At 47.3% G+C, this 62,854-nt stretch overlaps 1 protein-coding gene across 1 annotated transcript; it reads right to left on the bottom strand.

The window, feature by feature from the left end:
• Window positions 1-8,200: 8,200 nt before the first annotated feature.
• Window positions 8,201-58,549, bottom strand: DPYS (dihydropyrimidinase). The gene is made up of 9 exons (XM_087825158.1): window positions 58,286-58,549; window positions 50,629-50,787; window positions 48,006-48,185; window positions 46,443-46,632; window positions 38,621-38,777; window positions 37,150-37,291; window positions 35,000-35,142; window positions 12,561-12,768; window positions 8,201-8,298 (listed from the first exon to the last, which is right to left on the bottom strand). The coding sequence occupies exons 1-9, from the start codon at window positions 58,547-58,549 to the stop codon at window positions 8,236-8,238; spliced, it is 1,506 nt and encodes a 501-aa protein (XP_087681284.1). The 3' UTR covers window positions 8,201-8,235.
• Window positions 58,550-62,854: the final 4,305 nt, after the last annotated feature.

The following is a 62,854-nucleotide window of genomic DNA, read 5'->3' on the forward strand; positions in this document are numbered from 1 at the left end:
AATGAGAACATTTCCATTCACCTTGGAGGCTTGACCATCGGAGGCAGGACAAAAGTGTAGAGATTCAACCCCCTCACTGTTATCTAGTTTTCCACTCGGGGAATGTATTGGTTTCCTGTGACTGCAATAACAAATGACCATACCTGGGTGCCTCAAAACAACAGAAACCGTCACAGCTGTGGAGGTTAGGGCTGAATTCAAGGTGCCGGAAGGGCTGTGCTCCTTCCAGTCTCTAGGGAAGAATCCTTCCTTGTCTCCTCTACCGTGGCTCATGGCGGCATAGCTCCAATTTCTGCCTTCGTCCTCACACGCCAGTCTTCGTTCCTTCTGTGTCAATAGTCTCTCTTCTTGTAAGAATAGCAGTGGCTGCATTAGGCCCACCCCGATCCAGCGTGACCTCATCTAAACTTAATTACATTTGCCAAGACCCTACTTCCAAATAAGGTCACATTCACCGGTGCTGAGGATTAGGACTTGAACATATTTTTGTGGGGAACATAATTCAACCCAGTGTAGTGAAGGATCAGCAATGACTTCCCGCCACCCCTGAATTCCCCCATGTACAGTATGCAGGCCAACTCTTTAGAAAATACCTTTTATAAGTTGGTCATAGTATAGTTGCACGGATGGGATGAACTTTACGTATCCTCTGGTGCACGTTTGCTCTAACTGCAGGCATGAAAAGGGCAGGAGAAATCAAAATTGGATTTTTGAAGCGCAGAGGAAAGCTGTTCTAAGGAACTTGGAGTTATAGCGTAGCCACAGTAAATGGTCACTATGCAGAGGCTCCCTGAGCACTGAGGAAGGGATCCAGATGCAACACCTCAGCAGCACACTGAGTTGAGCCATGAGGGGCCTTATAAATGAGAGATGCCAAATGCCTGAATCAACGTGGTGCTTTACTGGAAGGCAAGGATGGTTGTGAAGGGCCCCGGGCGACGGACAGGTCAGGTTGCTGGTCTGAGGATGAGCCCATCCGCAGCTGGCCACAAGGGGCAATTGTGCGGCAGAGGGTTCTGTCAGCTGATGGGAATGTCCATCTTGAAAAGAAAAGATGAGATGATCCTCAACTGGCATTAGTTGGCCCCTTCTGAGTATTTTCCTAAAAGTCTCACAAGTTTATAGCTGAGGAAGAGACTATGGTCAAGACACTCTAGGAGGGGAGCAAGATGGATTCCGAGAATGGGTCAGATAGATCCTTCTTCAGTAAAGTAATGAAAACCATGTCGGGAGCCTTAAAAACACAAAGGGACCAGTCTAATAAAACTGACAGTAAAATAAAATTGAGTATGTATCATGACTCTTGTGCCTACATTTTTTCGAGATGGTTCAGATCTTCAGTACTTAAGGTGAGAGCGCTGAGACCGCTGACAGTCCGATCACGACAGTGGCCAGCAGGGGGTAGAGTCCACAGTAGCAGGTGCAAGTTTGAGAGGCAAATTAGTCAGGGAGCCAAATGCCTCTCCCGAAGGCTGGCTTACAAAGACTATGGAGAAAAAAGTTATGAAAAGAGTAGGTGAAAACAGCTGACAAGGAAACTTGTTTCTTGGCAAGGAAGTTGTGGAGAGATTTTTATATTTCCAGGTGAAAAAAACCCAACATGCCATCGTGTGTTCAATTGCATTTTTAAAGTCAGTTTCTGAGAAGATGATGTTCCCTTAATGGGAGATATTCTGCATCAGGATGGGATGTAACGATGCAGTAAAATAAACAGGGTGGGCATTACCACTTTCCTTTCACGGATCAAGAAATCCAGGTTACGCCACCTTCCCCAGGCGACACACTGAGAAGCGACGAGAGCCCTGCTTTTGCACCAGGCTTGGCTCCCCGCCGGCCGCGTGTCGCCTGCTGTGGTGCATGAGGAACTGCCTGTTGGCCTCTGAATCTCGCACCAGGCCTCGCTCTTCCTCGAAGGTGCTTCCTTTTTAGCGTAAAGCCAGCGCCCTTCAAAGAACTTCAACAAACAGAAACACCAACGCATGCTTACATGTCCCCCTTTCCCATCAGATCCGGGGGCATAGTGGCAGATTCTAGGATCCTACAATTGAGGTTCAGGAGGCTCCATGTTGCCTTCATTACCTACAAAAAATAAAAATAAAGGAAAAAGCCAAACAAAAAAATACAACCAGAAAATCTTTTATTCAGAACTCTTGAAATGTCAGCACTTCCCGCCTAGTAGCCATACGTACACTCCCCGGAAGAGCTTCTACACTCCTCTCCCTGGAAGGGCCGTGCCTACATCTTTTGGAGACTTTTTTAAAAACCCTCACCCGAGGATATTTTTTCCATTGCTTTTTAGAGAGATGAGAGAGAGAGCGAGAGAGAAACCTCATTGATGAGCTGCCTCCCCACCCGCCCTGCAGGCCCGGGGATGGAGCCTGCAACCCAGGTACTTGCTCTCGGCAGGAGCCGAACCCGGGGCCCTTCACTCCGAGGGCCGATGCTCTAACCGCTGCGCCCAGCTGGCTAGGCCCGTGCCTGCCGGGCAGTGCTGCGAACCTCTCTCCCTCCCGGCAGACCCGGGCAGCGCCAGAAAATGCTGACCGGCGGGTGCCGCGAGCTGCGGGAGGGAGAGGGCAAGCCGGCTTGTTACCAGCATTCCCAGGACTGGAGAGTTACTTACAGGGAGTCGGCCACAGGGGGTAAAGCAACTCAAGAGTCTTGTGAACCACTGAGGAAAGGAACACTGACCTTGGGGAGGGGAGGGTGGAGAACCGCAACCCTCCCGACGTCAGGCTGCGGGGCTGAGAGGCCGCCAGAAAGCTCCAGGCCTGGGCGGAGCCGAGCGGGCCAAGGTCGGGGTGCCCCGCCCACAGCCCCGCCCACCGCCAGCCGGGGATGCCCCGCCCACTGCTGGGTCAGGATGCCCCGCCCACAGCCCCGCCCACCGCTGCGGGAGGGATGCCCCGCCCACCGCTGGATCAGGATGCCCCGCCCACAGCCCCGCCCCACCGCTGGGTCAGGATGCCCCGCCCACCGCTGGGTCAGGATGCCCCGCCCACCGCTGGGTCAGGATGCCCCGCCCACCGCCGGGTCGGGATGCCCCGCCCACTGCTGGGTCAGGATGCCCCGCCCACGGCCCCGCCCACCGCTGCGGGAGGGATGCCCCGCCCACAACCCCGCCCACCGCCAGCCGGGGATGCCCCGCCCACCGCTGGGTCAGGATGCCCCGCCCACAGCCCCGCCCACCGCTGCGGGAGGGATGCCCCGCCCACCTCCCGGGCCCAGTCCGCAGCCCGCGCGTGCAGCTCTGCAGGGGCCGCAGGCACCGGCCGAGCCTGGGACGGGCGCAGCTGGAACCTTGCTCAACAGGACCGGGCCGGGACGGTCACGGGGTGTGTGGGAGGCTGCGCTGACTGGCGTCGCTTCCCGCAGCCCCTCTCCCGGCCCGCGGTGACTCAGGGAGGTGGCGCTGGTTGCAACACTTGTCACTCGCCTTCTGCGCGCCCCGGCCAGCGCTGCGCAGGCTGCTCCCTGCGCGCGGCCTCAGCAGGACCTCACGACGAACTGCTGGCGACGGGGCTGCTGTCCCCGCGTCCCGCGTACGAGGGGGAACCCGGGGCTGGGAGTGGTGAAGCCCCTGGGCACGGTCTGCTGGCTGGGGGCTAAGCCCTGCGCCTTTGGCCCGCTCTGAAAATGCGCCTGGCACGCGACAGGCTTCAAGCCAATGTCACCCACTTTACCTCCTGTGAGCCTCACAATAACCCTGTGACCAGACTGAGTGAATGTTAGCACTTCCAGTTGAGGAAACTGAAGCTAAGAGAGGTTGAGTGACTTGCCCAAGGTCACACAGCTAGAAAGGGACAGCGGACGGAAGAGAGGACAGGCCTTTGGACACGACCTCAGAAGCCTGTTCAACGCCCATCTGACTCTGTGGTCGTGTCCCATGACCGTGAGCAAAGTCACTTCCCCGGGGCCCCCAGCCCACAGGGTCTTAGTGTGAGGAGTGGGCCGAGGGTACAAGTAGGTGACTCCAGAGGCAGTCAGGATGGAGCACAGGGGGGGCTGCGGGTGCGGAAAATGCTGTTATAACCACTCAGAATAAGAAAACTGTTCCCATACCCAGCTGGCGTTTTTCAGAGTGGCTGGTGCTGAGTCATAATCTTTGGCCAGTTCACAGTCCGTCTCTGATCATCTGCAAGGCCTTGGTTTTTAAACTCTGAGAAGAGGGCTGAGGGGAGCTGCAGCTGGGCTTCTTAAAGTGTGTTCCTGTCTTTAGGAACACACTTTAACTCCCCTCTCTCCACCTTCCCTTCAAAATTTCCAACCGCCTAAACTCCCAAATCCCTCACTTACATTCACCAACTTATTTGAAATGGTTATGTGTGCCTATCCCCCTCCCCCCTTTTAAAAGTTTTTTATTGTGGTGAAATGCACATACAATATAAAATTTACCGGTTTAACCATTTTAAAGTGGCTTTTCATAAACTCACAATGTTGTGCAACTGTCACCACTTTCTAATTTCTGAACACTTTTATCACCCCCCCAAAGACACCCCATACCCATTGAGCAGTCACCCTCCATTCCTCCCTTGCCCTAGCTCCTGGCAACCACTAATCTGCTTTTTGTCTCTATGTATTTATTTATTCTGGATATTTCCTATAAATGGAATCATACAATACGTGAGTTTTGTGTCTGGCTTCCTTTACTTAACATTTGGTTTGCTTCCACATTTTTGCTATTTTGAATAATGCTATTATAAACATTTGTGTACAAGTTTTTGTTTGGACACCGATTGTCAATTATTTGGGATAGACACCTAGGAATAGAGCTGGTAGGTCATATGATAACTCTATTAATGCATTGAAGACCTGCCAAACTGTCTTCCACAGCTGTGCCTATTGTCATATTCCTGGCACCTAGCTCGATGCCTGGCACACATCACCAAAGACACCAAAGCTTCCTGCACTGAGAGGACTGAAGGCATTCTCTCCTGTTTCCCAGCTCAAGCTGCGGAGCAGAGTTTGGACCACACGCCGAGGCTGGTGTTCCGTCCGTCCGCCCTTCCTGTCGCTGTTGAGTGCGGCCTTGATGCCTTCCCCGTGCCTGTTCCGCATTTTCCCTCTTGAATGAAAGCGCCTTCCTACTGAGGTTTAACACAGAGACCCTCCCTCTCTCCTAACACAAGTTGGAGGCATGAAGCCCACAGTTTAAGTTTGTTTTTTGTGAAAATAAAATTTTAAAACACTTATGACTTTGGAAGAACTAGTTGCTCACATTTTAATTCCGCTTATTGTCGACATCTCACTCTCCAATAATTCACGCTTCTGCAAAATATTTGTGACAATAAGTAAAAGCAATAAAGGGACCCCTGTCATCATTTCGAATGACTTTGTTGACGCAGAATCCTACAGCTGCCCCATTCTCCCAGCTAGACCCATCAAAGTGGCAATGAATCTGCATTCTTCACGTAAACAAAATTCTTCCTTACACAAAACGCTGCACAAGATTTGTTTCTGCTGCTGCTGAGAACGCTCACTACCTTCATCTACACCAATTTCGGAACGTAGTAGGAACCCCTTCACCTCCGCCTTTATGTAAAAATGAAATGTCCCTTGAAAGCCAATCAACTGCCAGGCCCTCAGCTGCAGTGACCCAGACAGGCCCTGCCCGCGTGGGCTTTCAGCGCCCTGGAGGAGGCAGATGAGTTGGGCAGGGGATCCTCATGCAGTGAGATGACGGCGCTGTGCTGGGCCCTGCTCCCCAGGAACGGAAAAGTGGGACCTAACCCGCCCCCCATTGGATCTGGGAAAGCCTCCGAGAGGGGGTGATATTTCAACTGAACATACAGGCTGAGAGAGTTGGCTTCTAAAGAAGAAAGCAAGTTAGTTGTTCCCTCCCCACCCCGAGGATTCAGTCATCTTATTGTGGCGTTTCTATTGTCAACCAAAGCAGAGGAGAAAAGTAATAAAATATTTTAAGGTATCTCTGACCTGAGGAAAGAAGACCCGCGGCTCTTCCTCAGGGGAAGTTCACTGTCCTTCCTCCTGTGTGTTCAGTAATATCACAGCTGGGCGAATGGGTTCCTACTCCCCTATTCCTGCTTCCCTTGCTCAAATGTTCGACTGCACCCTGATCTAAGTGAGTGAGTCAGGGGCGGATGGCCTGCAGTGAGACGGCGATTGCCCTGAGTTTTACCTGGTCCACACTTTTAAAAATCCCTCTTGACCTGTTCACCTAGAGAAGAAACATGGGCCCAGCTTCTCTGTACTCACTGAAGGATCCCAGCACGAACCGGGCCGCACGGGGGACAGAGCCCATCTTCCAGCCCTTCTGATCCAGCTGAATTCTCTCAGATCCTGCATTTGTCAGTGTGACTGGATAACTTACCTTGGAGTCATCCTAAGGTTGAGCATCCAATTTGATTACATGGTGTTTGCTGAGGGACCTGATTTCCAGGAGTTGCTGAAGCAAATGTCACCCAGGAAATTATGTTTTTGAATCAAAACCACCCTTCCAGAGTCCCGATTCTACTAGTTAGGAAAGGACGCACATAACTCAGACAACAGGGTGTAACTGGAGATCTAAATGTTTATTCATCACAATGAAGATCTAAATGTGTATTAATTACAATAGAATCTAAAGTCACAGTTTGCTATTTTTAAACAAATGTTTCCCTTAAAAAAGGTGATTTTTAAAAATTCACAGTAAGAAATCTGGTATAAGCAAAGGTGAAATTTTGAAATAGCAATGAATTTTCACAGAGACTTTCCATCCCAATAATACTCATTTATATCTTCAACCTTACACAGCAGCAAAGCCACAGTGAGAATGCCAGGGACTGCTTCTGAAAGGAAACCAAAGAGGCCCAGAGCCATTATTCTTTCAATAGGATCTCGGGGGGTTGAAATGAGGCTGGCTTCTCCATGGCTGGCAACCGTTAACTGTGATGAGAACAGCAGCATCTTTTTCTCTGACTTTGCTTTTGAACCACATAAAAGGAACTCAGTGCAATATTCCCTCTCACAAACAGATGCACAGCTCCAGCCTAAGCCTCAAGAAATGCTATAATCAAAGTAAACACGAATCCTGCTCCTGCCCATGCTGTGAAAAGCATGTTCTAGCATCCAATAACATTTCCCCCTCTTGCTAATCTCCCTCTGAATTGTTAACACAGACTCCCTGGATTGCAAGAATAATTTCAATAGTTAGGAAATGACAAAGCTGAAATCTTTGGCTGCCTAGCGTTGATAAAGACTCACAGCCCTCAGTCACGAAAGGGAGCACAGCCCAGAGCCTTGCAGTTCAAGTCACAGGGTTTACAGAGGAAAACACAGGCTATCATCATGTGAAAATGGGCAGCCTAACCGGGCGTGCATAACACGACTCCTCTGACAGTGTCCCTCATTAACACCAACATCTATCCATCATGTCAACCTTTTATGTAAGAGTCTTGCAGACTGCACTGTTCTGAAACATCTGAAAATGTATCACAAGTTTAAAAAATTTTGAGTCTAGCAAAATTGCAAAACTGAGAAAACATGTAGAGTTCATGAAGTCAGTGGAGGTGACGTTAGAGAGATGCTTAAAAGCCACTGCCAAATAGATATCGATCTGGAAATAGCAGGACCAGAAAAACTACTAAAAAGATAAAGGAGAGAAAGAGAAAATTTGCAGGGAGCTCAAAGTACTAAGAGAAACATTGATAAGCACTAAAATCTTTTTTCAAAAATGACCATATCTATAACATTATTCCAAAAATCAAGTGTGAAATAAAGTCCGTAAAATACTATCAAATAATTTTCCTGAAAAATTATTACCCGCCCCCAAAGCCACACGATTCATTTTTCATTCACTTTGAGTTCTAGAATGTATTTGCCTTTACAATATGAAGATTCACTTTTCCAGATAAAGTCTTATAACAGTTTATAAACATTGACCATGAAATTGAACTCCCTGTGTTAAGCAGGGCCAACTTTCCCCAGTAACAGGTCTGCTCATATTGAATTCTCCATGGCTCTGTTGACGGTTTCCTAACATCTCAGAGAATAAATCTCTAGCCGGCCCAAGCCTCCTTCAATCTGGAGGCTCATCTAAGTCTTCCGCAACAAGAGCTCTTTGATCAGTCTTTCCTTGGCTCGACCATCCTTAAGTCACTTTGAAGCCTTTGACCTTGATCATGAACTCTTCAGATGGTTCTGAAGACAGAAATGCTAATTTCATAGTTTCTTGACCAGCAGCACCCAGGCCAGGGGTAGGTCCGTTTCCTGGCCCCGATGTAGAATCTTCTGTTTCTATTTCAGTAGAACAACTTCTCCCTTGTAGGGCTCACGCTCCACGGGGGTAGGTGTGCAAGTCTGAAAAAGGACATTTCATTTTTCTCTTGTGGTTTGTTTATTGACTTCTTGAATTCAAAGCTAAGTGCAGCTCCCTTAATAAATTCTTAGAGCAAAAAGGAATCTCATGAATTTATCACGTGCCTCCCAACCCCTGCCCTTTGACAGAAATTCCCGGCAACCTCGGGTTCCTGGGTTGCCCCACTCGTTGCTGGTGTCAACCTGCGTCAGACAAAGGCCCAGGGAACACTTTGTAATGACCTTTCTCCCCACTGCAACTTTCACGGGGCCTCTGCCACATCTTCACACCTTCTCAGTTCTGTTACCATCTTGTCCTGTCTGTCATTCTAGGCATCAGTATTTCGACGTGCTTTGTTTACCTCTCCTAAGACTCTCGTCATTTCAGTTCAGATTCTAGCAATTTTTGTGGGTTTTTTTCCTCACTTTCCCGATTGCCATTGTGTGTAACAGGCCTTCTACAGAACCTCACATCTCTGGTGACCGACCGGGCAGCAGACCCCTGGGCTGGACCAGCTAGAATTAAGAGAGCTGAAGAGAGCTGAAATCTGGACTTTGTAAGCAAAGGGATTCATGAGAAGCAGCTGAGCCGTACTGTTTGTAAACAGGCACTCAAAGTCACTGACAAGTCAAGAAGGTAGCGATCAAGGGTGTGGCCCCTGGAACCCGAGGGCTGGGCACATGACTCAGCAAGGCTTCAGTGCCCTTTGATGTAAACGGGATAGTAACAGCATCTACTTTATAGGGTGGTCGTGAGGATTAAATGTTGAAAGTACTGAATGTAAATCAAGCCGTTAGAATAATGCCTACCATATAACAGGCTCTTTACAACTAAATCCATGTGTGTATGTGTTACACACCCACAGACAAATCACAACAAATTAGTGTAGGTCTTATTTTGACCACCCAAACTAATATATTGTAGGGAATCAAAAATGTGAGCTTCGGACCAAGACAGACCTGCGTTTGAGTCCTGGCCTTTCCACTTGCTGGCTGTAGGAAACTGGCAGCTGAGACCCTCGGAGCCCACTCACTCATCTATGAGACGCAGGGGGTTTCTCAGCCCCGAAGCACTTCCTCCACTCATTCAGTAGATGTTTACTGAGCACACAGCCCTAGGCACAGAGGGTGAAGCAAAGCCAAGGACAGAGGCTGTGTCTAGAGCTGTGAAACTCGAAGCACAGTGCTGGGCGCACCCCGAGTACTCAGTCAGTGGGAGGACCCCTGCCCTCCGCTCACCACTCGGGGCCTCTGTCCACTTTCTGCGTCTGGTTAGGAACTTTGTGGGACTTCCATTTGGCTCACTACCCACAGTCCTTTCCTTCACCCTAGACCCTGTCATCGTCTTGAAGAATATTGACGAGGGGAAGTGAAGGCCAGCCTTCCATTTCTGCTCCCTGCCCCTGGACAGTGTGGTTACCCGGAGCCGATCTGCCCTGAAACTTGACACTCATTCAGTACCCCGCTCTCTGACCACGGATGCTCCCTTTCAGGTCTTTGGTCTCTGTGTTCTTTCCTCTCCTGGTTTACTTTTCAAGCCAGACTGCATGATGTATCTTTAAACCTAGCGGGACCCTATAATTCATCATCCAAACTGGGACACGTGTAAGAGTGTAAAGGGCCCTGAATGCAGTTGACAGGCGTAACCCAGGGCTGGCCAAGCCAACCAGGACTGATTTCCCCCTTCCTTCAACCCCTCTCTTGCCTGCAACCGAAGGGTCTTGCCTTTTTCTCTTTTCCTTTTGGCATCTGTGCTCAGCAAACCCAGCGGCATATTTCAGTTCAACCCACAGCATTTCCCACAGCCACTTTCTCACTGGAGAAAGTGACGTGACAGATCTCTGTGACACTAGCCTTCGTGCTGCGTGTCCCTCATCGGCTCCCACTTCATCTCCCTTTGGCCCCAAAAGTTCCCTTGAAACTTTGCAGCTCGTGATTTTCAGCTGTCATGTTTTTGTCTTGCCTTGGGTATCCTTGGGAACTGATGGCCAACACTGATGATTTAGGCAGGACCATCAGGCCGGGGTCCCACCCTCCTCATTCAGGAGGTGGGCTTGCTGGAGAAGCTGCGGGTCCCTCGGAAGATCCTTCCCGTGACCCAGCTGCAGGCTGCCCACAGAAGCTAAGATACTAAGATATCGGTAAAGACAGTAGACCTTTCAAACACCAAACAGCAGACCCTGGCGCAACACTAAACAAAGCAATTGAACAGTGACTCCCTGAGAATAAAATCCACACCTGCCTGGAGAACTGAAAGGCATCTAGTGCCCTTTAACTGACCTCTGCGGGGACAGTGAGTCACTGGAACATGAGTAGCCCTGGGTTTAATAGAGGTGATCTCTAACAGCGAAGATTTGCATTTTGCTAATGTTTTACAATCCATCAAATGTTGTCGTTTAAGCCTCGAAATACCCTGTGAGCTATTTCTAACAGACAGTGTGACAGAGCTGGGGCCCCTCATTTCAGGACTGGCTCCTTTGGTAAGTCTGCCAGTCTGAGGGTAACTGAACCCTAAGTGTGGGAGGGGAGCCGGGAGGGGTGATATCCTGAGGATGGGGGTGCGTGGCTGTCTGAGTAGGAATTTAACTTGGTGATTAGTATACTGCAGTGGTAGAGGTAGAAAGGATTGGCTTTGGAGGTACAAAAACCTGGATTTGATTTCTGATGCTGCCACTTAGGGACTAGGTGACCTCCCTAAGCCTCAATTTCTTAGTCCAGAAAATAGGGATACCACTACTTACTTCGGAGGGTCATTATAAAGATTAAACTCTGCCTGGCACATAATTGTTCATTAATAAATATTTACTGAAGGAATGTTAAATGGCTAGATAAAACACAAAAGGAGAGAATTTAGAAAGTCCCTGTCTGTGGTGGAGTGCCTGTAAATGTTGACAACCAGCTCTCCCTTTCCCTTTTTCACCACTCTATAAGCTCTGATTTAAAGCACCTGCCTATTTCTGTGGTGTAAATACTTCCACTGCATCTGGTTTCAATCTACCAAAGTGACGTCACTGAACGAGGAGTTGGGACGAGATACCCACAGGTGTCTCTCATGAGCCAAAATGAGCTGGCCCCAACGTGGGTATCGCCTTTAATAATTATTAGCAAGCAGTTTGAAGAAAAATGGGGTTATATGGCTATTAAAAACATTATTTTCTCTGAGCTACCAGATTGAGATAGACATTAACAAACTGTTATTTCAGAAATGGAGAATGCCCATTTTGAGGACCAGATCAGCCAACCACTCAATTTTATCTTATCTAAAAGGCAAAGATACAACTCAGTTTAAAAGCTCTGGCATCAGCATTCCGAAACCACGCATTGCTCTATGAAGTTATTCCTGTTTCTCTATAAAATGCAATGTGACCCTTATTTTCCAGAATGGGTTAGGTTGCTTATTAAGTGAAAACAGAGAAAAAGAGATGACTTAAAGAATGTACTTCCAAGTTTTTGTGTAAGCTACAAACGCTAAACACACAAAAATCCTATAAATAATAATCCATTGAGTTTAAAGAGCTATATTTTTGGTAAAGAATTAATGGCACGTAAGCTGGTTTTGTTCTTTTAAGATGCTCTTGACTATCCAAGTTATTTATTTTTTCTTCTTTTATTTTTCCTTCCTGCATCCCCTAAACTCTTCGTTAAGGGGCTCTTTACATAGAATTGAAATATGTGTTTCATTATGTTATATTTATCAAATAAAGTTTGATTTAGATTTTTTTCCTTAAGGGAGAAGCAAACTTGAGCGGGCGGGTGGGTGGTGGTAGACCCTGAGAATCAAGAATCCTGTTTGGGCAGGTTGGGAACGGAAGCCAGCAGGCAGCTGGGGGTGGGGTTCTGGAGTTAAGGACCCTCTGTCTTCCACTGGAGTCAGACCTGGACTGCAGTCTGAGGGCTCTCCCAGGCTTCCCTCCTTCCCTCCCTCCCATTTTCCCACACACGTGTTTTCCCTAATGGAAAAATGTCACCCCTTTACTCATGTGGGTGTCTGCTTCTGAGAGTACCCCGACTAACCTAATTGCCAAAAGTCCCCAGAGGTCCTGATCTAGCCTGGGAAAACCCGACTTGGTCCATCAGGAGACCCTGGATAGACATTATCTATAAGGGAAAACACAACCATCCAACACTGATATTCATTTGGAAGCTTTCACGTCAATTCTGACATCCAGGAATGTATTAAATTGAGTGTGTCTGACAATAGCACCCACAACATCCGGGAGGGTGACAGTCCCGCCCAGGGGAACAGTCACGTAGGCACAACTCACCTGGTCCCGCTGCTTGATCCTTTTATAAATATAGTCAGCAAACGGCTTGCGAGGAATATACCTGCCGTCGCCTGCCGCGACATTGAAAACTCCAGCTTCATATACCACCTTGCCCCTGGAAATGGTTGCGACGGGCACCCCGTGGCAGACCATGCCCTCGAAGATGTTGAAGTTGACAGCCTGATGGTGAGTTTTTGCAGAGATAGTCCTGTGTGCAAAAAAAACAAAGGAGCCCCAGGTCATCACCGGCTCATCTGACGAATATAAAATATTAAAAGAATGACCTGGAAGAAAATTTAGCAGCTCTGTTAGGACACAGCCTCATCGCCGGAACAAGTGACTTTAAGAATAGAGCAGAGCATTAACATTTCATTACAACGTAATTACATTTTCTGAGACAAAAACCCAATAACTCACTCTTTATGGTGATTAGTAAGGATGGAGTGGGTGGGGGGAAGGCACTGCCTCTCACATTTAAATTTTTAAGTTAGTATTTATCGGTTTAAAGAACAAAGTATTAATCATAAAACATTTCCAACACTGATGACTCTGATGGACACACTGACCCAATGCCCAGCTCCACAGAATTTTGCCTTTTCACAGATGCCTGTAACACTTGCTCGGTACCTCTCCCCAGATACCATCCCTGTTCCTCCCTTCACAGAGGCAATCGCTAATCGATAGTTACCAAATTGAATTTGATATTGATCAAGGAAGAACTATACCTTGAATTTCTTTCCCTTGTCTGAGGCAAAACTTGAAATTTGAGAATAAGAGTGACAAAGACGTTAGGACATAACCTCTTAGCATATTGCATGTCATGCATTTGTGTATTTATTGTCATTCTCGGTAGTTTATTAACACAGTAGTCCCCCCTCATCCATGGTTCCACTTTCCACGGTTTCAGTTACCCCCAATCAACTGCGGTATAGAAATATTAAATGAAAAATTCCAGAAATAAACAATTCATGAGTTTTAAATTCTGTGCGATTCTGAGTAGCGTGATGAAATCTTGTGCCATCCCACTTTGTCCTGCCAGGACCCGAATAATCCTCTGTCCGGTGTATCCACACTGTGTACACCACCTGCCGATTAGCCACATAGTAGCCGTCTCAGCGATCAGATCGACTGCCGTGGCATCACCGAGCGTGTGTTCAGCTAACCCTTACTTTACTTAACAATGGCCCCAAATTGCAATTGTAGGAACGTTGGCAATTTGGATATGCCAAAGAGAGTGGAAACGAAAAACACAGTGTATACAGGATTTGGTACTATCCGTAGTTTCAGGCATCCACTGGGGGTCTTGGAACATGTCCCCCGTGGAGAAGGGGGCCCTGTTGTATTTCCCATTGCACACAGAATGACTGATGGCTTCCAGGCTGGGTACTTGGAAATGTTGGATGTCTCCTTTCCCTAAATCTCATTCAATGATAAAGGGGTTGGGGGGGTGGGGGGTGGGATGTGGCAACAGTGAATATATGAGCATGATCTGACAGTGTCATCCCTCCCCCAGCTTTTTCCCCCAGCCAGAGGTGCCATTCTCCAGCTCTCTAGTTTCCACACTCCGGTTTCACCCGAGTGCACAGCTCGCTGTCGTCTGCATCTCCCTCTCCTGCGACTGCTCACGAATCCTGGTCTCAATCAAGCTGGAGAAAGAGCCCGGCTGGCGTGGCTCAGCGGGTGAGCTTCGACTTAGGATCCAGGAGATCCTGGTTCGATTCCCAGCCAGGGCACATGCCCGGGTTGCGGGCTCGATCGATCTCCAGCCGGGGGCCCGCAGGAGGCAGCTGATCAATGACTCTCCCATCATTGATGTTTCTCTCTCTCTCTCCCTTCCTCTCTCTGAAACCAATAAAGACATATTTCTTTTTAAAAAAAAGAAACTCCTCTCGCCCACGGGAGGTGATCTGACAAGCCTGTTGGGCATGTGTCCTGTTTTTCCCTAACCAAGAGACCGCGTTCTGTTTCCCAGGAATTTGAATCTTTGGCAGAGTGACAAAAAAATTAAAAGTGATCGGAGGGTGCATCCCTGACCACAGATAGCTCCTGCTGCAGGCCGCCCAGGACTACGCTGGCTGCTACCCTCAGCCGCCTGGGGCATCGACGGCTCCTTTGGTCTGTGAGATTCCCATGACCTCCAGAGTGTGCTTTTGCTTAAGTGACAGCAGGTTGGTTACTAGGACTTGTAGCCAAAGACCCTGACTGACAATGACCTTGTCCTTGGGAGAGTAGTAACTCCCACAGATGTCCCCGAGACAGAATTCAAAAGGTGTGACACAAACAAACAAACAAACAAACAAACAATTTTCAACCAAATCTGTCTGCGGAACAGATGCAGAGGTGGGGTGATGCTTTGATTCCACTTGTAAGCAAAACCCAAGGTCTGTGAGATTCATTATCAAGTAGTTTTCAATTTAACCCTATGCCAGTCAGTTCAGGAGAGTGGCGTTTAGGAGAAATACCTCCTCTCTGGTTCTGGGTTGGACAGCTAGGCCGTCCAGGTGGTGACAGGAGGGACAGGAGTGATGAAAGCCTTCCCTTCCGTGAGCGAGGCTGCCCAGAGCTCCACTCGCGGATTCACAGGGCGGGTGTTCCCGGGGCAGTCACTCTGCCCAAGGGAGAAGCGGCTCTTTGTCAAGCTCTTCCAGCCTGTATCAAACCCAAGTCCCCGCAGAGGGGCGTCAAGGTGGTCATACTGAGTCCCAATCACACACGTCTCAAGGCTCAGGCTGCCAGGGAAGCAGAAGCCCCGAAGACATCATTAAGCTATTTTCCAGCTCAGTCAATAACTTTGATGCCACACACATCACGGCTGCAGAAAAAACATCCTGTTCCTTTGCAAATAGCTTTCTATCAAAAAGCCGCATGCTCTTCTTACAGAAGAGAAATCTCAGCGAAGCGAAGGCCGGGGGCTGGGTGCCCGGGGAGAGCGCGCCGTGGACGGGGCGTGCGTGTCAGAGCCGTGCGGGCCGGCCTGACCCCGGGAAGCGACGTGTTTAAGCATTTCCCTATATTTTCTCCAGCTCAGCCAATCTGTCCCTGGCACAGATAGATTCTTATCAGGTTGCCATGAGAACCAAAAAATAGTTAATAGGATTATGTCAGGACTATGAGTGGCATCTTTAAAAATATAACTTGTAGGAGCATGGAACAGACTGACGACTGCCAGAGGGAAGGCGGGGGGGGGGGGGGGAGAGATTAACCTAAGAATTTATATGCGTTTATGCATAACCATGGACGCAGACAGTAGAGTGGTGAAGGCCCGGGGGGGCAGGGAGTATGGGGTAGAAGGGGGTCAATGGGGAAAAAGGGAGACACCTGTAATGCTTTCAACAATAAAGATAAATTATATATATATACACATATATATATAGTATATATATATATATATATATAAAAGTATATATATAACTTATCTCTCTGCATTGTGTTATAGGACACCTTGTATTCAGCATGAAAAAAAAAAATCATTAAATCTTCTCAACAACCCTGTGGGGTCGGCACTATTATTACTCCTGCGACAGATGAAGATGAGACACCGAAAAATTAATAACCGGCCCCATGTTTCAGAGCTGGTGAGTTCACGAAGCTCAGGCGAGTTAGGGGTTGGGCCCGTAACCACTAGACAATATTGCCGCTTGAAAGCTCTACAGGAAGCTACTGGGAAAGCTTTCAATCAATAAAAACATCATTTATCCACCAGAAAACACGGGGAAGACAGCTCGTTCCCTGCTTCCTGATGTTTCCTTGTCTGCTTTTCTGTTCAGCAGCAAGGGATTTAGGAAGCTATTCAAAATTCTTTAAACCGAAACTGGTCATTCTCAACGTGATCACGAGAGAAGATGTATTTTTTTGATGTGTGTTCCAACTGTCTACTTCACACTATCTCTCTTGTCCGTTCTTGGACGCGACAAGTTATATAAATGGGGAGCAAAGCAGCCACATCTCTGGAAATGCTAAATGGTGCTTCTTCTTCAAGTACACTGTCATTATTAAGCAGAGTTGCTACACACTGCACCCATCTATCTCCTGCCCTCTGATCGGATGTCTGCACCCACCTGCTCCCACAGAAGAGACAATGGGAATTGCTTCAGCCACGTTATCAAGTCTAAATTGGACAATAACTTGGGGACTCTATTGGAGGTCAGGGTAGGACAAGACATTTAATGCAGGTTCATAAAAATGCAGCCCAAACATGGTCTTAAAGAAACAAACTCATCAGGTAACCCAGCAGGGTTTTGTCCTTGGAGCTGTGTCATGTAGGTCGTGGGTGGCGGTGTAGCTCACGGTTAGATAAACACTAGAAAGTTCCCCTTGGGAGCAGGCACCACAGTCTTCCTCTCCTGTGCCTCCCACAGCACTGAGCAAACAGAAGGCATTTTGTATACGTATTTGTTTATCTGAAACTAAGTTAGTAGCGAATTTCTGAATGACTACTTGACATAAATATTGCATGTTCCATCTACTAGTTTTCAGAAAGTGGGGAACTAAAAATAATTGAGCGTCTTGAAGGAACAGGAACTGAGTATGAATCAGCAGAAGCTGGGATGATACCAGGAGGTATGTCCTACGGATATGAGACATGTAAGTGCTTGTAGGTGAGGTGGGGTTATTAGCTTTGAGAAGGCGAGCTGTTGGCCTGAACGTTGTCAGAATGCACTTCCTGGGGTGGAGTGTGGACTCGGTCTTGTAATTATACCGTTACCCTCCCTGGGAAGCTGCCTTGCCCTTGGCAAGATGACTTGGCTTGACAGACTCTCTGTGGGTGCAACTTGGGCAGAGAAACATGTCCGTTGTCTGCACAGGAGCACACTGGGTGAAGTTCACACAGCACCCTCCCTGAAAGTTCAGAGAGGCCAGGTACCTATTCTTATGTTCGGTTCTGATACCATATTTTAAGAAGAGAAAGGAACGACTGGAAGATGAAGGGCAGAAAGACTGTAGGGTTCTCAACTAAAGAGATGAAAAAAGAAAGGCAGGTGTCAGAAATGTCTGGGGGACTTCTGACTACTCTTTTTTGAAAGAAGATGACCTATTTTCCCTCCATCCCTACTAAGGGGAATAAAAACAGGCAGTAAGCAGAATTGCTGGCAGATGAAATGCAGTTTGACACAGGAAAAGAGCTCCTTGACGAGCAGGGGCTGAGGTGTGTGAGTGAAGGAGAGGCAGGGGCTGTGTGGCGTGAGGGGGCCGTGAGTGCGGGGGGGTTCAGAGCCGGGGGCCAGCCACCCACCCACAGGGCTGCAGAGCCGGGGCCACCCACCCACAGGGCTGCAGAGCCGGGGGCCAGCCACCCACCCACAGGGCTGCAGAGCCGGGGGCCAGCCACCCACCCACAGGGCTGCAGAGCCGGGGGCCAGCCACCCACAGGGCTGCAGAGCCGGGGCCACCCACCCACAGGGCTGCAGAGCCGGGGCCACCCACCCACAGGGCTGCAGAGCCGGGGGCCAGCCACCCACAGGGCTGCAGAGCCGGGGCCAGCCACCCACAGGGCTGCAGAGCCGGGGGCCAGCCACCCACAGGGCTGCAGAGCCGGGGGCCAGCCACCCACAGGGCTGCAGAGCCGGGGCCAGCCACCCACAGGGCTGCAGAGCCGGGGGCCAGCCACCCACAGGGCTGCAGAGCCGGGGGCCAGCCACCCACAGGGCTGCAGAGCCGGGGCCACCCACCCACAGGGCTGCAGAGCCGGGGCCAGCCACCCACAGGGCTGCAGAGCCGGGGACCACCCACCCACAGGGCTGCAGAGCCGGGGGCCAGCCACCCACCCACAGGGCTGCAGAGCCGGGGCCACCCACCCACAGGGCTGCAGAGCCGGGGCCAGCCACCCACAGGGCTGCAGAGCCGGGGGCCAGCCACCCACCCACAGGGCTGCAGCACCAGCCCCCAGCCAGAATTTCCAGCTCTGATGGCTAAGAACAGAGGCCAGCCGGCCTCCAGCATTCCCGAGGAGGCGACAGGTAGGCCTCATGTTGCAAGGTTCTGCTCCTGTCACCGTTGAAAGGGCTCGCAGAAACTCCAAGGTCGACAAAAGCATTTTCTTATAAAAACCATAACAAACACTCACAGGCTGCCTTGCTCTGCAGTAGCACTGAAAGCATCATCTCATTTAATCCTTAGAGTAAGCCCATGATATCGATATTCCTAATGTCCCTATTTTACGGATCAGGAAACTGAGGCTGAAAGAGATTCAAGTCGCCTAGGACACGTTTAAGAAGTGGCAAAGCTAGATCTTGAACTTAGGTCTGTGAAGTAAAAGAACTTGTTTTAACCGCAGTGCGGGGCAGGGCACACACTCTTTGGGAAGTGGGCTGGGACGATTGGTCAGTAACTATGCAAAGGGCCTGGCACCAGCCCAAGCTCATTACCGAATGCTGGCTGCTCACACCCCACCTGCTAGTTTTGAATGGATGGAGCCACTGATGATCCAAGGGTCTAAATAGAATTTCTTTAGGGTCTTCTACACGTGAGTGTTATTCCATTACGAGTAACAAAGCCGCCTCTTCCAGTCCTTCCTGATTCACCGTCTAAAGAGTGTGCTGCGGGGAAAAACGGAACAGGGGCCGCCGAGCACCCAAGGCCCCTCAGTGCCTGCTGCGAGCTGGAGGTCCAGCATGTGCACCGGAGGCCTGCGCTTTGGATGCTCAATGCGAAGAGTCTGTAATCCCCTAAACTGTAAACCATGGCTTGCAGGTCACATCTGGCCCACAGCCTGTTTTGGGGAATCAAGCTTTGTGGGAACCCAGCCGGGCCTACTCACTCTCGTCTTGTCTGTGGCAGCCCTTGTGCTACGGAGGCAGAGTGGAAAAGCAGCAACAGACCCTCTGGCCCATGGAGCCCCAAACCTGTACCTGCCCCTTAACACAGGCAGCTTGCTGGCCCCACTCTAAATGCCCTGTTGTGGAAAAAACAGGGCTCTTGGGGGGGGTGGGTTGGAAAACCTAAAACCTTCATAAGGGAGAGAGCCTCAGAAAGAAAACACAAACGACCTGGAGAGACAGAGACAGAAAAGGCGGAGGGGTAAAGAAAAACAAAGAAATAATAAAAAGAGTGCAGAGGAAGACAGGAAAGGTAACCCAAAAGTAATGAGGCAGACGGACACCCGTGGCCATCCCAGCAAATGCCAGGTATGGCCACTGTCCGTTAAGCATCCGCTGTATTCCGCTCACGTAGCTTCTCCACAATTCATATTATCATCTCCATTTAACCGATGAGGAAACGGAGGCCGAGGGAGGCCGAGTAACTCGCTGAGTTGCCCAGTAAGTAAATGGCAGGGTCAGAAATAAAACACACGCAGGAGGATGCCACTCCCTGCTCCTTCCCCCGGCCCAGCCATCAGTGACCTCCCCCCGCTCAGGGGCCGAGAGTGCTGCGTTCTTCAAGCATTAAAAAGGTTTCCGGACTTGGAATTTTAACAGTAATTATCTTCTTCCCATCTGGGCAAGAGCTCGGTGCCAGCTAATCATCTGTTTTGGCCGCCGCGCACTGTGGCGCTTCCTCGGCCTCCTGAAACAGCGATCTGGAGGCTCTGACAGAGACAGGAGCCCAGCCCGAGTCCCAGTTAGCAATCAGGTAGTGAAGCTCCAACTTGCCCAGACCCACAGGGCTCCTGCTTCTAGAAGGGCGGTTGGGTCGCAGAGGCAGGCGCCGGGGCCATGCAGTCGCTGCAGGGTCGCCTCCGTCCGCCCGCAGCAGGCCCGAGGCCCAGGATGCGAGGCTGGATGCTGGAAAGACGCGGAGACACGGCCGGGAACCTGACTCAGCCGCACCGCCAGGCTGCCTTAGGGCAGCTCATCCCTAACCGCGGCAGGGAAGGGGAGCGACACCCAGGGGGCCTGGCAGCTGACAAGCGATCCGCCACTGCAGACAGGCGGACGCGCAGAAACCTGCTGACTTGAGCAAGCTGGGGTGATGACTGCCAACGGGGCGCTTAGTGCCCTGGGCACTGTTACAAAGAATTCACATGTCTTAACACCCTGACCCTGACTCTACATGGCAACGTTTGATTATGGGTATTATAATAATCACGCCCATTTGACAGGTGAAGAAATTGAGGCAAACCAAGGAAAATTAACTCGTCTCAGGTAACACTGTCAGTAAGTGGAGAGGCCAGATTACAGACCCAGGCAGTCTGGCTCCAGAGACCAAGTCTTAACCCCTGTGCCACAGGTGCCCCTTCCCTCCTTTCCTGCCCTTTCCGGAGGCTGTAGCTTTGCAGGGTTTGAGAGATTAGACACTGGAGTCAACCGGGCCTGCTCTGAATCCCAGCTCTGCCTTATCCAGCTGTGGGATTTGGGGCAAATGACTAACCACTCTGAACCCCAGGCTTGTCATCCTTAAGACGGATCCCCACATGGTCATGGCATCTGTTCCTCAGAGGGTGGAAGTCAAGCAGCAACCACTCGGCAGCTCGAATTACCTGCAGGCTTATCTCCCGATGTCAGGGGCCCTGGCCACACCTGCTCTGCCTTCCCCTGAATGAACATTTATATATGTACACAAATGTATGTACATAAGTATCTATATCTGTGTATATCTATATCTATCTCCAAGTGGGTCCACTTATCTGTTTATATCCCAGATGGGTTACTTCTAGGATAGTTTCTTGCAGGGATCTCTCATCTTTTGCTATCAAAAATATTCACCTTTGACATTTTCCCTTGCTTTTCTTACATTTACTAAGAGCAGCTCAGTGGCTGAAAATCACGGCCGGGTCCCCTATGGTGAGCGTGATGACAGTGAATCATAATATTCAGGTGCAGCTTGCATTTCTTGCATGCTTTTATGTCAAGCTCTAGGCCAAAATCTTTTTGTATTATTTTTATTTGATTCTCCTTACTCCTCTATGGAAGCACGGTTTTATAAAATACCTATTTTATAGGTGTTTTAAATGAAGACGTTGAGGCTGAGAGAAGCTGAGTAACTCACCTAAGGTCATAATGAATAGCCTATGTGACTCAAATACTAAATGTTAACCATTCTAAGTTGCCTCCCACTATATGTGATCCATCCAGAACACAGGTCTGGGGTTAAATGCATGTTTAAATGAAATTTTATATCAACTTTTCCCAGAAATATGAAGGCACCATAATAGGAAAACATAATGCAAGTTAGGATAAGTAAGGATGAAAACAGAACAGAAAAACTAAAATAGAAGATGGTACCAAGTACCCGCTGGTAGTTGAATTTAGGTCTTTACAGGAAATTAAACTTATCAGTGTAAAGTTCTATGAAAAACCTTTCCCTACAAAATAGGCAACCAATGAATTAATTTTAGGACATATTGTCATGTTTTCTTTTGTACCTTGTGTACAATTTATTTTCATAGGTGCCAGAAAACAACAATGAGGCACAGAGGACTCGGAGGTTTGCCATATATTCTGGAGTTAAAATACTGGTACAGGAAAAACAAAACAGCAACTTGGGTCTTTAATCATATTGCTGAGAGTCATGCTTGCATCATTAAACTCTTCTTGTCTCCCGTTTATCACTTAAGTAAATGAGGTGTAATTACTAATTAGGTTTACAGTGCTTCCAATAAAGAAAGTTAGGTTCTAAGAAATGAGATTTCTAAGTTCAGGATACGAAGACCATTATTTCACAGCTCTGGCCTCCCAGCGACATACAACTCTATTCACTGCTGGCTTGAGGCAAACAAGAAAATTAACTGAAGAAGTCATCTAAAACCCCTATTCACCTATGGGTTTACCGCACACTCATTCATTCATATCCTGTGCTAAGTACTGAGAATGCTGCATTGAGTAAAACAGACAAACATCCCTGCCTGAATTAAGCTCACCTTCCAGTCACACCCATTTCTGAATTTGCAAGGACCTCTTTATTGTAACATGATTGGGACATATGAACAAAATTAGCGTTTCAATAGTAATAACATGCATATACATAAAATGCTTTACGGTTTATGTGAAGCAGTTTCATGTAACCATAGCATTAGTCCTCAAAATATCCTTGGGGAGCTTGCAAGAAATATGACAGGCCATTTAAATAAAGACACAAAGGATATCATGCTACCCAAAGAAAAATGAACAAAGGGCCTAATCAGATATTTCTGTATAAGAAAAAAAACCCAGTGACTGATAGGCCTGAAAAAGTACTCAACTTCCTTAGTGCTCAAACATACACAATTTGTAGCTGAAAGGTATCAATTTTTACCTAGGAAAGTAACAGAAGTCAAAGGGAAAGAAAAGATTGTGCCCAGAGCTGGTAAGGAGCCAGGAGGTGGTAACCACAAGGCAGAGAGCTTGGGCACAGTAATTCCTTTTAGTATCCACCCAATGGAAACAATCAGAAATTTGGATTTAAAATGGCAAAAAAAAAAAAAAAAAAAAAAAGAAACTGCAGAAATTACCCATTACTATGAAACCTAGATGAAAAACCTAACACAAAGAAATTAGGTAGAGAGCCTACCCTGGAAATGACTGTCCTATGCTGCCAGAGGCCCAAAAACGTTGTAACAGCCCTGTTCGATGTAATGGCTACGGGACATTTTACTTAAATTGCAGTTACAGTTGTGTCCCATTAACAAGCCAATTATAAGCTCGATGTGCAGGAAAGGAAATGCACAGGGTGGGGCGAAAGTGGGTTTACAGTTGTTCATGTGGAAAATAATACCATCATGAATAAATAATAAATAACGCAAGAATAAACTCTGATTCGCGTGCTCACAACTGTGGACCTACTTTTGCCCCGCCCTGTCTAAACAGACCTGAAACACTACTCGGCAAAGCGAGCTGCAATTCTGGGACTTTTTCTCTAGGATGCACATTATAAAAGTAATTTCCTTTGATACTTTTGATATTCTCTAGTTTGTAAATCTCTAGAGTCTTAATTTATCTGAAATAATGATAATACTGATACGAATGTTTCTTAAAGTTTTACTATATGCCGTGCAACATGTTGAAGGTGTTATCTCCTTCCAACAACCCTCCGAGGCTGGTACTATTATTAGCATTATCTGTATTTTTCACGGAGAAGAAACCAAGCCTCGGAGAGGTGAGTAGCTTGCCCAAGATCACTTGGCTTGTTTGGGTACAGTTGGGGTTTGAATCCCGTGACCCGGTTCTGCTCTAAATCCCCCGCCCCTTAACCACTGGGCCACGAACCCAGATCTTCCACCTTATTTTATAGTTATTTTAATTATTTAAAATGCTTTTTTATCTGTCCAGTTAGATCCTCAGTTGCTTTAGGGGAAGGTATTTCTCACTCAACTTGGAGTACAACGCATTGCACCCGGTTGGCACTCAATAAATGCTGGGGTCCTAATGAACAAAGATGCACGTGTTTTAACGTCAGTTCTTGACTCCTTCCCTCACCAAGTTGTCAGGGAAGACTTTCCTTGTCAGGAGAAAAAGAAAAATCTCCTAAATCAATGTTTTTGATGCTATCAACTTGCCGGAGCCTTTAACCCCTTTCCTGACCATCCTCCCTGACCCAGTCCATCCTGCACACTTATCACTCTAAAATTCTATTTAACCAGTTTCCCAACTGATGAGCCCGGATACAGGATCCAGACACTCAGACCCCAGGGTGAGCAGGTGTGGACAGAGCCCAGGGGCCAGGCCTCACTGACCGAAAGCATCCTCATGGGGTGACAAGCAGGCCCAGTGTAGGCTCAGAGTGAAGGATCTGTCTGGACACGGAGCTTTCACTGCTAAAGCTAAGGAAGTTTCGGGCAAACCAGGACAAGTTGTTTATGCTCCATTCTCCCCCAACCTCCAAATTCCCTTCTCCTGACTGCCACGTACTCTACCCGTGAGGTCATTTTCTCCCTGTGCCATGTGAACATGGGGAACACAGGTTTAGATCGACTCAGACCCTCACTCAAAGACATTCGCTGGCTCACGCGGCCTACAGAAAGTCCCCTACACTTAAACTAGCGCTCAAAGCTCTCGGTAGGCCCTGGCCCGTTTGGTTCAGTGGTTAGAGCGTCGGCCTGCGGACTGAAGGGTCCCGGTTTGATTCTGGCCAAGGGCACCCGACCGTCGGTTATAGGCTTGATTCCCAGCCCTGGTCAGGGCGCGTGCAGGAGGCAACCAGTCGGTGTGTCTCTCTCACATAGACGTTTCTGTCTCTGCTTCTGCCTTCCACTCTCTCAAAAGCAATGGGAAAAATATCCTTGGGGAAAAATGGAAAGGAAATCTCTTGGTAGGCTGGTTGGGACCCATCTCACCTCCACTGCCTAGTATCCTGGCCTCTCTGCCTTGCAGTCTTTTGGTTGCCCTTTGGATGGATCTTTCCCACTTTCCCTAATTTACCCATGACTTCTCCATCTGGGGGGCTTCACTGTCCCCTTTCTACTTATCCAGAGCCACCCCCAAGGATTCAGTTGGTTCAAAGGCCTTTCCCATGCCCAGCCCAGTTGTCTGTGAAGTCTGATGACCTCAACTCAGGACACTGGTTTGGACCTCAGCATGTGAGACCCTCCCCGCTTCCTGTAGAGATGTGTTCAGCTGCTATTATTTTTTCCTTCCCAGGGTTCTCTCTCCTTTCCCATGTTTATATCTCATCCGTCCAAGCAGAATAAAGTCTCTTTGATGGCAGATATTACATCTTATATTTACGTCCCCTGCAGCACTCAGCAATGCCATTCCCTGTGCATCCCTTATACAGAGTGAGCGTGCAATAAATATGTTTATAGATAACTGCTGACCACCGTTTCCCTCCCCCATGTGAGGAATTCAGCAACTCTTCCGCACAGATAAATGCTCCAATTTTTTTTTTTTCCTGTGGGTAAGCTGCCTTCCGGTTATGCTGCCTCCACAAACTTAACTTTCCTTAAATGCCTGGTAGGAGACTAGAACCGGGAGCCAAGTATGCGCATTTCCTTCCCCTGCCTTAAGTAAAGGGCAGAATCACAGAGAGGGGGTGGGCTTGGGGGCAGGAGGCAGGAAGAAAATATTATAACAGAAATGTAAAGAAAGCATCCATAAGAAATTTTGGAGAGGCAGTAAGCATTCCAAATACAACTTTAAAAAAAAAAGATACAGAGTAAAGGGCTTCATAGGAAAGAAAAAATGAGACAAAGTTGTCTACGTTAGAGTATGGACAGAAAAACATGTGCCCAAAGCCCCAGCACGAATGCCAAGCTCAGGCCTGAGAGCGAAGCCTGCTTGCCCCGCTTCCGAAGGGCACCCTTGGTGGGCTCTGCAGATGGCAGGCCTCACGGGCACATCTGGGGAGGCTCCTCGTTGCCTGGACACCCCCCAGCCCAGTCACAGGACTGAAGGCAGGCACAGGGAACAGACGGAAAATTTCCTTTAGGCAACAGAATGTCGGCATAAAAAATAGTATTGATCCGTTTGCCTCCTGGCCAAAGAGAAATCAACTTAGACAAAGGAAATTAGGCGATAGGTTGAATGCGACTCCAACTGCAGCTGCGGAATGAACCTAATGGGCCTTGACTCGCCTTCCCCAGCTCCCTCCGGCCTGCACAGGCCACTCCTCTGAGAGGGTTCTGCGGGGGCGTGAAACCTTTTAAAGAAAATAGCAATTGCCCTCTGGTGACCAAAGGACCCCCCTGCCAGCAGAATATGGTGGGAAGTGACTTCCAGGAGGGCTGGCAGGTGTACAGGGACCCACGCCACACGCTGTCACCGAGGACGGAGCATGCAATCTGCTGGCCTGCAGCACCCGAGGAAGTTCTGACCTTGAATTCACAGGAGGCTCGCTCAGCACCTCCAGCTCACACGCCACACGAATATACGTGGATATGTTCCATGTTCTTTTAATCCTGACCTGAGGATATGTTTATTGGTTTTTAGAGAGAGCGCGCGAGAGAAACATGGACCGACGGCCTCCCATAGGCACCTGGCTGGGGAATGAAACGCACCGCCTTTGGGTGTCCCAGACGCTGCTCCAACTATCTGAGCCACGCCAACGTTTTTAAATTGCACATTTGTTTACTGGCCCAAGACTATTAATATCTGGTTTATTCACTTGATAAATAATCATTGAGCTCCTATATGTACCGGGCATGGAATACAGTTATAAATAAGACAGGCAAATGCCAAAACCAGAAAAATCTCCACGTCAGGTAGAAAAAATAGAGCAGGTGCTTAGTTAGAAAACCCATGCCTTCCGCACAACCACCTCCCCTTGGTGCTTATTTTTTGCCCAGATCCTAATGCTTAAAATAAACTGCTTCCTCTGGCAAAGGGAAATGATCAGTGATAGGATGGGATACTGTGATCTGTTCCTAAGATGCTTTTCTTTCATGATTTGAAAAAGAAATTGCAGCCATTAAGAGTGAAGTCCCTGGAAATAATTTCTAGTTCACTGGAAAGGCTCAGTTGCATAAGAACACGTTAAAACAACCTGGAATAAAGAGTGGTTAAAATGTTACCCATACGTAATCCGCAAAGCTGGCTTTTTTCATGTGTAGCCCAAAACTGCCTAAAAGCGAGTGTCTTCTGAAGGCTACAGAATGAATTTTAGGTGGTTTGTTGGAACAGTTTCACTGCAAATACTTTTTCTAAGGAGTCAACTCTAGAGGCACATCAGAGTTCTGATTTTATCAGATTATCTTAGCCAAAGGAATCCATCCACGCTTCTCTACTTCAGTCATTCTTGGTCAAAATTGGAGGGTGCAAGAAACACAAGAGGTGGAGCTTTTACATGAAATATAATTCCAGTACTCTTTGGTCATTCTGAATTAAGTCATTACTGCAAGGGCTTTAAAATCACAATAGCTAATAACAGCTCCCACTTTTTTGATACAGTGACCACTACTGCCACTGACCACCTACTACTACCAACTGACCACCTACTACTACTAATTGATTACCTAATAATACTACTAAATGAGCATCCACTACTACTAACTAACCACCTACTACTACCAATTAAGCACTTACTCCATGCCAAGCACTACTGGACATGAATCATGGACCAAGCATTTTAGTTATTTTGTTAGCATTTCTGTTAATAGACCAAGCGCTTTACGTGCACCATCTTAAACATTCACAACAATGCTATGAAGTTAATATCATCATTGTTGCTCTTCTACAAATAAAGGAACTGAAATCCAGAAAAATGAAATAACACATCCAGTGAGCGAGTGGCAGCGGAGGAATTTAACCCCAGAGCCTTTCTCCCTACACCATGGTTCCGTTCCTGCGCCCAAGTAGCCAAGATGTGGGCTGGATTTGGGGTGGATTAGCAAAAGGCACGTATTCCTCAAGATACTCTGCTATCATCTGCCAGAAAAGTGTCCGAATGACTGTGCAAATCTATGGTGACCACCACCTGTGACGGGTGCCCCCCCACAGCTGTGCAAAAGCAGAACCTGGAGACCTTCACTTGGTGCCCGTTGCCTCCGTGAGTGTGTGCAACGCAACACACCACGGTGAAAAATCACCGCAAAAACTGTCCTCACCCCACCACGCACCTGGCACTGGCACTGGCACGGGCCTGGGCCGGCCGCCCCTCCTTCCACAGTGTGCACCGCAATCACGTGGGTTTGGGCCTGGGGAGGAGCTGGCTGTAAACACTCTTAGAAACAGGCGTTAAAAGCAGAGTCTCCCGGCTGACCAGGCCTCCTAAGCAGAGCCGGCTGCTGGCTGCACACGCGTGTGGAGTGTGTGCTTGTGAGTGTGTGCACAGCCTTCTTCTGTTGAGGAGGGAGGTATGATGTAGCAATTCGGCAAATGAGCACAGTGCGCACCTCCAAGGGAAAACGCCTAGTAGCTTCTGGGAAAGAGTCGCTGACACTGTGCCTATAACAATAAGCGACAGTCGTCCCTGTTCTCCAAAGGGCACCCTTCTCCTCAGTTCTGCCTCCCCACGCCCCACGGCCCAGGGATGAAACGGTCATTCTTCCCCTGCCTTCTTTCCCACACGAGGCCCCTTCAGGAACCCAGAGGGCCACCTCCAGAAGCCGCAAGCCATCGCCGTCCCCTGGGTGTAGAGTTCCAGTCCTTTATTCCTGTCTTCAGCGAGAAAAGGAAGGAAATGAAGCAGCAGAGCCGGCCCTGGGCCTTCGGGAATGGTGCATCCAAAGTCAAAGCCGGCTGTAATCGAGTTTAAAAAAATAAACGAAAATAACCGTGAGTAAAATATGCCTGCTCTGCAGAATACAGTGTAGCTAAAAGTCTTCATTAAATGTCCCAGCGCGCACAGTGTGTGAGCGGCGTGCTTGCGCGCTGGAGATTCTGCGAGCTGGCCCGGAGCTCATAAATACTGAAAAGGGACAGTTGCCATAGTAACTAAGTGCTATTTAATGAATACTGAAGAACTGAAGCTCGTAGGGTACTCAACTTGCCAGGACGCGAGTTACTGCTGCTGCTGGGGCTCGCAAGGTTTTGGGCAAGTTGGCCCAGCTGACCGGCCTGGGTCTCGGCCACATGATCCCACAAGATTCTGTTGAAGCTGCGTGGAAATCATACCCTTGACTTCTTCCCCTTGGCTCTCAGTACCAAGATACTCTACGGCAATGGGCCGACTGTGTTTAGCTAGGGAATGTGTCCTTAAACCCGAAGCTTTGACCCAGGTAGCGAAGCGTTAGGACACATGCCTCTGTCACGAGCAATAGACACTGGCTCAGTGAGCGGTCGTGCTGAACACAGCAGCCTCTGCGCACTTCTGAAAAGGGCCAGCGCCCCACATGCACCGAATGCCGCTTGTTTTTATTGTGCAATGACACAGAAGAGCTGTTGCAGTTGATGTTTGCAGGAACTTTTTACAGGCTAGTAACGGCTTAGGTAATCTTTCATCAGATGTCCGACCCTGCTCGACAGACTCCCACTCCCAGTTCTCTCTCATCATCCATCATCACGTGTCAGATTTCTCACCCTGGGACCATCCATCTTTTCACAGGTTTAAAATAAAAAGATCACGGCCACGCTGCTTTTCTTTCCCCTGATCTGCCTCAGTAACTTCAGTGCAGCCCATTTTTAAAGCTGTAGATGGTAAGAACAAGCACACTTATTCCTACATGCCATTAATAAGTAATGAGAATTTTTAAAAATGAAAACATCTATGTACCACAAGGCCAAAAATCATTAGCAAGTGCATCCATTCTCCAGGGGCTGGCTGGTTCTTGCATAACCAGCGGCTCTAATGGCCTGGTTGGGGCCGGAGCTCAGTGCGTGCTGTGGGCGCCCCCTTCAGGGGCTTGGACGAAATGCACGCTGCTCTCATTTGCGATACTAACTAGTCAGCTGGGTCATTGTTTTTGCTGAAACCTTGCAGGAAATTTCGAAGGAAAACTTTGGCCAACCTCTAATGGTGTGGTCAGACAAAAAACTTTCACATAACCATCCTTAAGTTAATATTAAAATCAGGTAGGTAAAATAAACAGGAATCCCTTGCAAGAGAAAAATATCCCTATTGCTATATCTATTTATTCATTTGATTGAACAATGTTTCTCCACTAGATGAATGCTATTTAAAATCTTAATGAACAAAATGAGACAAGCAGCCCTGGTGGGTGTGGCTCAGTAGTTGAGAGTCAGCCTATGGACCAGGAGGTCACCGTTGGATTCTTGGTCAGGGCACAAGCCCAGGCTGCAGTCAATCCCCAGCAGGGGGCGAGCAGGAGGCAGCTGATCAGTGACTCATCATAGATGTTTCTCTCTCTCCCTCTCCTTTCTTCTCTCTGAAATCTATAAAAACATCAAAACAAAACAAAACAAAAGAAACTCCTCCTCACCCTCCCGCTCCCCTCCATGGCCTGAACCTGTTCTTTCTCATTTTATCTCCTGCATGTTTGGTCGGGATTCTCAGGGCCAGACATCTCATCTACTCTTGTTTCTAATGCGGTCCTCTGCCCACGACTGCACTGATCAAAGAATGACCTTTCCTCTTTGAACATCAATGGCACCTTGTGCCTGCCTCTCATGTGATATTCTTAACATGTCCCTTAGACGGAGCGCCTTTGACGTCAAGCTCATCTCCTGTCCCTAGGCCGCCAGCTTCCTAAGGGCAGAGCCGGGCTCTTACACAACCTCGCCCCTCCTGCCCGGTGCCCAGCGGCGCCCCAGTGCCGAGTGAGCGTGTGAGTGAAGGAACACGGAAAGTCAGCTCTCTTTCAACTTCATTTTCTTTCTCAGTAGAACTGCCTAACAAGCTAATTGTTCCGCAACCTCAAAAATGAAGGAAACACAAAGAAAACACGTCCAGTGTGGCAGTCCCTCCTCTCCTCGGAAAAGCCATCAACTTATATTCATTTGTTTATGCCTTCAACATCACTTATTGATGACTTGCAACCAATGAAAAGCACAGGGGGAGGAAATGCTATTTTTCTTACTTGTCTTCTCGCCATGATTGTCGTTGGATAAAACCTTTCTGATTTTCCCGTGTGCCATTTCTTTATTTCCTCCCCAGTTCCGCTGAGATATAACTGACAGATAACATAGTATGAGTTTACGGTGTTGATTTGATACACTTACAAGTTGCAAAATAATTACCACTTTCATCGTGTCTCGTAATTACCATTTCTTTTTCGTGGTGAGAACATTGAAGATCTATTCCCTTAGCAACTTGAAGTATATAACAGAGTTAACGCCATTTCTTTATCCCATCACCCTTCCATGCACCCTTCCCACTCACCCACTCAACATCGTGCGCTTTCACCCTGGGGATATAGAACTAAGACACAAAACTAGAGCATAATTCGCCACTCCCTCACTGTGGGCTGTGCATAGTGACTTCTTTCAAAAAGTACGCTGTGGAAAGGGGAAGAAATGCGGAGCCGTCCAGTGGGGAAGCCTGACGAACTCCTCCCCAGCAGCCGACCCGGGTCAGCATCAACAGCGGCAAGTCACGGTGACAGCATGTGCCCTCTGGAGGGCGGGATGAAATAATACTTGATCTTTGTGGTCTTCCTCCTAAAGCCCATAACCCAAGGCTCATACTGAGAAAAAGACATCAGAAAAATCACAACAGAGGGACATTCTTCGAAACACCTGCCCAGTCCTCCTCGAAACTGTCAGGGTCACCGAAAACAAAAGGAGTCAGAGAAACGGCCACTGACCCTGAGAGTCTAAGGAAACATGATGATGGGGTCTGATGTGGCATCCGGATGGGAGCCTGCGATGGAAGATTAGGCAACACTCAAGAAACTTCAATAAAGTATGGACTCTAGTTAGTAATAACAGAGCGACATCGGTTCATCGACTGTAATGCACCCTAATAATTAAGACAATCATGGAAGCTGAGTGTGGGGGTACATGGGAACTCTGTACTATCTTTGCAGCTTTTCTGCAAATCTAAAACTGTTCTGAAATAAAACACTTATTTGTTTAAAATGGGATTGATTAGACTTCAAGAATGTTAAGGAGTGCCTGGCCGGTGTGGCTCAGGGGTTAACCCATGAACCGAGCGCTCACGGTTCGATTCCCCGTCAGGGCACAGGCCCGGGTTGCGGGCTCGATCCCCAGCAGGGGGCGCACAGGAGGCAGCCGATCAACGACTCTCATCACTGATGTTTCTCTCTCTCTCTCCCTTCCTCTCTCTGAAATCAATAAAAACATATTAAAACAAGAAAATGTACTGCAAAGAATGACACCAAACTAGATAAATAGAAAGGAGCCATAATAATCCCCATTTGTCTTTGTGTAGCCCTTTCTTAGCTTACAAAGCATTTTCACCTATATTATCCCAGGGGAGTCTAAGAAAAACATAAAGCAGACAGAGCAATGATTAATAATCTCATTTTACAGATGAGAGAGTGGATATTCAGAGACCGTAAGTGACCTGCGTGGGTCTGCCCCCCTCCCTGGCATGGACGGGGCTGGGACCAGAACCACACGCCAGGCTCCGGGCTGGGCTGGTTTCCTCCGTGCACCCAGGTGTGCACAGCAGACGGAGACGGAGAAGACTCGGGCTTGAAAAGAAAGGCCAGTATGGATCTTTACCCCGAAAGACACATACGTGAACAGGTAAATGCGTATTATGTGAGAAATATTAAAGGACTGATGAAAGAGAGAGAAAGAAACTTAAGAGCACGGAAGCTTTTTAGTTCGACCTTAAGTTAGTTATTCTTAGACTAGAAACGGGGGGCATAGAGCAGATAATATAGAGATTTTTTAAAAAAACAACACCCTAAACATCTGGATCATTACGTGCTATTCACAAACAGCTGAACAGGAAAGGAAGGGCAATGTTATAGAAGCCGGTAGCTAATACTGGTGAGAAAGTGGTCTAAATTTATATCGTCGAAAAACATGACTCAAGGAGAAATAATCACGGCCTATAAATATCCTCCAAGCAACAATATGCGCGGTAAATAAAGTAAGTGAATTGCGCATAGCCTTAGGTCCAGGCCACTTCTCTTTGTCCAGTTGTCTAAGGAAGACAATGCTTTACACCTGAGCTGGTGTCGGCCTCAGGAATGAAAACAGCCGAGGAGACCGCAGGGCTGGGGCTGCTGGAGGGACCCAGGCATCGGGCTAACAGGGCCACAGGGGGTGGCCTCCGAACGCTCTCCACGTGAAGGATCGGATAGTCACAGACCTCCACAGCGTGTTTTTATTTCTCCCTTACCTTTGAAGAGGAAAAACGAAGAATAGAATCGAATCTGAAAATCTTTTGGTTACTGGACGGCTTGACGGAAAGAACAAGTGGACTGTGAATAATCGTAAGGAGCTCTGCTCGGACGTTGGGGGTAGTGTGGCGCCGGGTCCCATGACAAGCACACAGGTTGGCCAAGTCGGAGACACTGGGCCAGGGTTCTCCTCTCAAAGCTGCCACAGGCCCTGCTATGCCACAGTTTTCTCAGGCCCGTAAGGTGACCAAATCACATCCTAGATGGCAAAGCATTTTAAGACCACCGCAAATCTTTACTAATTATTATCATTGTTAGGACTCTCCCAGACCCTATGCTTCAAAATCATCATTTCCCACAAATCTTTCTTCCACATGGTAGTTTTCTCCATCTTAAATGTTTCTAGGTTTTCTGATTAACTCTCATGAGCTCCTTAAGCCACCAGTTATTTCAAAAGACCTATCTGGTCCCAGCACTTGCGGCAGCCTAAATGGTTTGAATTGCAGCAGCAGTGACCCTGGGCAGACCCCTGCCGTGCACAATAGCCCTGGTAGTGACATTGAAAATATCAGGAGCTTTCTAAACACAGTGTGCTCAATTCACCCACAGCCCAATCCAAATCCCAGCAACATGTTCCCACTGTCTTCCCAAGGACAGCTTTTCCAGCCTTGCAGAGAGGCCGCCTGCATTGTGTTTGACTTGCCATTTCCTATGCACGGAGAGGGGCCAGGATCATTTGACAACCAGATAGTTTGTCCTTAAATGGGCAATGGCTCCTTATTAACATAATAACTAAGACCACGAGTTGTGCTTTGTTGGTCTCTTATGTAAATAAGATTTTCAAACCACCATTTAGTGCATTCACTAAAGGCTACTTGCAATGACTAAGGACTGCCAGCTATGAACTGGTCCCCGAGTTGGGACAACAAGTGCTAGAAGGAGAGTGGGGGGTATCAAGCTAAAAAAATACAAGTATTTCTAAGAGAATCTTTGGGGTTTGTTTTTCAGCTCATAGCAATGGTAGTCTAGTGCTTCTCCAATGGTCGTCTTTTCTCCAGAGGGTAGCCCAGGAGCACTTCCATTGAAACTGGGCCTTTGTGACAATATCACCCCCAAGAAACTGTAGACTTTTGCTTATTACAATGAAAATACCTAATAGACTTTGACAATTAAAAAAAAAAAAAAAAGCCTATACAATGAAGGCAGAAGGTCCTATCCTATCCCTGTTTACACAGGCGTGCAAACACACACAATATGTTAACGCATTTGGAATTGTCTCCATTACAACTGTAAAGTTTATAAAAAACACAAAGCAGGATGCAGGTGTTGTCTGCGCTAACATCCTATAAAGAGAAATTAGCAGAGCTTCAGCTGCTACTGGATGCTTTCCTGAGTTGGAATTCGCCAGACCTGCAATATTAACACAGAATTATGGAAATTGGAAACAAAGAGCTGGAGCCTACTGGAAATGACAGGCTCAAGATGAACTCAACTGGAAAATTTGGTTAACTGAAAGTGACATCCTTTGTGCTGGGATTTTTCTATCTGAAAGCTTCAAAAAGGCTGTAATTATTTTCAGTTTTCAATTCATCCCTTTCAAACTAAGCCTTTTATTTTCTTCATTGCTCTGTACCTTTTTCCTCTGCGTGAATTCGGGCGTTTGCCAAGCACTGACGTGGTAAATTCATATTGGTTTTTTACATATACACATTTCCAGGGAATTGTAAGTAACACAACTTGTGCATCTTCTATGCCAAGAAAAACAAAGGAATATTTGTACATCAAAACCTTTATCTTGTGCACAGGCTCAAAAATACCTGAGCGTGGCCAAATAAATCACCCGAGAAGAAACGGCTGATTAAGGCCAATGAGTAATTTCTTTGCAAGTTAGTGCTTTTCCTGCATTGTGAACCCAAGGAATGCAAGAACTCCGACTTACCTGGTGGCTTTTGGGTCCCAAATCACAATGTCAGCATCTGATCCTACAGCTATTCTTCCTTTTCTTGGATAGAGATTAAAGATTTTAGCTGCATTTGTGCTGGTAACTGCCACAAATCGGTTTTCGTCCATTTTACCACTGTGCTGTAAAACCATTCAAGAAAAAAAAAATGCATTTGTTCTAATGATCAATATTTAAGGATCTCCCATCAATCAAAGTACAAAACTTGTAGCTCTTAGAACCAAATAGAATTGCATCTGATTTCTTATATTGTGGAGCCAAACACGCCTCATAATGATAAATGATGGAGATGATGGGGCAACATATGGAAACCCAAAGATAACTTTTCAAAAATACATCAGCTTTAAAAAAATGCATCCACTATTTTTTTTTTCATCTTTCCCAGAATCACATATACAACAGCTAAATGTTAGCAATGGTATTTCTAATTCTCATTTAAAGTTTACTGCCACCACCTACTACATTTATAACTTACATTTATTTATTGCAGACCCAAGATGTGTGAGTGATCACGCAGACATGAGATGGGATTTTATAGAGTTAAGGTAAGACAGACTTTTAAGTCAGGTGATAACACTTTTTGAAAGAGAAAAATCAGCTCAAGCGTTTCAATTTTGTGCAATTAACTTTACATGAATCAACAATTATGGACAGTCTATTACAAAAGATTTTTAAATGGACAGACATTGGAAGGCTGTGACCCCACTAAAATTACTTTTCTTAATGTTGAGAGTTTGTCTACATACATTTACATGGTCAAAGCATCCTTAAGATTTATTTCTTTATCAAAGGGTCCCTGTCTTAAAAAAGAATTTAAGAACTATGTCCTGAAAGTAATATTCCCATAAGTAAATAATCTTAATGCTTCACAAAATTGTTTGTTGTATGATACTAAGAAATATTCAATCATTTTAAAACCATTTATATATTTGGGAAATGTAATAGATTATGAAAATCTGCTGTAACAAAGATACTTGTAATAATATAAGTTTCTTGGACTGTTATCAAGAAAATGTAAGAAAAGAGAAGTCATCTGGGATGGTTGGAGTCAGGATGGAGAACAAGGGGGGGGGGCAAAGATGATGATTGCTAGAACATAGGGCTACAGAGATGTTTTAAAGACCCTTATGTATATTAATTGTTCAAATATCATCCTAAAAGTAATGGAGAAAATGAAAGGATTTCAGAGAGGAAAGTACCATGAACAGACCTTCGTTTCTGAAAGGCAACTCCTGGTATTGGAGTATAGAATATAGACTTAGCAGGCAAGGCTGGAGGCAAGGGCCCCAAACGTGGAGACTACTGCAATGGTCCAAACAATAAATGGGCCTCAAACGACAGTGGTAGATGTGAAGATGGAAGTAAGAAGGCATTTTGGAAATAAAATGGACAAGGTCTGGTAGCTAATTAGAGTTAGAAGTGAATGGAGTCTGCAGGGGGTTCTGAGGAGTGAGGCATGATTACTGTGTCATCTCTGGGGGGTTTCTAGGAGACGGGTGAGAAGGCACCACAGTGGGGACCTCAGGTCTAACCAGCCGGGTGCGCCCTGCTGACCTTTCCAACTACACGTCAACCGGCGTGACAGGTTAACATGCGAACATTTAGCTATTTGGTTCTTCTGCATCCTCAGGGAGGAATTTTTAAACCATGGGGATTTAAAAAATCTTTTCCTAGATTTTAAATAATTATTTATCTGCCCTCATACAGCTGTTTTTAAAATACGACATCCAAGGGTCCATAAAAAGGGACATCTGCAAACATGTCGTGAAAAGGAGGTATAAACATAATAACAATTCTTCCCGTGTTTTTAATCATTCCGAGAATTTCTATCGGTGACACAGGAGCTGGGGGTCAAGAACACGAGAAGTCAGGTAGAAAGGCTGCACATTTCAAAGACTTCAAGAACCGGCGCTGGTACCCACTCGACCTTGATGCCCTAACGTGTGCCAAGTGGCGCAATGCAGAGAAGACAGTGACGCCCTTGTTATCCCGGGCACGGGGTGGCGGCGACGGGGCAGCAGCCCCTGTCCCCACCACAGGGAAAAGCAAGGAGAAAGCTCCTCGGGAAGGCCATGGCCACTAGCCCTGAGCACGCTGGGTCCTGCACGGGCTGGGGCCTGCGGACTCACCACGCCCTTCTCCCAAATCACCGACATGCGGTCCTCGACGCCGTTCACGCCGTTGGGGATCTTGGTGAAATCGTCCTTCCCAAGAGCTTTCTGGCAGGTGTTGAAAGTGCAGTTGTCAGTCCCGGTTGTGGTTAGGTCACCACTGTGAAGAAAAACACACCAGAGGGACGGGGTTGAGTGGCTAGAACAGGTCAGGAGGAAGCGCCCGTAGCCCTCCCTCACCCCCTGGCTCCCTCCTCAGTGACTTTCAGAAAACTGCCGTGGAAATGAGCGGCTTTTCCGAGGACATATTTCACCCGCTCCCATCCCCCTTCCAGGAAGCCCTTTTGGAGGATCGTTTTCAACTCAGTCCCATCACTTACGGTGCTGTGATTACAAGCTTATCCGGTGCTCAGTTTCTCATCTAGAAATTGGTAATTATATGTACTTGATGACAATTAGTTGGGGACCACTGGTAATAATGCAAGTGAACATTGCTTGTGAGCAGAGTACTAGCCAAAGGTGTCCCGTGGTGGCCTCCGGGAACAGAGGCAGGGCCTCCAGGGCGGCCCCTGGCCAAATGAGAACGTTGTGATGAGCAGAGATGTGACACTGGTGCATCTCTGGATGTTGATGTCACCAGCCCTAGGGATCCTGCTTTGACGTCTGAATAGTCGTGGGGATGAGGGAGTGTGAAGGAGAAAGGAGGCCGAAAGGAAAGGGCAAGTGCATTCCTGTATAGTCTGTTGTGAAAAAGCTCTTCCTTAACTTGAATATGAGAATCTGTGAATGGGGAGTGTCAGGATGTCCATGAATGGAGCAATTCTCAATAAAATAAAATAAAATAAAATATAATATAAAATAAAATAAAATAAAAAATAAAATAAAATAATAAAATAAAATAAATAAAATAAAAAATAAAATAAAATAAAATAAAATAAAATAAAATAAATAATAATGATAAAAAAGATCATAATGTCCCAGAAAGTTGTGTCTCTGAAAATAGTTTGGATGACCTTCCATGGGGACAACCTACTCAAAGGTAGGATTTCGCCTTTCCACCCCTACAGTGGTTCTGCCCTGGATTGTAACCTATTGTACCTGTACAACAGGTACATCTGGTTCCTAAGTTATATCAGCATAGGAAAAAAATTCAAGAATATTCTGAATGATAAAAATAAAACATAATGCAGAGACCTGGCTCTAGGCAACAAGAGATAGAAAAGACAAGGGAAAAATCAGAAGAGAGTAAAAGCACAATAAAAATGGTCTGACTTCTCTGTGTCCAGGAGAGATCTTGACACTATTTCTTAATGTAAGTAAGCCAATGCTTTTTGGTCTCCAGAGGAGGGACTGTCCCTGGGCCTTCAGGTCAAGTAGAACAGAATACTGGGAAGTCAATGGTAAGAAATGACCTCCTACGCTCAAACCTGAAACTCGTAAAACACCTTATTTTGGCAAAACACTCCACAATCCTCTGCTAAATGATTACTTAGCCAATAGATTCATGAGGTAGTCAGGAGTGGAAGGGTCTGGCCTCAAGGGTGGTCCCATAACGTGGTGGGCTGCATGGTGCCATTCTTTATGCCAGTAGTGAGTGCCATCTGTGCCCAGACTTGCTGCTATGGGTTCTCCATAGACCACCTTCCCTGGAAAGTTAAAAGGAAGTATTCAGCACCTGAATTTGTTCTTACAAGAACCATCTGACAAACACATAAATATGAGGCTCTTCTCTCTTAGTAAAAGAAAATATGAATCCTAAACCTTTAGTGAGCAGGATTTAAAAATAAAAACTACTTTCTATTGAGCATTTACCATGTTCCAGTCAATGTGCATTGCATGTTATGGTAGATGGTTGTACCCACTCACTGATACCCCCAGACCTGGCCACATGGTTTACTTTGGCCAATTAAATATGAATGGAAGTGACATGTGTGCTTCCAAGCAGGACTTGTTGAAACCACAGTGAGTTTGCCATCCCCATTTTCCCTCTGTCCTGAGACCAGCCGAGGCTGCTCCTTTAGTTGTGTCTCCGATGGCAGAGAACGTGGACCTGAGGCGGAACCAACCCATTATGGACGTGAGGGTGAAAACGAAATGAATCTCTGTAGCTGCTACTGCAGTGTGACCCAGCAAGAGCTGGCTGACGCCTTTGCCATTCTAGAGGAATCTTTTCAAAACCCTATATAGGAAATGCTATTATCTCCATTAAAAGATGAAGATAGAGTTTATGGGGTTAAATTACTTCTCTACTGTTACATGCCATGCACTCGATATAGACGGGGTGCAGGAGGTAGGATCTGAGTCCAGGCATTTGGACTCCAGTGGTCCTAAGTCCTATGCTATACTACAATTATCATATGGTCACATGGAGTTCAACCTCAGTGTATCTCTGTTGCAAACAGATTGATAATCTTTTCACACCCTGAAGAAAAAAAAGCTCCCTCTAAAAACATATTAAGTAAAAGAACACTCAGATAAAACTGTAGCCAGAAATGCATATTTAAAAAATCATGCAAATGAGGCCATCAAAAGCACACACAATGTTAGAAAAGTTAATAGTGCAAGTGAATTTGAATTTAAAATCAGAATCCTATCTCTGATTAGCATTTGTCAGAATAATAGATTCCCTGGCATCCAGCTGATCACATCCAAGCAGTCATAAAGGAGAGTGCATAGTAAAGAGATGCTGGCATACCAAATTAGTTCTCTCTAGTTAACCAGATGCCAGATTTTAGTAAAAATCCTGATACATAACGGAAATTAACTGATTTCCTCAGGGACTCCTGTCAGTGGATGGCCACCGGCTGCCTGAGTCATATTAAATTGGAAAGTAGCACCCTTTTATCTCATAGATCATTTCTCCCTCACACTAGCCACTGTCCTCTAGCTGGCCTAGGAAGTTGAAAACCCAGGAGGGCAAAGCTCATGGAAGCCTGACACACTGCTTCTTAAGTAACCCAATATCAGACGGTGGTCAATCGAAGTTCCTTAGGGACTTAGCCACTGCTGAGGTCCTTTGCTTTCAGGATACACACACACTGGGCGAATCCCATCCCCTTCCTGTTTGTCACTGTCCTGGTCCCAGAAAAGGGGAAATAACCATAAATCTCTCTCTGGCGTGTGTGAAACAGGCAGTCTTTTTAAATACAAGCTAAGAGGTAATGTGTTATTTGCTGAAGAGATAACAGGACGGACACGATGTTTTATTTGCAGGTATGACGAGACCTTTCTATTCTAAGAGAACCTCTGACAGAAGCACGGACAAGGGGACACGCGGAGACTCGATCAGCAATCACTTTACAAGTTGCCAACTCAGGAGTTTCCGTGGCGCTTCGTCACGGAGGAAAGGCCTCATCACACGTTCTATTCAATCATTTGGCCCATCAAGGTGATGTGAGAACACTGTTCCAAAAGTCCGACAATTTTAGTAGTGCTCAGGAAATATTGAAAGTGTCAGCATCTACCGGGAGTCTGCCAGGACTGCTTTGAAACCAGATAGCAGGTAATTTCCTTGGAAGGGCTTAGCTCCTTTAAATGTGACAGCCGCTTTTCGGTAAATACAACAAGCCCTTTGTTAGCTGGGCTATTTTCAACTTTCTCTCCATGAAGCATTTATAAATATAAAAAACTGAAAAATAAAAGAGTAAAATTTCCTAAGTGCTCTTCCCCTATTTTACAATGGTTCTAGACATTTTCAAAGGACCAACCAGCCCACGAGAAGTAAAAAGGGGAAAGAAAACAAGGGGCCCGGATAAGCCATTAAATCAGAGAATCAAACTAGACAATTCGGCAGGACTGTGGGTTCTGTTAGATTTGGGCTAAAAATAAAGACAGCTAATATATGTATAGCACTCTAGAGTTTGCCAATATGGTTTGAAGGTCATAGATCTCGTTTGACCTTCATGGCCACCCTCCTGCTGGTTGGACAATAGACTGACGCTCAGTGAGACTAAATTGCCCGGACCCGGGGCAGTAAGTGGTGCCCCAGAGTTAGAACCGCAGTGTTCTGCATCTGCACTGTGTCACTAGGATACGTGTCATTTTTCATTTCTTGGTAAAGAGCATGCGTTTTTATTATTTTTTAATATTTTCTTTTTGTTGTTCTTTTTTTAAATTGGATTTATTGGGGTGACGCTGGTGAAGAAAACCACACAGGTTTTCAGTGTACAGCTCAATAACAGTGTCTGCACACGGCATTGTGCGGTCACCACCCAAAGCCAAGTCTCTTTCCACTGCCTTATCCCCTCTCTGCTCTCCCCCACCTTCCCCCACCCCACCCCTGCCCCCTGGTAAGCACCACACTGTTGTCTGTTTTATTTCTTCTTCTTAATTCCTTCACCTTTTTCACCCAGACCCCCAACGCCTCTCCCCTCTGACAGCTGTCAGTCTGTTCAATGTATCCATGAATCTGTTTCTATTTTGTTTATTTTGTTCATTAGATTCCACGTATAAGTGAAATAATAAGGTATTTGTCTCCCTCTGATTGGCTTATTTCACTTAACATAATACTCTCCAGGTCCATCCGTGTTGTTGCAAAGGGTAAGATTTTTTTTATTTTTTATTTTTTATGGCCGAGTAGTATTCCATTGTGTAAATGTACCACAGCTTTTTGATCTGCCCCTCTACGGATGGGCACTTGGGCTGCTTCCCAATCTTGGCTATTGTAAATAACGCTAAGAGCATGTATTTTTAAATGTTTACGTTTACACATTTAAACTTAAATGTTTACATGTTGAGGCCTGTCAGAGAAGGTTGAGAGATGCAGAGACGCTGGCGTAGGTGCCAGGGGTGGAAGCATTGGCTACCAAACGGAAAGCCAGACACATTGTTAAAAATAATTGTTCCTAGCTAGAAGGGCGTGTTTTGATTTAAAATATTACATGTACAAAGGAAGACTATAATTGAGAAGGGAAATACACAGAAGCAGCACAATACAGTAGGTCACACAGGCTTAGGTTCAAATCCTGATTTTGCTACTTCGTAGTTGGTGACCTTGGGCAAGATGGGTCCTTGCTCACACCCTCCAGTCTTTCTCATCTATGAAATGGGATCACAATGTCCCTCTAGTGCGGCAATTTTGTGAGGATAAAAAAAATGAATGTATATGGAAGTATCTAGCATCTTCCTGGGACCCTGGAGTCACTTCGTGATTTGAACTGAACTGTGTCACTTGGCCAAAATGCAAATGTTAAAGCCCTAACCCTCTAGTGTCTCAGAATGTGACTGTATTTTGAAATAGGGTACTTTACGGAGTAATTATATTACAATGAGGTCATTAGCATGAGTCTTAATCCAATATGACCAGGGTCTTTATCAAAAGAGGAAATTTGGACATAGACACTCTGTGAAGACACAGGAAGAAGACAGTCACCTAGAAATTAAGGACAGAAGCCGGGAACACATCCTTCCTTCGCTGTCCTGGAAAGGACCGACCCTGCCAACACTTTGATCTCGAACTTCTAGACTCCCGAATGGTGAGAAAACACATTTCTGTTGTTTCAGCCACCCAGCCTGTGGTTCTTTGTTACAGCGGCCCCAGCAAATGCATACATTCCACACATATTAGTTCCTTTATGGTTACACCATTCTCATTTTTTAAAATGTTTTTAAATGATCCGTGTTCAAGTGCTTCGCCATTGGACACGAGGCAAATCATCTTGCTCTAAAAAAGACAAGGGGGTACCCAGATGTTCAAGTACCAGAAAGGAAAAAGGAAGCCTGAGAGTCAAATCCACCGTGAGTTGGCCGCGCACCGGTTCTTTCCTAGGAGCAGCTCTGGCCCCCAAGCGTCAGCTCATCAGAAGCTCCTCACTCAGCACGAACAAGCCACGGTCAACACGACCGCGTGGGGGGAATGGGCACTGAGTGGGTCTCTCTCCCCCTTTCTCCTCAAACACAAGAGGAATACAGGCTGGGGCGAAATTAGGTTTACAGTTGTGAATATGTAAAACACAAAGTTTATTTTTGTATTTCTATTTATTAATTCTTATTTTCCATACAAACCACTGTAAACGTACTTTTGCTCCACCCTGTATATGGGAAGTGGAGTTTAAATAAAATAGAAAAATAAGACATCTAATATCCTTCTGTAAAAGACATGGCTAGCTTACAGCACCAAGCCTGGAAAGCAGAGCTGTCTACAATGAGGAAAACCAAAACAACAAAACCCAATCTGAATGAAAAAACAAAAACCCAAGCACAAGACAGCTCAGTTCACTGTAAGTTACTTGAAAACCAAACTTATCTTAATCATCTTTGCGGGTCGAATGCCTAGAGCACAGCGTCCAGCATAGATGTGATGCCCAATAACTTAAAAAAAATAAAACGTATAAAGAAAACGTGTGATTAATAAGTTCAAAGGGGAGTCCTGTTTTTACACTAGAGACAGGAATCTGGATTAAAGTAGAGTTGAGCTTTATCAAGACAAATTAAAACAAGTTAAACTGGAAGCTAAAAAAAAAAAAAGCCCTGAAATTTCAGTGATAATTGGGAAACAAATTATAAGATAAATACCAACTAGAGCATCGGGTACGCTGCTGAGAGACATCACCACCACTCTAAGCACAGCACCAGAAAGTAGTGAACCATCCGAACAAGAGCAAGTCCCACGGGAGGTGGGAGGAAAGGGGAACAATACATTTTTTAAAAGACCATTAATAATTCCACATGCTAATATTTAGCAGAAAAGGAACATGTATAACCCAAACCACTCAAACCAAAATAAAAGGTGTCACCGAAGCCTGTGACACCTGTGGACACATCAACTGGACAAAGGCTGGGGGGTGGTGAGTGAAAGAGGCCTGCAGCTGGGCGGCCTGGAGATTCTGCGTCCCACAGGGTCGAAGCTGGTCTGTCCCACCTTCCACGTGGGCCACGGGCCACGGAGCGGGTCCTGCTTCTGCATCTAGGGTAACTGCGTGAGGACAGCGCTCTCTTGCCTCATTTTTGCAAAAGTGGCTTCTGGCAGGAAGGATGGGAGCTAACCTAGTTCTGTTTATTACCCGACTTAGATGAACCAAGGCTTGAAATAAACATGAACTTGAAATTCCCTGCCGACTGTCAATGGCTTGGGTGTGAGAGCTTTGCCCCCTTTCCTGCAACCTGCTTTTCACTTCCTAACGCAGGTGCTGGATGCTGCAAGGAAATATCGAGGAATGAACGAAGGGAAACCTCAGGCTTCGAGGTACAGTCCCTTCCTCCCCAGTTCACATCAAAACCCTGGTGGAGATGTGCAAAAGGTGCACAAAACCCACAGCTGAGCTGAAAACGGAGGGACCATGGCTGACCAGAGGTTTGGGGAGATTTTAGGAAGCCAGAGAGCACATGAGATGGCAACAGCTAGTAAAGGAAAAAAGTACGATACAGAACACCCTGTATAGTATTTTACCTTCCACGTAGGAAAGAAAAGGGAAAGACTATACATATATTCTTTTTTCCACCCAGAGAAAAACTATAAAGATAGGCTAGAAATAAATGAATAAAAGTAATAGCTTCTCTGAGAATATGTTTTTAATACATATGATTTTGACTTTGGGACCATGTAAATGTTTTACCTATTCAAAACCAAAATTAAATATAAAACAATTCAAAATAAAATGAAATGCTCCTACGTGAGTTTTCCGCCTATGATTTACATTCTGAAACCTTCCCTAGACTTTTTGCTCTGCTCCTAATGGAATCCTGTCCTGAAGCGAATTCAATACCCGAGATGGAGAAACTGTTTCCTGACAGACCTGTCAAAACCGTAGCTGGCCGGTGGATTAAGACGGCCCGGACCGTTCCTGCTGAGCGTGCGGTTCCCTAACTCAGGTGCTGACGTTAGGGCCCTGACAGGCTGCTGGGGCACCACTGACAACGCACATCATTTTAGAGCAACCGCTGCATAAGGTCGGAAGCAGTGCCCTCTGGTGGCAGGAACCTAATGTGTGACTTTAAAACTGCAGTGTTTTTAAGTGTGGAGCTCTTTTAACTGAAATTACATTATATGGGGCGGGGGGAAGCAACCGGCGGAAATGGTTGGTAGTAAGACCTTATTAACTCCTGTGTGCAATCAAGCTTACGCCTGACGGATTACATTTTGAGAATGCATTCGGGCACCTCTCCCTTCCCCCCTCCTTCCCCCCCAGGCGTGCATCTCCTAAACTCTGAGGATCCCCACGCGACTTGCAACCAGGGAAGCAATGGGCAGCTGCAGCTCCGCCGGGCTCACCCCCTGAACCTGTCTCCAAGGCCCCTTTTTCTCTGACTTTCCAGTGAGCTCGCAGCAGCCCCCCTAGGCTCTCCCCTGCTGCTGCTTCTGTCCTAAGCCCTTCTTTGTTTCACTGTCCCCAGCTTTAATAAACGTACTCTCAAAATTTAAAAAAAAAGGCTATCCCTGATTATTCGATTTCTGAAAGTGAGATGATAGAAACCATAAGCACATCCCAGGAAGGTCTAAACCTTTGAAGAAAAGGCCCCTTATTTGTTTTTTACCCTTTCCCCGTCACCAGTACTGGCAAACGGATGAAATTATTTCTCTACCTGATTCTTATCAAAAATAGGAGATTTCCCCTTTCTTTTATGATGACTATTTACATAGTAAATTGAACTAAAGAACTGAGGCAATTAGGCAATTAAGGATAAAAATAAATTTGGGCTTTTTAAAAAAAATATGTTTTGCATTGATTTTAGAGAGAGAGGAAGGGGGAGGGAGAGAGAGAGAAACATCAGCGTGAGAGAGAGAAACATCCTCCTGTGTACCCCTACCCGAGACTGAACCCGAAACCCGGGTGTGTGCCCTGGCTGGGAACTGAACCAGCGAACTTTCAGTGTATGAGACTCTGCTCAACCAACTGAGCCACACCGGCCAGGGCAAGACAACTTTGGTTTTACAATCATAACATAATTGTCATAAAAATACTCTTTGGATAATTGTTTCAATTGCATGAACGCCCAAGTTGTTGTGAGATGAATCAATTCAATTCAAAAAAAAATTTGTTGAGCCCTACTACGTGCCCTGCGCTACCGGGAGGGACAATGGAGCCAGATGCCTAAGAGACAGAGCAGCTTCTTTCAAGTTAACTGGAGAGTTGGCCTTTGGCCACTGGATTGGGACTGACAGTGGTGTTAAGGGTGGGCCCTTGTGACTAAAGGAGATGTCTTACGGTTCCAAGGATGGCGAGGAGACAGCCTGAGGGGAGGGACGCGGGCACAGGGGCGAGCTAAGGGGACGCGGCAGACCTGGGCAGGGACGCCAGGCAGCAGGGGGGACGGCGAGAGGGAAGGGCGGCCCCGGGAGCTCCTCGGGCTTTCTAAGAGCCGTAGGGAATTACCTTCCCTCCTCGCGGCCGCGATCACCTTGGCTGCGGACTTGCTCATGACGTGCACCACGTACAGGGGGCAGTTGAGGGCGCTGGCGATGGTGATGGCTCTCAGCGTGGCCTCGGCCTCCACCGCCTCGGGGCGGCACAGCTCGTGGCCCTCGGGGCCTGTGATCCCCAGAGCCAGCATCTTCTTTGCTCCCTGCAAAGGCATCAGGAACACGCACGCGTGCAGGGAAGGGTTACCAACGACAAAAGCAGCTGCTGGCCTGTAAGAGGAACGCTGACGGGGTCTAGCTCTGGTAGGGACGGGTGTGCGTGAGGGAGGCGTGTGCAGTCGGTAAAAATGAGTTCAATTCTCTGAGCGTGTATGTTAGTTTTCATATACATAGTTCACAATTACATTATTTTTATTGAAAAGGTGAAACAGGTATGAGGTGAGGCCTAATCGTTCCTTGAAAAGCAATGTTTATATTTGAGATTGATTTTTGGTTCAGAAGAAACAAAATAAAACAAAACTACGCTAATCCCCAATATTAGATCCTTGTGGAAATCACCCATGGTATTATATTACGTCGTTAAGTCTACTTGGTACCAAAGCAGCCTTCACCGCCCTCTCCCTCACCCACCGAGTGACACCGGACCAGGTATTTCCCTCTGCAGACTGTTAGGGCTTCCTTACAAAACAAGGCAGGGAGTCAAGAGCGCGCGTGGGAAGCGGCCTGCCCGGCGCCACGCAGCTGGGAAGCGGGGACACCCTGGTCTGTTTGTGTTTGCAGCTCAAGCTCCCCTCCCATCGCCCTCCTGCCACCTGGCCGCCCAGCCTGCATCTCACCGACGTAAATGGGAACCGAGCCCAGGGAGAGAAAAAATCAGCTAATACAGAGGGTAGGAGACAGAGCTTTAAATCTGGCAGGCGGCGCACCCTTCGGGCATTCATAATGGAACTAACGAGAGAAATAAATATGGGCCAGATTCCTCCAAAACACTTTTTACCCCCCAGTTTCTGAAACGAGTGAAACTTGAAACAGCTACCTAACGCACTGCTGAAGCCGTCAGATTAAGCTGATGTCCACACTGGCGCTCCGAAGCGGCGGCCTGAGCTACACAGAGAATAATATTTGTGTTTCTATAATAAAACATCTTCGAGATCCAATAGAATAGCTGGTTTGAAAATAGAAAATCCGTATTCAAATGCCTATAAGACCTGAGCAAAATTCAGAGCAGAGACTCAAGTAAACGGAATTCGGGAGGGTTCTGCCCTGGCTGGTGTGGCTCAGTTGGCTGGAGCCCGGCCTGTGCACCAAGGGGTGGCCGGTCTGATTCCGGGGCGGGCGAGGGGGAGAGACAATGACCGAGGTTTCTGTCTCATATCCACATCTCTCTCTCTCTCCCTTCCTCTCTCGAAAACCAGTAAAGTTCTTTTTAAAAAAAAGAAATAAATCGAGTGTTTCTAAACCTCAGGAAACTGGGTTCTTCCAGTGCATGACATGAGTTCACCTACTTAGGGCCGATCGCCTTTCCCCTGAGTGGCGGTCGTTTCGCTGCTGTGGGAGCTGGGGACACGATTCTCACCTCGGCGATCAGGTCTCCGTTTTCCGCGTGGACCTGAGCGATCGCCCCGATGTCCTTGCACCAGGAGAAGGCGGCGTAGAGCTCCGCGTCCCTCACCATGTACACGTCCTTATAGGCCATGAACATCTTGAAGGAGTTCACGCCTTTATCCTGGGCGAGGACTTTCATTTCTTCTTTAACCTAAAAGGAACCAACGACAGGAAAATGTCACCGTTTAAGGTAAAGGTGATTTCAGTATTTTCCGGAACGTTGCATTTTGAGGAAGAGTTAAGTAAAATAAGGACAGTTTAATTCCAGAAAAGAGGCAAGTAAGGCCTTGCTTGACCTTCCCCCCACGTTAGACTCCATTTCACCTGCTGCTACGATACTTTTAAATCCTGGAAAAGTTCATGGTTTTCCCCCAAATACTTCCTTTCTACACTTGGATATAAATTTGCAGCACCTATCTCCCGATATGAGGAAGTTATTCTAGAAAGTGAAGATAAAGCCACGGGGCAGCAACAGGAACAGTTGTGTCTCTAGAAGGAATCAAAGCTGATGTGAGGCAAGGGGCTTGGACTCAAAACCCGTTCCTCCCTCAGTAGAAGAGCCTTTCTGAAGGTGGCCTTGTCAGTCACCCCTGTCATTCGCATCCACGGGTAAGCCCCACGACACTGCTCTCACAGCAGCTTAGTCCTCGCCACTGCCCAAGGGTGGTGCTGGACCAGCAACATCAGCATCACCTCGGAGCTTCCTAGAAATGCAGAACCTCAGGCCCCACCCAGACCTGCTGTGATGGGTTTTGTGTCTCCCCAAAATTCATATATTGAACCCTAACCCCAAGCACCAAAGGTGACCTTATCTAGAAATCAGGGCATTGAAGATGTAATTGGTTAAGACGAGGTCATAAGGGTGGGCCCTAAACCAGTATGACTGGTGTCCTCATGAAAAGGGGGATTTAGACACCAATGCACACAAGGGACCATCGCGTGAAGATGAAGGCAGATATTGGGGTGATGCTTCTGCAAATCAAGGAAAGCCAGAGATTACCAGCAAATCACCAGAGGCTGGTGAGAGGCATGAACAGGGTCTCCCTCAGAGCCCCCAGGAGGCACCAACCCTGCCCACACCTTGACCTCGGCCTTCTAGTCTCCAGAACTGTAAGAAAAGAAATGTCTGTTCTTCAAGCTCCCTTGTTGGTGGTACTTTGTTACAGCAGCCCTAGCAAACTTATACATGTACTGAACAAAATCTGTATTTTAACAATATTCACGCGGTAACCAGTGTGAGAAGCGCTGCTAAGGGTGAACATCATCATTTTTGCTCTGATAAAATAGGAGAGGAGGAAACAAGGGAGGCAGGAAGACCCTAAAAGCATAAAAGAGCTCAGATGCATCGCTTAGAATGGCATTTTGGGAGAAAAATTAACTTCAGCTGTGGACTATGAACCTCGCTGTTATATTTGCTGACCTACCTGTTAAAGGTTGAATACTGGTTTTATATTAACTTGATGTCTAAAGCCCAATTTTTAGAGGGGAGGTGGGGGCATAAGTTACATGGTAACATCAAGTCAAGTCACCCTTGTGCACCCTTTCTGGTAAAAAGATTTCTGAATTAAGTCCAATGTGGAAAAACATGTTGATTTAAATCACAAGTAAAAACTGCTTCTAAAGTACACATACAAATTTATATGGGGAGAAACAGACACATCTGAACATCTCTGAAAACTGTCTTCCTTATCTGAATGTGGAATCGTTCCTGCCTTAGCTAAGTAGTTAGGAGACGTGGAGGGCTAGTTTAAGCGCCATCATGAGATGATTTGACCAGGTAGTGAGACTAGCACAGCCTTGTAGCAGGAGCACTGGGTTAGGGGACAGCTGGGAGGAGGCCCTGAAAACGTCCTGGTCTTTTCTCCTTTCTCTTTCAAGGGCACAAGGCGGGGGGGGGGGGGGGGGGGGGGGGGCTGGGGAGAGCCAAGAGTGGGAATGGAGGCATCTAGTTTTAAATGGGAATTTCCTTGATTTTTCTCCAAAAATTAACCATTTCTAATTAAAGTTCTGGTCTATGGAAAAATGCCATTTAATAGAGTCTGGAAATGTTGAAGTTAAGGAAAAGAGAGATCAGTACTTTTTTCTGTTGTTAATTCTCACCTGAGGATATTTTTTTCCCAATGATTTTAGAGGAGAGAGAGAGAGAGAGAGAAATATTGATGTGAGAGAGACACATTGATTGGTTGCCTCCCGCACGTGCCCCAACCAGGCTGGGGATCGAACCTGCAACCCCAGGTACGTGCCCTTGACCAGAAATTGAATCCGAGACCCTTAGGTGTGCAGGCCAATGCTCTAACCACTGAGAACACCAGCCAGAATGGGAGGTCAGTACTTTTTAAAATTACATGTCATGAATTAAATACTAGGAAAAGCTATTGTGAATTATTATGAAGGATATTTGCTATCATCTGTATAAGACTTTTTAAATTTTAGTTTTGGAAATTGACAACACTTCACGGGAATCAAAATTCAAAAGGTACAAAAGAACAGGCAATGAAAAGTCTTCCCTCCAATTCTGACCTCCAGTCATCCACCAGTTTCCTAGGTTTTGACATTAGGGAACTAAAAAGAAACTAGACCCCCAGGTGGCTCACCTGGTCGCTCCACCACGTCACTGCCACGTGAAGGCTGTAGTCGCAGCAGACTTTGGGATCAGCCCAGCTTCGCCAGGTCTCGAAGGCTTTGATGAGGGAACTGCCTTTCTGAGGAATGGCAAAATCGATGATCATGGTGGTGCCTCCTGCCAGGGCAGCCTGGAATCACAAGAGGGTTTCAACAGGTGAGACATCAGTTTTCTGCTGAAGTCATTTATCTCCTTGAGCAACATGCATTTGCAAGCACTTGGGCAAACTTGATGGGTCCGGGAAAATGCACCAAGATGCTGCCTTTAAAAGACCCCGAGGGACATAAGTAGACTTGACATAAATTAAAATTTGAAGTATTAAAACTGCTGGAGGGGAGCATTTGAGATCTTGCTTTTTGACATTGTCCTCAGTTTGGCTCAAATAAATGCTTATAAAAATAAAAAATAAAATAAAATAAAAATAATAAAACTGCTGGAGTTGCTTCTGTGAAAAAGAATGGCATGTCTGATGAAATGAAAATGGCTTTGATCCAAAGAAAACCAAGGGGGGACTCTAAAGAAAAACCAAAATGGAGAAGTGTCAGGAAAACCAGGCGTAATGAGCCACGTGCCAGGGCTGCAGATCTCTAATCCTGATAAGAGTGGATCCCCCAAGGTGGGAAGGGGACCTGCTCCTCTCAAGACTGATTTGCCTCTTGAAAGATGTGCTTGTTTAAATACCCAGTTCTGGGTTAAGCATCTTGTACTCATGAGCTTATTAAATTAAGCCTTGCTACAGCCTGAGAGGTAGGAATTGCCGTCCTATTTTACAGTTGAGAATACTGAGGCCCAGAGATGTCAAATGACTCTCCAAGGTCACACAGCTGATAAATTCTCATTGGTAACATGGAAGAAGATACAACCTTGAGCCGGAGGTCTTCCATTCAGTCTGCTCTTGGCCTCTACCCCATGCAGACCATTCCCCCTTCTCCCATCTTCCGTTTAGTGTCATCTGCTTTCCAACCCGGGAACCCGGGTCATTACGTGAATCATCACTTGGAGAGATGCAGAGGTTGGCAAAATCACTGAAACGTTTAGGAAACCAAAAGCCATGCAAGACAAAACAAATCTCATTCAACTATGAATTATGAATTCACAAATGAAATGCAATTTTATTAAGCTCATGTGATGTTCATCAGTGTGACAATCGCTAATGATAATGGCCCCCTAAAGATTTATAAGGAAGGGCCCATACCAGGGATTCTTTGCCTTCATAAAGCTATTACTCATGGATAATCAGCTTTATCCAGTGAACCAGCTGGTTAGAACAACACAGTCCCAGCCCACTTTAGATATTTTCAGTATTTGTTTAATTTCTTTCAGCATCAGCTGCTTCTAGGCTTACTTCACAAATTCACAAAATGTTCCGCCAGCTTTACCCAACATCTAAGAATGAAGAGAGCTTAGAGGAGGGAGAGCCAGCAAAAGATGAACACTTCTTTCATATTTCTATATAAAACCTAATTGTTTCCTTTGTTTTTACTGCTGATTGACTTCGCTCCCCTTTTATTTGTAGTTAGCCATATAAAACGCATTTACCTTTTCTCATCTGGGCTCGTAAATCAATTCTTTCAGCTCCTAATTACCTTGGCTGTTCTCCCTTGAAAACTGTCCAGTTTATCTAAAGCTTCTTTTGCTAGGAAGACAGCATGTGCTGTCTCAGGTGCAAATGTGATAGAATATAAATTGAGATAAACTCCAACTAACAGTGGGGTCATAATTTTACATAACACAAGATTTTATTTAAGAATGTATTTGGTTGTAAATCATTGCTGAAAGCATCCCAAGCATTTTCTTCATTTTTTGTATTTCTAAGCTCATCCTGAAACAAGTGACTTTGTTTCACTAAAATCAATCACAGGACTTGCTCAACCCAAGTCAAACAAACAAACAAAAAAGTCCAACAGTGCATTTGAGCTGTAGGGAGAAAAACGCTGACTGAATTTTCAGCTTTCTCATAGTCACTAAGACTTATGAAAATAAGCTTTATGACCCCAATTTGTGTTTCAACTCCAGAAGCACATTTGGCTTTGGAAAGATGCCTGCTGCATCGCCTCACCAAGCTTATCTCCTATGTCCCCAAGTGTGAAACACTAATCATACCATCACTTATCCAGCTGTGCAAACCAGACTTAGAGTCACCCTTGAACTTTACCTTTCTCTTTCCCCCAAATCCAATCTATCCGGGGCGGGGGATCAAGCCTGCAACCGAGGTTACATGTCCTTGGCTGGAATCGAACCAAGGACCCCTCAGTCCGAGGGCTGACTCTTTAACCACTGTGCCAAACCAGCTAGGGCTATTTTAAGTTAATTTTTAAGGTCTGTGCTTTTTATCTGTGAACAGATCCTTAGGGTTCAGGACCTTACCCCTGTCCCTAGAACGTGCACTTTCTCTATTAGGTAAACGAAATGGAACTGGCATGTTGTAGTGTCCTCCGTCAATTTGTTACTTGCCCTGTGAAAAGAGGAGCCCAAAGTGGTGAGGAGTTGCCCTGGGTAATTACTGAAGCTCACTTAGCCAAATAGCCTACTAAAAACACAATTTGGTGATGCAAGCCATTGTGATTGGCGACTTCACAAAAGGGAAAATGCCAGACCTCAAGTATTCAGTTGACAATAGTCCTAGTCATCAAAGTTAAGTCTGCAAGCCCAACAGTCCATCGTATATAACTTCTTATTAAGGCCAGGTAAAGTTGCAGCTCCATAACCTCGAGCTGTCTGCCACTGAGAACGAACACATGGTTTTCATGTCTATCACCCCAACCACAATGCCTGGCACTTACTGGGTTCCCAAGAAGGGTTTGTTGACTGAATTAATGGAAACTATCAACTTGGAATAGCCTTAGTTTAGGGTTATTCTACATTAGATGGCAGTGACAGGGTCCAGAAGTGTCACCAGTGGGGAAGACTGACTTAGTTTAATTTGCAAACCCTAAAACTAAAAGGTTACAGAAAAAAGTTTTTCCTCCCCAACAGCAGCATCGTGGAAACCTTAATTTCTACACTATTTCTGCGTGACACTGAAAACATCCAGCCCCGGCAAATGAAGGAGGAAACAGTGGCGGGACTGAAAAGCATCAAGATCTCAAGCATGGAAGCTGGAAGAAGGCAAGCCCTCGATTCTGTCAAGGTCAGTGAGCTAATCCCTAACATACAACACCCTCAGCAGGGCCAAAGCCGTACTTAACATCGGGCAGTTTCAAATTAATATTTGAGAGGATTTTTTTTTTCTTCCTCTAATTAATAGTGTAAAGATCAACTTTGTAATCAATAAGGAGCCACCCAAGGAAATCACAGAATGATGCACCCAGAGCTGGAACATGCGAGCTGGCACATCGAGGGGTTCCAAAGCTCAGCCTCACCAGCCATCAAAGAAACGCTCGTTTAAAAACATTAAGAATAAAAACATTAAGAAATTCTGTTGCTCCTATGAAATTGGCATTGATTTTTTTAAAGTCAATATTCACAGGTAGCTAGGCTGCAGTGAAATGAGAATTATAGTGTCCCCTGTATTGCTCGTGGGAGCAGAAATGAAAGAGCAATCTGGATGGACGTATGAAACTCCTTTAAGATGTATCTAGTACCCACCGGCCCTGACATTTCACTCCGAGGGCTGATTTCTAAGTCGATCACCATGGATCTGAGTAATGATGCCCATTGGGTTGTTATACACAAGCAAAAACAAAAACAAAACAAAACACTGGTGACTGTCAAAATGTCCAACGCTGAAAAGAAGAGAGGGAAGCTGCTAACAGTCTGGGAAACAGGATAAAAAAATGCGTGAGGGGCTTGGAGGGAAGGAACAGGCTGAGTTTGAGGTGCTTATGGGACATCAGGTTGTGGCATCTTCAGAAAGGCAGAAATGAAAGCCTGGGGCAGGGGAGACCTCGCGACCGGAGGGGAAGCTTTGAGACTCAGGCCTGACTCGGAGAGGCTGACCAGGCCGCGGAAACCGAGTTCCTCAATGACAGTCACGGCCAGGGGAAGTGCTTACGGAACAAGGCTGACTCCAGAGAGTATGCACAACTGAGTGGAAGGAAAGCTGTTTAGATGCCCCACAAAAGGAAACAACCAGAAAGGATAGAAAGCAAAATGTTAAAATTATAGGTGATTTAAATATTTCTTTTTGTACTCTTTTCCCTAAAAAAACAAAAACAAAAACAACAGTTTACTCATTCAGTCAATATATACTGAACATCAATAATGCTCCAGAATTTTCCTAAGGGCTGGATGATACCTACATATTGTTTTTCATTAGCTTTAAAAATATTTTTTAATTGAAGCTGTTCTTCTAATCAATGCTTCCTTTTGCAGATAAGGAAAGGCTGACAGCCCTGAGAGAAGAAGTGACTTGCTCAAGGTCACACAGTCAGCCCGCAAAGCCTGGAAGCCCAGCCTGGAGCTCCAGCAAGCATCAGAAAAAGGGATTTGGTTTGCAACCAAGTTTCCTGAGCACTGCTCTTCTACAAGGTAAGGAGCTCTATAAATACAACCATCAGTGGGTGCTTAATCACATACCTTCCACTGCCTTATTATAGGGGATCATCTTGATGGCATTTTACCAAAAAGTTTCAGAGCAAAGTCTAATTTTCTTTCTTGATAATTCTGAGGACTTTTTGTCCTTTATAAAAAAAAGTGTTCTGAGTGTTTTCCCAACTTAAAAAAAGATTCTTCCTCCAGCTATTGATGCTGCCAGGTTTTTAATGCGAGTCCAACTACTCCAAGCTGCATATATGTCTGAATATAAGTATATGTATTTAAAAACCGGCTGAGCTCTTGTAACTCAACCTCTTGCCACAAGATATAGTGAAAACAAAGCCACAATTCCTTCAGTTTATCTAATTCACAATATCCATTTGAATAAAAAATCCCATTGTCTTTCCTCACAGATATTAAATTATTAAAAGACCACCAGACACCCACTATAGACCCAAGAAAATGAAATATGATTTCTTTAAAGCAGAACATTATTTTCATTGTTATATCAGATAGAAAGCTTTTACATTTAATTAAATAAATTAATGACGGGCTCTAAACCAACCTCTCACATGAATTTGATTTACAAAATCATTTTTTAAATTGGGCCCCCTCACAATCTAGTAATCAATGAATAGAATACCACAATAGTATCCCTACTATTTTTCAGGTATTATAAATGATCAGCTTGGTGGATGCAAAAAGCAAACAGCTATTGATCTCGTGGTCTAGCCTTTTGGGACCCACCTCCTGAAAGCACTGTGGATGGAAAGGGGTTTTCCAGAAAGTAAGCTGATCATAAATTTCTAACTGGGCAGGCCATCGTGGGGAGACATGCCCCAGACATATAACTTTTTTAGTAAAAGGTTCAACTTTGCCTTAAGCAAGCCCTGTCCATTTCCAGGTGCATTTAGTTTAACACACCTTTGAAATAAGCATAAGTACCCTCGAGAGAGCGCACAATCTTGTTAAATACCCTGTAACCCAACCCTGCCTTGCTTTCTTCCACCTTCATATAATTTTCCTTACATCCATCCCCTCCTTAATCTCAAATCATAAAAGGAACAGCAAACTCGCATTCTGCAAAGCATTTGAGGTCTTGCTTCCTGGTAATTGTCATAAGTTTGGCTCAAATAAACTCATGAAAATCCTCTACAGGTTTGGACAACCCTTATGTCGACATTTATTTGGAGTAGCCAGCTGAACCCTGAAGAAGCTCACCCAGGACAACGGTGTGCACCTGGACCATGTGCTAGGTACAAGCAAGGGCCCCGTGTGTCCCACCAGCTCCCTCTTCCCATTGGGTTACCTTGGGTGAGCTTCTCTCTCAACCCCAGGTCCTTCACAGCAAAGGAATGTCCCTCCCCCACCGCATTCCAGCCCCTCCTTGGCTGTTTCCCCTAGAACCCTGTGCGAGAAAGGGAACTGATGAGGGGAAATGGTGCTAATGGCTTGGCAAACCCATGGTCAGAAGTAGCAGCTCCCACCTGGCAAATGGGGGTGTCGATGGGATGCCCTGATGTCAACAAAGCACTTTGTTAATGGTGAGTCTATAACAGGAAGAGCTTGTACTACAACTGAAAACAGGTTAGAGAATTTCATGTACAGGTATACACACACACACACGTGCACACACACACGCACACATGCATACACACATGCATGCACACATACACGCACACACACATAAACACACATGCACATATACACATATAAACATGCACACATGCACACATATACACATGCACACACACACACATACACACTCACACACACATACACAAACACACACACACGCACACGCAATGCAATCCCAGTTAGTTCAGTGAAGCCTTCTGGGAAGCACAGGGGCAATACCCCCAAATGTCGGTTGTCAGGGGAGATCATAGTAACAGTCTTCTTTCTACGGTCCTGTTTTTCTAATTGTTTATAATTTGCATGGCTTTGACATCTGAACATTTTACATAATGTGTAAAACTAAGTTCATTGAAATTTAGCAAATTTCAGTTTTTAGCAAAAGATCAATTTCCAAGACAAACAGCGGTCTGCCTCACAGGAGACTTTGACCGTTGCCCCAGGGGGAAGGCTGACGATCAGTAACTGGGAGGCGGCAGCCGGCCTCAGGCCCTTCTCTGGGTCAAATCATTCTTTTTTTTCCTGTTAAATACTCTGGTCTCATAGATGCTTGGGGAACATGGGGGGGGGGGGGTTGTAGAGGGTCCCCCTCCTGGAAAACCTCAAGCACATCCTTGAGCGAAGAGCTTAGGCCTCGAGGGTGTGGATACTTTTGCTTTGGAAGGATCAGGTCCCTCACACAGCCCAGAACACAGGCCCCAGGGAGCGGGAGGGTTTGGCTTTAGGGGAGCGCTGGGTGGAGTCCAGCCCAGGGCCCAGCAAGGCCGCCCGCTCGTCTCCCGTCCCGCCTGCAGGAGCCTTGGAGAAGCGCTAAGGTCCTGCCCATTGACCAGGGCCTCTAGGCCTTGGTGTCTGCGGAAAGCCAAGCTCTCACCCGGGGTGGGGGTGGGGTGGGGGCCCCTGGGGGTGGTGACCCGATTCTCCTGCACCATCAGCAGGTGCTCCAGCAGCAGGAGCCCCAGGCTGTATTTAGTGTCCACAGGGGCAAGGACAGAGGAGAGGGGACCAGCCGCCTTGATGCAAGGGCGCGAGCCTGGGGGCTCACACCTGGAAATCCGCGGCAGGGCTGCGATAGTTCCACGGGGGGGGGGGGGGGGGGGGGGCAGACACTGTGCCCACGCGGGCTCCTCGCCCCCGCGGACTTCTCCGCGCCCCACGCAGCGCTCAGTCCGAGCCAAGACGGTCACTACCCGCGAAGGGCTCTTTTGGTTCTGGCTGGAAATGGGGGGCGGGGAGCGAGGTCTGGGGGCGTCAAGCTGGCATCCGGAAGGCTGGTGGCTTTCCATAGAGCACCCCGGAAAACGGGGGTCCAGGCTACCGGGTGCAGAGAGGCCGAGGGCAGGGCGCCCACGGCTCAGACTGGCCCAGTTACTCCAGTGGAGGCAGCGGGGTAGCAGGGCGGGCTGGCGCCCCAGGAGGGCCCGGGGGGGCGCGGCCCGGGGAGCCTCCCGCAGCCCCGCACGCGCGCGGTGCCCGGCGGCTGGAGCGCAGCGGGCGCGCGGGGCGCGGGGCGGTACCTTGGTGCCCTGGTGGAAGTCGTCCACGGACCGCGTGCCCATGAAGGGGAACTGCATGTGCGTGTGCGTGTCGATGCCGCCCGGCAGGACCAGCAGCCCGGCCGCGTCCAGGACCCGCAGCCCCGCGGGCGCGCCCCCGGGCGGCAGCAGGTCGCGGCCGAGCGCCCGCACCTGGCCGCCCTCCACCAGCACGTCGGCCACCTGCGAGCGGTCGGCGTTGACCACGCGGCCCCCGCGGATCAGCAGCCCGGGCGGCGCGGCCATGGCGGGCGCGGGGCGCGGGGGGAGACCCGGGGACCGTCCAGGCTCCGGCTGCGGCTCCAAACGAGGGTCGAGCCCGGAGTCCGGGGCGCCGGGGCCGGTTTTTCAACTGGCCCCCGGGTGCCGGCTCCACCCCCAGGACATCTGGGCCGGCGCCCAACGGGGGCAGACAGGAGTCAGCAGGGCTCCGCCCCAGACGCTGCTGGGCCCCGGAACCGGCTACGGGCAGAGCCTGGAGTTTTAAAAGCGAAGGATGCCTTAGGGAGCGAAATCCACCTGGTGCGCAGTGGGTCTGTGCATCCCCCCAAACCCCCACATCTTCCCCCCCCAACCCCCCCCAACCCCCCACACACCCTCCCCCACCCCACAACCCCCCACAACCCCCCACCCCCACCCCACACACCCCTCCCCCCCACACCCCCTCCCCCACCCCACAACCCCCCACCCCACACACACCCCTCCCCCCACCCCCCCACCCCCCCACTCTCCCCCCCACCCCCACACGGCCGCGGTGGGCGCGACCACCACCACCAGCAGCAGCCGTGAAAACACCCACACTGAGCCAGAGAGAACCACTCAACCTGGGCTTCCTTCTAAGTATTCTTTGCACAGGAGCTAATGGCCCGGCGGCCCCAGCAGCTGAGCGCCGGCTCGGCGGGAAATGTTCCACGGACCCGAGAGGAAAACGGCCCGGGCCCTGCTCTCCTCTGAACCAGCCGCACACGCCAGCGCTGTTCCTGGGAAACGACAGGCGACGTGACGCCAAAGGTCTAGGTTTGGTTTTGTTGTTTTTTCCCCTCCCAGCTTTCCACAAAGCCAGCCTGGAAGGCTTCAGTTAAGCCTTTTATCCTTTTGGTATAAAACCGGTCCATACCCCCACACAGAAAACGAAGGCACTATCTTCCTTCCCCTGCAGGTGGGCTTTGAGGAGCAGCTGTGCTGACCCTGTGCGTGCGCCCTAATAAAACGGGAGGCGCGGCCCCTGCACAGCGTTCAGCAAGCACCGGCTGTGTGAGGCCAGCCGGGAAGGGGGTGCACACAGGGGTGAGGGATAAAGAGAAGTCACTTTCCGGAGCTCAAGGAGCGAAGAGCCAGTGACACACGCGTATCTCAACAGGTAACGGACCGTCTAAAGCGGCGATTTCTCCCTTTGAGAGGGGATAGTAAGAGTTCAGAGGAAAGGGAGAGTTTGTTTCTACCTTGAAGAAAATGAAACATGGACGTTTCACAAAGAGGTATTTGAACCAGAATATAAAGGACATGAACATGCAGAAATGAGGGATGGGAGAGGAACGGTGTCCTAGGCTGAGGGAACAGAGTAGGCAGAGGTGCAGAGGCGGTAATAACAACCCGTCTGAACTCCGTGAGGTTAAGCTAGGGGGACAGGGTTGGACAACCGTGGGCCATCCCTTCCCGGCACTCGGGGAGACCAGACAGCGCCGTGTAGGGAAGGCAGCGATGCAGGGCCTCGAGGGCACCAAGACCATATGCTGTAGAAAGGTTGGCGTGCGGTGGGCACCTGCTGTTCTGGCATCTTTTCTTGTCCTTACCCTGCTAACAGTCACAGCAGTGTCTGTGGTGGGAAATCCACTTTCCTTGACTGAACTGATGGGACCTCTGGCTCTGGGACTGACCTGCTCAGCTAAGTTCTGCCAGTCGCAACAGGAAATCCTCACAGCCACACCGATGGGCTCAGGGATGGGTACCTGTGCCAGGCAGGCTGACTGGGCCCTGTGAGAGTGGACCTTAAGACTTCTGCAAGGTTGAGCAGCTGAGAAGTTTGTTCTTTTCTGTTGGACTTGAATCCGGGAGGGTGTAAACAAGAGGCCTCTGGCAGCCTCTAGACAACACAGGGACACAGTCCTGTGGACAGAGCCAACACAGAGAACAGGTGGAGAGATGGAAAGAGACTGGGTTCTCGGGACATTGCTGGAGCTCCTGAAAACAGCCATGCCTGAAGTCCCCTTCCCTAGGTCTTCCACTGTTTGCTGAAGCTGGTTTACTTTGGGTCTTTTGTCATTGTCAGCTGACAGCCTGGGAAGGTACTTTTGAGTCTGGAGACTAGGTGGTCACACATGACCTTGAGATGGCCTTTTCAATATCATTGCCAAATTTCCTCAAGCTTCAGCCTGCACAAGCCTCACAGTGATCAAGCATTAGAAAGCACCTATAATTTCAAGTTCCATAAAGATTTGGCTGTCAAGCCAAGAAAAAGAAACCCAAGAAGGTTATGCAATTATTGTCAAAAGACCATTGTGTAAAGGGGAAAGGAGTAATTATGAGTATGATGAAGCTCCTGCAAGCTCTACAAGTACGCAGGACCCTGGGAAAATATGATCGGATGTCGGGGTGGTTGTGACATCCTTTCTGAAACTGTCCAGATAAATGATTTCAAAGGTTTCCTTATCTTAGATGCTTAATATCATGAAAGGCCCTGCAACACGGCACAAAACAAACTTCCCACGTTTAATTAACACTGACTTTTATCAGAAAACAGGGTTTGCAGAATGTCACCGAAGTGGTAGGAAATGGCTCATTGAGATTCACTAACAGCAACAGAAGAGAGGGGTGGGCCCGTTTAAGGAGAAATGTGGGCTGGCAGAGGGGGTCACCCCCCTTTTCTGGCCATTACCGTCCCACACCAGCTGGAAGGCTGTGCCTGGGCAAACGTTCTCAGAGGGGAAGTGTGTCCTCAGGACACCTGCACCTCCCTTTTCGTTGCCCTACTCAGACACTCCCCACAGACACGCGGGACCCTCGACGGGCAGGGAGCAAGCATTAGGGAGCTGGTGTTGGCACTGGGAGGGAGGCGGGGGACAAGACTCCTGCTGTTTTGCACTCTTCTTGCTGGTGAAACAATCAGTTTGATTGAGCGATCAAAATCTGAGAACACATTCCACTAGTCCCCCTGTATCCATGGGGGCTATATTCCAAGAGCCCAGTGGATGCCTGAAACCGCAGATAGTACCAAACCCAGGACTGAGGGAGACAGATTTCATCACTCTACTCAGAAGGGCATGCAATTAAAAACGTATGAGTTGTTTATTTCTGGAACGTTCCACTTAATATTTTCAGACCACAGATGACTGTAGACAGCTGAAACCACTGGAAGTGAAACTGCAGATAAGGAAGAACTACTGTACTTCCCAGAGGACTAATTTTTAAAAAAAAAATTTTTTATTGATTTTAGAGAGAGAGGGAGATGGAGAAACACTAACGTGAGAGAGAAACTTCGATATGCCGCCTCCTGCAGGCCCCTACCAGGAATCGAGCCCGCAAACTGGGCATGTGCCCTGACCGGGAACTGAACCCATAACCTCTTGGTGCCCGGGTTGACCCTCAACCAACTGTTCTGTAGACATGACAATGTTGGGACTCTGATGTCCCAGATGTGGGAGGACTCACTGTAAAAGACAAAGCATGAGGCACGGAGAGACAGAAGTCAGGGTGTGGCTCCTCATAACTTGGACTTGTCCCACCTGGGCTCACTGCCTCTGCACTCTCTGTGCTATCTAATATTATGCTTTTATTTCGCTACTATAACTGGGAAGCGATGGAGTTGTATATATTCCTTCTTCATTAAAAATGTTGTTCATCTTAAATATCTGTTGAAAGAAAATTACTTTTTTACTGTAAGAGGTATTTAGTGCCAGACATGGTGAACGCAGTGAAAACGTTGCAGGTGAAGGATGCTGTTTACTGTTACCGGACTAAAGGGGTCCATTTGCCTGCGAGCATCAAAGGCCGATATGACACGAACAGGAGTTTGCAGCAAAGAAAGTAAGGGTTTATTTCTAGGAAGTGGCCCATGCCCAGACAGGTTAGCTCACGCTCAAAGACCTGGCTTCCCAGTGATGGGGTACACGGGAAAAAATCATGAATCATGGTGACTAAGGGAGTCAGGGTCAAGGTCAGGGTCGTGGTCTCTACTGACTGGTGGGTGCTAAGGTGGGGGTAGCTCATCAGTACATCTGGTCCTGATGCGAGCCATAGGTAGTGTCACTTTGTCTGGTTCCACCACTTTTCTGGGCCTGGAGTTGAAACACAACTGACACCCTGATTTTACCTCTAGTTTGATTGAGGCTTTGTCCCTAAGATTATTTGCTGACCAGGACGTCACTGTCCTGAGGGCCTAACCGTTAAAAGAATGGGCAAGGGAGGAGGCAGGTGGGTCGGGTGCTGGATGAGGCTGGATGGGGCCGGTGTGGATGGAAAACAAAGAGGGGAAGGTCAGTAAAGAAATGAAGTTTCTCCGCGGCTACACTACCACCTAAGCACCCGTCTGTGTACTTAAGGGCACTAGCCCGT

Source organism: Miniopterus natalensis, chromosome 16 (assembly GCF_054644295.1).
Source record: "Miniopterus natalensis isolate mMinNat1 chromosome 16, mMinNat1.hap1, whole genome shotgun sequence".
Lineage (NCBI taxonomy): Eukaryota > Metazoa > Chordata > Mammalia > Chiroptera > Miniopteridae > Miniopterus > Miniopterus natalensis.

What these genes read in the sequence shown, in the direction of transcription:
- DPYS (XM_087825158.1), bottom strand. Translation starts at nt 58,549, where the DNA reads ATGGCCGCGCCGCCCGGGCTGCTGATCCGCGGGGGCCGCGTGGTCAAC. An exon ending in CGCGGCCGCGAGGAGGGAAG is followed by an intron (nt 38,778 to 46,442) that starts GTAATTCCCTAC and finishes TTAACTTTCCAG; the next exon opens with GGAAGGTGGTCTATGGAGAA. An exon ending in TGGGACCCAAAAGCCACCAG is followed by an intron (nt 12,769 to 34,999) that starts GTAAGTCGGAGT and finishes TTTTGCACACAG; the next exon opens with GACTATCTCTGCAAAAACTC.